General features: G+C 38.1%; 2 protein-coding genes across 2 annotated transcripts; both read left to right on the forward strand.

Annotated features, from left to right (window-relative positions):
* Positions 1–212: 212 nt before the first annotated feature.
* On the forward strand, positions 213–38,336 carry LOC149827606 (uncharacterized). Its single transcript, XM_090019526.1, has 12 exons — positions 213–1,812; positions 8,340–8,429; positions 8,517–8,753; positions 28,192–28,413; positions 28,496–28,610; positions 30,838–30,993; positions 36,630–36,691; positions 36,769–36,845; positions 36,964–37,019; positions 37,150–37,193; positions 37,671–37,716; positions 37,860–38,336. The coding sequence occupies exons 1-12, from the start codon at positions 322–324 to the stop codon at positions 37,862–37,864; spliced, it is 2,601 nt and encodes an 866-aa protein (XP_089875652.1). The 5' UTR covers positions 213–321; the 3' UTR covers positions 37,865–38,336.
* An 11,407-nt stretch (positions 38,337–49,743) lies between these two features.
* On the forward strand, positions 49,744–60,805 carry LOC149827607 (MIF4G domain-containing protein / MA3 domain-containing protein). Its single transcript, XM_090019527.1, has 14 exons — positions 49,744–50,054; positions 52,111–52,183; positions 52,978–53,069; positions 53,246–54,083; positions 54,174–54,241; positions 54,404–54,486; positions 55,578–55,677; positions 56,905–56,990; positions 57,259–57,341; positions 57,429–57,565; positions 57,643–57,744; positions 57,960–58,247; positions 58,343–58,465; positions 60,237–60,805. Exons 2-14 carry the CDS (start codon positions 52,180–52,182, stop codon positions 60,627–60,629), a joined length of 2,397 nt encoding a protein of 798 aa, XP_089875653.1. The 5' UTR covers positions 49,744–50,054; positions 52,111–52,179; the 3' UTR covers positions 60,630–60,805.
* The last annotated feature ends 9,871 nt before the right edge of the window (positions 60,806–70,676 follow it).

Consider the following 70,676-nt stretch of genomic DNA (forward strand, 5'->3'; position numbering starts at 1 on the left):
ACCCAAATGTTATTCGGGTCAGCTCTCTTCATGTTCATACTCTAGAATTCTTCGAGTTCGGATCGAGTCGGGTATCGGCTATTTACTGAATAACATCAATAGAATTCCGACATCATTGTACACTTGTCCAAAATTTAGCGAATGAACTTGACCTATACAAACGTACCATTGTCAGTTTACTTTGTAAATTCCCAAAGTACGAGTGGCATTTTGGCTCGGCTCCAATAAGAAAGAAGGAAAGAGCCGATCCCTCCCGCTGGTTCAGTCTCCTCTCTTCTCCCCTTCGCGTCTCGTTTCCGTCCTCTCTCTCTATCTGAGAAGATGCCTCCCAAGGGATCCGCCAAGAAGCAGTTGCCCAAGATCCCCACCGCCGGCCCCAAACCCACGCCGGAACTGAAGCCCACCCCCCAAACCGCCCCCAAAACCACCGCGAAGTCCATGACCCCCTTCTCATCCACCCCCAAACCCGCTCCCAAGCCGAACGCCACCTCTCCGGCCGTTAAAGCCTTGCCGGAGAAGAAACCGGAACCCAAGCCCACCCCCCAAACCGCCCCCAAACCCGCTACCAAGCCGAACTCCACCTCTCCGGCCGTCAAAGCCTTGCTGGAGACGAAACCGGAACCCAAGCCCACCCCCCAAACCGCCCCCAAACCCGCTACCAAGCCGAACTCCACCTCTCCAGCCGTCAAAGCCTTGCCGGAGACGAAACCTGAACCCAAGCCCACCCTCCAAACCGCCCCCAAACCCGTTCCCAAGCCGAACTCCACCTCTCCGGCCGTCAAAGCCTTGCCTGAGACGAAATCGGAGCCCAAGCCCACCCCCCAAACCGCCCCCAAACCCGCTCCCAAGCCGAACTCCACCTCTCCGGCCGTCAAAGCCTTGCCGGAGACGAAACCGGAACCCAAGCTCACCCCCCAAACCGCCCCCAAAACCACGGCGAAGTCCATGGCCCCCTTCTCATCCACCCCCCAACCCGCTCCCAAGCTTAACTCCACCTCTCCGGCCGTCAAAGCCTTGCGGGAGACGAAACCGGAACCGAGACCGAAACCGAAACCAGCATGCGAGGCTGAAATCGTTGACAAAGCCCCAGCCACGAACGAGGAAATTGCCACTGAAACGGCTCCTCTGGAGGCGAAATGTGATGCCGAAACGGCTGCACCAGCATCGGAGGCGAAAACCGATGATAAAGGCACCGATAAGGTGGTGGAATCAGTAGCGGAGAACGCGGTGGCTAAAGCGGAATCCGCTGGGAAAGCCGCCCCAAAGACGAAGAAGAAGATTATCCGGAGAATCGTGAGGAGAAAGGTTCCGGTGTTGCAGAAGAAGGTGCCTGCTGGCGAAAACCCTAGCTCCGCTGCAGCCGTTTCAGTAAACCCTAGCACCGCTCCTGATGAATCTGTGAAGCCCAGTGAACAGGAGTATGAGAAGTCTGCTCCAGCTGCTCCGGTGGAAACGGCCGAGGACGAGAAGCCGGTGGAGGCGAATGAAGGTCCTAGTTCAGAGGAGGCCGAGCACGCCTTTGATGCCGGGAAAAAGGTTCTGTCAGGTGAGGAAATGGGGGTGGATTTGTGGGTGGATGAGTTTGAGGTAGCGGAGCGGAGAAAGAAGAGGAGGACAGAGATCTTCGTCGGTGGGCTGGACAAGGAAGCCAAGGAAGAGGACATCCGGAAGGTCTTCGAGAAGTCCGGTGAGATTGTGGAGGTGCGACTCATGAAGAACAGCCAGACCGGGAAGAACAAAGGATATGCCTTCTTGAGGTATGCAAAGCCGGCCGACGCTCAACGCGCCATCAGCGAGCTTGCTCGTGCTGAGGTAATGATTTCCACGAGTAATTTGCATAAACGTAAAATTTTGGCAAGTTTTTAGAGAAATTTTCTTGTGTTCTATAGTTGGTGTGAGATACAAATAAAACCCTGAATAGTGGATGCAATCAAATATAATATGCATCATCATCTTCGTGAATTGTTCGTATGCATGTTTAACTTGTGGGTTGGGAATCAAATGAGATATCTGGATGGTAAAGTCTCACTGGTGTAAACGGAGGGGTTTCTTTCTGAATCCCATTGCAGACCATAAAAAAGGAAAATAAATGAAAAAATACTCTAGGATTTCTTGAAAGTTCTTTACTGTGTTTTATTGGTGATTTTGGATTTCATGTGATTCTACTGTAGTTGGTGGGAGATAGATTGAAGAGAACTATAGGGAAAAAACGTGAATTTTGTTATTCATGAATTACTTGTTAAGGGGGTGTTTGGATGTACCCATTTATCTTGAATGGCAATAAGTGGAAAATTGCATTATAAACGAAAATGCAATTTCCCAGCTTATATCACTTTTCTGGAATGGGTTCATCCAAACACCCCTAAGATATTTATCCTTCTTTTCCCCCTCTCAAGACATTCTTTTGTATGGGATGGAATTTGTTTTGCAATGATCTGGTTGCAGTTTGTGCAAGGTATAATCTTGATGACAATATGACACAAAAAATGTTGTCTCATGAGGAGATTTTTGAGTAAATATAGTATACAAAAAGTTGTCAGACTGAATTTGCTGGGAGGTCAGCAGGTTGTGTTCTAAGAAAGATACAACAACAACAACAACAACTATGCCTTCATCCCAAAACAATTGGGGTGTTCTAAGAAAGATAAGCAGGTAATAATCAAAACCTTTTAATTCTAAAATTTGCAATTGCATACATGTAATAGGATATTCATATTTGGAGGAATATGGTCATTGTTTATGCACTATTGGAATTTGATGATGACATGTTCATCTTTTTTTCTATATATAACATTCTAGGACATATTTATTTTGAATGTATATACATGAGACTATAATATATCTCTTTAGTCTTTATCAATAATATATGGCAAAATGTTTGAGTTACATGGTCTTGATTCCTAAGACTTAAAAAATGTTCATGTGTGTTCCAATGTTGTAATTAGCATATTGGAACCCTATCACATGAGCTTGAGATATGGGTGTATTGTAAGATATGAGAAAAAACTTGAACTAAAAATCACACAAAAATAAAAAATTACAAAAAATAGAGAAAAATCTCTAGAAGTTTCAAAAAATTCAGAAAAAATATAGAATGCAATAGGAAAGAAAAGGAACATGAATATATGCACTATGGGTAACTAAGCATAAACATGCACTAGTAAAACATTGTATACGATATTGATAACACTCCTAATAAAACATTTAACAAAAGTCATAAGTCACAAGCATGAATGTTTGATATCAAAGTTATATATTACATAACAAAACAAAATAAGTAGCATCCTAATCTATTAATCATAACGAAAACGATATTCAAATGCTGAATCTTCTTCTTCTGAGTTGTCTTCTTCTCCTCCATCCATATTCATCACTGGGCCAGCATAATCATCGTCATCATCTACCCGTGCCTCCATCTTAGCCTCCAATTGCCTCTAATCTTCATCATCATCTAAGACACTAGGCTCTTCTTCTACTCACTCATCCAATATATCGAGGTTATCGCTACTGATGGGATCGTAACTGCTCCTCTGACATCTTCTTGATTCTCTTTGTATTTGTTTGCAATATTCGAATATTAATTAGAATACAAGTTGTATTAAAGTAGATCCACTGACATATATCTTAATGTTACCTTTGCTTCAATCTCTTGTTATAGGCGACATATACAATATCATCTAATAGAGTGTTTCAATGTATTCCTTTTCTTTGTGTGGATGCACTAAAAAAAACTCTAATTTCTCTGGCATCCACTTGCGTTGCATCCTTGACTCAATATACATTGTGCAAACCTAGATAATAAAAGGTCATCTCTACCAAACCTATTCCACCTTTGATATGAACCAACAAAAGAAAAATATATCATGACTCGTGAGAGAAAATTCTTGCAACACAAAAAAATACATAATTAAATATAATAACATTGAATTTCAAATGCATACATGGCCGCAATGAGCTACCCAATTCAATTGCGTTCCTTTGTCCAAAGTCCCTATCGTTTTGTTCATACTTGATTAACTCCCCATGAATTTGCCTCTGGAGATTATGATTTACATTAAGCTTCTCAATGGAGTTCAAGACACCCGTGTGCATTTCCCTATCATATACAAATGTGGGAAAGAATTTGATAGCAGAATTGAAGTAAGAGGCAACAACATGAATGTATTGATGGAGTTGGTGAGTCCATCTCTTATCTGCATATAATATTTTTATTGCTGTTGAAAATTTCTCTAATCTGCTTTTTTTTCCTATCCATATCATCATACAAGTAGGGCATAGCTGAAGCCTCATCAACACTTTCATGAGTGCACCTCTTCCAAAACTCCATAGAGAAGACTATTTCAACCCCAATAGGTTTCTGCACAATCTTCATTGCAAACCACTTATCTGAATCAAACATGTGCTTTAATTCGTTTTGATGAATGACAATGCTATGTACAATTAAAACATTCATAGCAAACCTTATTAATGCAGGGCGTATCAACTTGGCTCCCTTGTTAGACCTTCATCAAGTTTAGAATTGCCGAATGATTATAAATGAATTTTGTTACTTTTTTGCACATTTCAATGCACTCAGAAGTGCCCTTAATCTCACAAATATCTTCAGACATGAGATCAATGCAATGTGTTGTGCATGGGCACCAAACAACACATTTATATTCCTCCTGCAACATTAATACAACTTTGAAGTTTGCTGCATTATCAATAATGAATTGGATCACATTTTTAGGCTTAACATCCTCCACCACATCTTTAAAAAAAATTGCAAACAATTCATCTGCCATCTTTTGTTTATTAGACATATCAACGGATTTAAAAAACATAACACTTTAGGACAAAAAACTAAAAAAATTACTTGATTTTGCTATCACCTGACCGTCTTCCCATATGCCATGATGGTGCAGCTCATAGTCTCCTAAGACTCTCCAAACTCACCACACTACTACTTCGCTTCTGTAACAACTTGCTTTAAAATCCTGCCCCTCAATGCATGATAGGAGGGCATCTTATAACCAACTCCTATACTGGTTATTGCATCAGTTATAGCCCAAAAATGATACAAATTCGCAGTGTTGAATGGTGTGCAAGTCTCGTTAAAAAAATGCCCAACTGTTAGATTATGCTTGCTCAATCATTTGCTTGGAGGCCATGGCGAAACATATATCTGGTTGGCCTTCAGGGGTCGTCTTAGGTGGTAAATAGGTACCGATCCCACGTCCTGAACTTGTAAATCTCTTATATCCTCCCTCCTTTTTCTACAACTACCACCAGATCCACGACGAGTTGGTGCATGTCCACTATCATTGCTCCCTGTCCTCACCTCCATCCCTTGCTCTTCCGCTGCCATAAATCCCCAACTCCTCTTTAGTGGGACCGGTCAATTGCTTCCCCATACGCCTTGTGTGGCACTTTTGGCTCTTTCAAGGGCTGAGACATATTGTAACCCCAAATTCATGTCTTCCTTTCAGATTCCTTCATTAGCTCATGCATCTGCCATTTCACAGCCACATTAAACCTTGTGCTCGGCTAAATGATGCTTCATCTTAGAAATGCCTCCATGAATATCCCTCTTATAATAGTTGCACCAATCGCGCAACCTGCTTCCTTCATAAATCGGTGCACAATGATCCCATGTCGGGTCTCTTGATACAGCCATGTTCCAAATACGTTGAATCAACCCTCTAGGGTTCGGATTTGAAGGTTAGAGGGCACAAAAATGTGTGTATGATGGAAATGAAGGGGTTTTAGGATAAATCACGCCACTATGACTCAGTTTTAACTTTTAAGGGTTAAAAGTCAAAAAATGAGTGTGTAGGATAAAAATGAGGGGCTATAAGGGTTCGATTTTGAGGGTTAGAAGCCAAAAAAGGGTTGGGTAGGATGGAAATGGGTGAGATTTGATGCAAACCACACTTCTAGGTATTGAATCTAACAAAAACCCCAATTTTTATGGTGTATTTGATCTCAAAATAGCTATGTTACATGGACACTTCACATAAGTTGAAGTGTCAGTGTCAGACTTTCCGACATTGACACTCCTGGACTCGATGTCGACACACCATTTTTAAAAATAAAGTGTCCAAAAATTTGGACATGCGTGTCGGGTGTCCGACACCTTAGATTGTGTTTGATTGGACACACCGTGTCCAAGGAGTGCCCAGTTTCTTGCATAAAGGACAGGGGTGTCCAATGTTATGGACACTTCCTTGTTAAACAAGGAAGTCTCAATTAATCCAGGGTGTGGAAGATACTTGGGAAGTATCCATCATGCATTGACACTCTCATTAGTCTTGATGATTTTTTTTTTTTACTTTTTGTACTTACAATTTTACATGTTCATAAAACTGTAAATTATAAGTGATCAAATTACAAATGGGAAGAGAATGTGCATTATATATTTTATGGTTTTGTTTGCATAATTATTTAAATCTCTGTTTTATCTCTTATTTATATATATTGTCGTGTCCAAGTATCTAGTTTTTAAGACCTGCCTTGTCTGACACTTTTTCTCGTGTCCGACACCGGCATCCATGTCAGTGTCCAAGTAATATAGCAAAATAATGTGGGTAGGCTTAGAAAAAGTGTTTGGGGAGTGAGAACATCCAGAAATGGGATCAAAATGACCCTTAGGGGCTAAAAAATGCCCCCCCATAAGTGGTTGGTTGCCACTTTTCCAGCATCGGAAATTTAAAAAAAGGGTATCGACTCGTACGATATGGTGCAATACACTCACTCATTGTATGATACATATTATATCGGTACGATAATCGTACCAAATACAATATAAACCCTAAATCATATCAGTCCCCTGCCGATACTATGATGTATTGTATTGTATCGTACAATACAATACAATACAATACTGATAACACTGGTATGTTCATCTCTCAATTATTAGGAGATGCCCATGTTGTTCAAGCAGTAACATTCATGTGAAACTAAGTTTGTTCATGTATCTTATGTAAACTACCCAAGTTGACTATGTGTGCATGCCCGTGCTTACCTGGATATTATCAAGGTCATGTGTTGCTGATCTGGTACTCTATATGTTAAAAGTTTGGATAAATGTATGACAACCAGTAAGAGGTCCTGGCAGCACATGGGTTCTTATAGACATAATATTTATATTGCTGTGATGTACCACTTCGGTGCGATTAAAACTCGGAAAAAAAGTTTATGTTCACCTATCATAATCTTCATCACTACCTCAATCACAGTTTCTTGACACCACCATATTGTTTTTTTGCCAGAATTATGGTCCACAACAATGTCATCAGATCATATATCAACATAGTATAAACCATCATTGTCTTCATGCAGGTGTACCAACAATGCATTGCCATCATCATGCCAATCATAAACAAGAACAACATCATCATTAAGTTACATGGTTAACGTTTTACTTGACTTTTTAAGTTCACAGTCCTATCACCATTGTATCTGGAACAAATATACGTCACTTTTTCCTGAAAAAAAGGAAAAGGATATGGTCATTGTCAAGTAACATAATCATCACCATGATCATCATTGCGATAAGTTTACTCGCTCATAGCTTGCTGACCATTTAATGTATGTGTATTTTGTAGCTAGATGGGTCAGTAATTGAGATTGTTTGGAACCGAACCTTCAAGTAGTTCTATGAGTTACAAAATATGCTTCATGAAAGAGTCATTAATGGTAAAGAACCATTTATTAGATGTTGAAAAGGTGAAGTATTGAATTTTATCATTCATTAGTGGCTTTGTTCTTGTAAGATAAAGCTCTTTTTTTGTATTTCAATGTCACAAAGTCTTACAACATCTATCTGTAAGAATTGATTCATCCTGTCATTTTCCATCTATCTTAAATTGCTGCAACACAATACAAATTTTCTTTCTTCTCATTTTGTTACACGAGTCAGTAACTTTCAGCTAGTATTTTTGGTGTTACACTTTCTTGGTGGGCAGTCCTTGTTCTTTGGCCCCAGTCATTTTTGTTCAAGTATACTCTGTTGTTTGCATAACTATTTTTTTAAGGCAGCCCTTTGAGTCTTTGACCTATTTATATGTACACGTGGATTGGATGTTATCTGTGTGTGCATGCGTCCATGTGTCCATTTGTTAGTTTGTTCTTTCCACTTCATTTCTTGTTCTTGTATGTCCCTACATTTGTATCCTAAAATGATAACACATGATTGCGTGATTGATTTCTGTTGGGTTTGAATATCTATCATATACCATAATTTTTGGAAGAGCTTTTTGTCTGTTTATGTTCTTACCATGCTTGATATAGTTTACCTATTCATTCTTGTCATTGGGAATAATATATTCTAATAATTTTCATTGTTTTTATTTGCGAAGGTTTGTGGAAAGCCATGTGCAGCGGCTCCTCTGCAGGACAATGATACTATTTTTCTAGGAAGTATTGATAAAAAATGGAAGAAAGAAGATGTGGGTTCTATTTTCCAGTCAATTAAAAAGCTTATTTATTCTTAGGCTTGATGATGTAGCTAACATCCAACTTTGTGAACTGAACAGGTCATCAGGATATTGCAGGAAATTGGCATTGAAAACATTCACACAGTTTATGTCATGATGGATCCTAATAATCCTGGCTGCAACCGAGGCTTTGCATTCCTTGAACTTGAGACCAATAAAGATGCACAGAATGCTTACAGGAAACTGCAGAAGAAGGATGCCTTTGGAAAGGGTCGAAATATCAAGGTAGCTTGGGCTGAGCCATTGAATGATCCAGGTGAAGAAGAGATGCAAAAGGTGTGTACCCATTACTGACTTGCATCACCCATTGGCTCCGTATTTATTATTCATGAATGTTGTCATGTACTTTGATACATGGGGATCCTACTATTTCATTAGTAATTTTGTGACCTTTTCCTTTTAATGCCTCTAAAAAAGATGATTTCTTTTAGGATGCTTCCTTTATTTAGTCATGTTCTATTGTTCAAAAATTGATGAATAATTTGATTCTGTGAAAAAGTCTAGGATATTTTTGCCTTTTGATTGTAATGTTTAACATTTGGGTCAAACATGTGCTTTTTCACCTTTCCATCTTTCCTTGGGCAAATTGGTTAACTTGGAGGACTCGTCTGAGCCCTGTAAGATTTGGATGAGTTAAAGTTTGACTCAGAAATTGGTTATGTGAACTGGGCTCTTACTGGGCATTGCCTTAGACTTTGAGTCTTTCAGATGGGGTTGCTCTTTCTCTCGGGGGCTCTTTCAGTGGAGGATTTTAGTTCTAATTGGTTGGTACTTGGTCGACTTGGTTGAGTCTTCCTTTGACCTCATCCTCAGATTACCTACTTATCTCTAGGCTGTTGGCGAGCAGCTGGTTGTTCTGGCCTTGAAAAATCGTATCTTGTTTAGGGCTACCTTGAGACTTAACCTAAGTAATGTTTCGGGTCTTGGGGGGAAATAAGGGTTAGTTTCGGGTTTGGATAGGTGGGTAAGTACCACACATTAGTATGGATCCTCAATTGAGTTGAAGTAATAAGAGCCGAATGTAAATGGGATGGAGCATAGGAATGAGACAAAGGAATTCTCTGGAGGTGCCTGATTAGCTTCTTCCTCAACATGGAATAGGGAAAATTCCCTATGATCTTCTTCTTCTTCTCTCTCAGACCTTCCAAGAATCGGTGCCTGATTAGCTTCTTCCTCAACCTAAGGGGGTCCATCCCTTGGATTGGGGCAGATTGTCTTCGGTAACACAAGGAGGGGAACAACTAGGGTTGCCAAATGAGAGGGACCCTACCATTGTTGGTATCAAAGCGGTTTCGGCCCTGGGGATGATGGTGAAGGAGTTCGAGATCGAGTTGGACGACCTCAAATCCCAGCACCATGAGATGCAGGGGTTTCTTTGCCAACTACAAGAGGCGATGCAAAGATTAACCGAGCAGATGACTCCTCAATCCTTCTCAGGGCATGGAGTCAGGATCGGCCACGATTGAGTTTGCTCGTTCAAGCCAGTAAACCCACAAGAGGAACAATGTGTTGAAGTAGGGAAAACCACCCGGAGTACGACGCCCCACAAGCATTTGCGTCTTGAGTTCCCTCATTTTGATGGTGAAGACCCACTGAGCTGGCTCTTTAAGGCGGAAAGGTATTTTTCATGCCCTCGGTAACTTGGACGAGTTAGGATCTAAATTTTGTTAGTGTTTTTTCTAGTAATACTTTAATTTTTTAATTATTAAATCCAAATAATCAAACTCCAAGCATCAAATTCACTAAATCAAAGCATCAAAGAATAGAAACTACAAAATATTTGCATTAAAAAAAAATAAACTTCATAGTTGCACATACATAAAAACAACAATGAAGTGAAACAAGTAAAAAATGAAGAAGTAAACTAGTAATCACTTTTTAAGTTCTAAATCATAAAATGCAATTAATGCATAACATAACACAATATAAAAAATTTAATGCATAAGCATAAAATGCAATTAATGCACCATTTTCAACTAGAGAGAGGGAGAAGGGCCTCGTCTCACCTTGCAGAGAGAGAGAGAGAGAGGGCCTTAATGATAAAGAAAAATTGTGCAAACATCCCCACTTGTGCAAAACTGCACATTGCACATTGTGTACTTAACGATTACAAAGAAAAAGGTAAAAAATTCCTAAAGATTATAGGGAAACTCCACACTGCACACACTGTTGGGTTTTTTTCACCATTTTCAATGAGAGAGAGAAGGGCCTCGGTTCACCTCGCAATAAGAGAGAGAGAGAGAGAGAGAGAGAGAGAGAGAGAGAGAGAGAGAGAGAGAGAGAGAGAGAGACTCCTCGCCTTGCCTCACACACAAACAGAGTGTGAGCCTCCTCGGCCTAGCTCGCAGAGAGAGAGAGAGAGAGAGAGAGAGAGAGAGAGAGAGAGAGAGAGAGAGAGAGAGAGAGAGAGAGAGAGCACCTGATTGTCGGCGACTCGGCGGTGCTGCGAACGGTGGCTGCAGTTGGTCGTCGGCCGTCATCCTAGGGTTCGAGTTGCAGAAGGGATGAGAGAGAACGAGAAGAGGAGAGAGAGAATGAGAAAGGTCAACAAACCCTTCTCGAAACAAATCTGACTTTTAAAGTCATGAACCTGTTTGTATCGAAAAAACCGGTTCAAAATCTGAGACGACTTAGTGAATCGGTACCAATTCATCGAGCCGTGATCGGCGACCCAGTTAGTGGGCGATCCAATCCGACTCGGGCGATTCCCGAGTTGGATCGCTGAGTTTGCCAACTATGGCCTCAATCTATCTAGATGGAATTGTTGTTCGATGGTTTCACTGGTATGCAAATCATGAGTAAACTATCACATGATTTTTTTTGCTAAAGCCATTACTTGCCGATTGGGTCCATCTGCTTATCTGGACTTTAACGCTGCCCTATCCAAAATTCAACAAGTAGGGAGCGTGCTTGAATATCAAGCGGAGTTTGAAAATCTGTCTAATATGGTGGGTGGCTGGGCAGTAGAGGTGTTAATTGGAGCATTTATGGCAGAGGGGCGGGGCGGGGGGACGGAGGGGGTGGTGGTTAGCCAACGAGATCTGGGTGGAGGTACAGGCAACTCACCCTCAGTCGTTGGCCGACTGTTTCGAGATGTCCAGAATATCTGAGAAGTTGCAGTATGTTGCTAGGTCGGAAAAGACCTTGGAGATGTGTTGGGCTCACTTAGTGAGCTCAAGGGGAATGCTGACTTCATAAGGCGATTCTAAAGCCATTGTTGGGGGGAAGAACATGAGCAACACCACCCCTGTTACTCCTCAAAAGGTCGTGATCAATAGGCTTTTGGATGAGTGGCGGTTCGCGGGAACAGTGGCCTGTGCTACACTGTGACGTTAAGTGGGAGCCGGGGCATCATTGTAAGACACTTCACATGTATTTGCCCAAAAATGAGAGCTGCGACAATGACGAGGCAGATAATGACTGTGAGTCGGCCATGGCCGAGGAAACTCCAGATATCACTTCATGTATTGGATTGAGCCAACACACCACAAACTATGCGAGTGGCAGGTAAAGTTCGCAACTCCCGTGTTTCAATTATAATTGATACAAGATTGAGGCACAATTTCTTGTGCAGTCGATCTGCTAGGCATTTGGGGTATCTTGTGCAGCCCAAACCAGGCTTTGAGGTGGTAATAGGGGATGGAAGTAATTTGCAGAGTGAAAGGCAGTGTACAGGGGTTTAGCTGAATATAGAAGGGCACAAGTTCCTCATTGATATGTTTCTTTTGCCAAAATGGGTTGCAGATTGGCGTTGGGCCTACAATGATTAAAGGAACTTGGGCAGGTGATGTGGGATTTTAGGGAAATGTATATGAGCGTCAATTATCAACAACTAGTAGTGATTCCGGCTCTCAAGAGAGCTGCAAGTACATGAAACTGAACCCACTACTCTGATCAAGTCAATGCAGAAGGGGTCCCATGCATTTTTCCTACAACTGCAAGCCAAGCTCACAGGGAATATAAGGGAGGAGTTACCACAGAAGTTCAAGTACTACAACAATTCAAGCGAGTTGTTCTAAGAGCCAAAAGGCCTGCCCCCAATGCATGGGCAAGACCCAGTGTTGTGAAAAGCGTTGAGGCATAGCGAGGCGCTCCACTAAAAACCAAGGTGAGGCGTAATGCTCGAGGCATAAAGCGTAAGCCTCAAAAAAATTTTGAAACTTTAAAAAAATATAAAAAAATATCTAAAAATACAAATAAATAAAGAAATGCTTTATTGATGAAATAACAACCAATAAGAAATATAAAATCTCAAATAAGTACTAAAAAATATGAGATTAACATATAAAAGTAACTAAAAACGGATTACATAACTGGAAAATATATGAGATTAACCAAAAAAAGTTAAAATATACTAAGAAACTGATTACATAACTGAAATAACTGAAAAATATATGAGATTAACCTACAAAAGTTAAAATATATGAAATTATTGTAAAAAATATGAGATTAACATATAAAAGTAACTAAAAAATAATTGCATAACTGGAAAATATATGAGATTAACCAACAAAAGATAAAATATACTAAGAAACCGATTATATAACTGGAAAATATATGAGATTAACCAACAAAAGTTAAAATATATGAGATTATTTTAAAAAATATGAGATTAACATATAAAAGTAACTAAAAAACTGATTACATAACTGAAAATATATGAGATTAACCAACAAAAGTTAAAATATACTAAGAAACTGATTACATAACTGAAATAATTGGAAAATATATGAGATTAACCTACAAAAGTTAAAATATATGAGATTATTCTAAAAAATATGAGATTAACATAAAAAAGTAATCAAAACTGATTACATAACTGGAAAATATATGAGATTAACCAACAAAAGTTAAAATATACTAAGAAACTGATTACATAACTGAAATAACTGGAAAATATATGAGATTAACCTACAAAAGTTAAAAAATATGAGATTAACATATAAAAGTAACTAAAAACTGATTACATAACTGGAAAATATATGAGATTAACCAACAAAAGTTAAAATAAACTAAGAAACTGATTACATAACTGAAATAACTGGAAAATATATGATATTAACCTACAAAAGTTAAAATATATGAGATTTTTCTAAAAAATATGAGATTTTTCTAAAAAATATGAGATTAACATATAAAAGTAACTAAAAAACTGATTACATAACTGGAAAATATATGAGATTAACCAACAAAAGTTAAAATATATTACGAAACTACTTACATAACTGAAATAACTGAAAAATATATAAGATTAACCAACAAAAGTTAAAAACTCAAAATATAGTAATATACTAAGAAACTGATTATATAACTGAAAAATATATGATATTAACCTACAAAAATCTTGTTGGTTATGTCTCAGAAATCTTTTTGTAAAAAAAAATAAAAAATTGTGCCTCAGGCCTGCGCCTTGAGGCATCGAGGGCCGTGCCTCGAGGTGAGGCGCGCCTTTTACACCTCAAGGCGCGTTTTTGATAACACTGGCAAGACCACAAAATATCTATAGTACCGGGAGCAACTTCAACTCGCTTTCGACCGTATCATTGTGCTCACACACGCAAAAAGCAGAGATGAAAAGACGGGTCACGAAGATGTTGGAATCGGGGATTATACAACACAACCAGAGTTCCTACTCATTAGTAGTGTTGCTGGTCAAGAAAAAAGCCGACATATTTGGCTTTTGTGTAGATTACCGCGCCTTAAGTGCGGTGACAACAATGTTGTGAAAAGCGTTGAGGCGTAGCGAGACACTCCACCAAAATCTGAGGCGAGGCATAAAGCTTAAGCCTCAATTTTTTTTAAACTTAAAAAAACTATAAAAAATATCTAAAATTATAAATAAATAAAAAATGCTTTATTGAGTAAGCAACAACCAACAAGAAACAAAAAATCTCAAATAAATACTGAAAAAATATGAGATTAACATCTAAAAATAACATTAATGCAACAACTTGATCTACGTAAGTATCTAAGAAATAAAATATGAGCATTCATTCAATAAAAAATTAACATTAACAACGAAATGCATATTATCATTAACAACATCTTGTCATAATTAGAAAATGAATGTTAGCATTAACAACCAAATGTTAATATATTTGTCCAAAACTCTTCAAAATGAGAGTGTTAACATTCACAATTATAAATGAAAGACCCCAAAAAGCATATAAATGGCCATATCCCATGATATGAATTAGGGCCTAGGTTCTTCTTGTGTCTCGTCATCATCAATATTTAAGTCTTCAATGTCATCATTTGTGGAATCCATATAAATAGGTTCTTCTTCATCTTCATTCTCTGACTCTTCATCGATCTTCATACATCGTCTGCACTTGCTTCTTCCACATCCTCGATCACTTATTTTGCTTTTCTTTTCCTTTAATAAAAAATCATGTATTAAATACTTATTTTATGTAATTAAAAAAATATATTTATATTCATAGTAAGGTAAAAGGAATATATCTTTACCTCAATCTCTTGAAGACTTGTCTTGCCTAGAACCACTTTGTGAATCATGAGGTGAAGTGACTTTTTCAATAGGCACATGCTCAATGACATTTATGTCAAAGTTTAGATCCAATCATGAATCCTCCAACCAATTGTGATCACTAGGCAACACTGAATCTTCCTTCTCCACAATCCACTCATCCTCTGAGTCTATATGATCTTTGGTAGACCTCATCTTCATATTTCTCTCTCTTAATTTATATTGTACATTACAAAAACCAATGTATTCATCTTCTCTTGTTCAAGTCTATTCCTTCGTTTTGTATGCACCTATAATTTCAAATAATTGAAAATCAATTATAATATAATTCCACTTATAAAAATGTATTTCAAAAACAAAATACAAAGTCACAAACCAATGAGAAAATACTCCAATTCCTCTCACATCCCGATGCATTGCATGTCAAACTTAGAATTCGAATTGCAAAATTTATCAACTCAGGATTTTAGTGCTCAAATGAACTCCACCGGTTAGCTGTATTCAAATAAAACAATAAAAATTTGATAAAAACATTATGAATGTCATAATTAACAAAAACATAAAAATATTAACAAATAACAATATAATTGCAAACTTACCAAGATTTTTTAATTTTCTTGTTGTAACAACTGCCTATCTACCAAACATCCCTTTTGCCTTTTTAAATGCATCAATTTGTGTTATAATTTTCAATCGAACATTTGCATCAGAAACCAATTTTTCAACAAAATCATAAAAGCCACTCATAACTTCTCCATCCATGTTGAAGTTGTCAGCATAATGAAAATGAGGATTTAAATAATAGGCATGCTTATAAAGTTGCAAATCCCATCGTCTATCAATGATATCCCAAATAAGTTTATATTTTTTTCAACCTTGTCAAGGTTTGAAGAATTTTCTCCTTTGCTTTATCCATTGCCTCGTACAAAAATCTCATAGCAGGCTCACCTGCATCCATTAATCGCATCACTTTCACGAGCGACAGTGTAGCTTTAATTGCATATGATATGACAACCCAAAACTTATGATCATTAAGAACAATATAAGAAATGTTCTTAGCATCAGATTTCTTATAGTAATTAGATGCTCTAAATTTTGAAGACAAAAACATCAACTTCAACTCTTTCTTATAACATTCAATACTATGAAGCGTGAGATATGTTGTAGCAAAACGAGTGACGGCTGAACGTAGAAGTTCTTTCTTCTTTGTAAACTTTTTCATCAAATTTAATACCCATGCATGACTATAGATATATCTTGTATTTTTTTTTGCTTTTTCCACTATATTTTTAAAAATTGATATCTTTCCAATATCTTCCAACATAAGATCCAAGCAATGTTTTTCCTGCTGTTAATATATTCTCAGCTGCCACATAATTTGGTGCATTATCTGTAATGAATTGCACTACATTACTTTCACCTTGTTTAACATCTTCAAACAACTTACACAAATTTGCACTAATTTTTTTCATGTCGCTGATGTCAACAGAGTTCAAAAATACTGTCCCAGATGAGCTGCTTACAAAAAAATTAATTTTCTTCTTTTTCCATCTGTCCAACCATCTGTCATAATGCTGCAACCAACCTTTGACCATTACTTTTTGAATTCTTTTAAAATTTCATGAGTACAATCTACCTCATCCTTCAAAATCCACGTTCTGATCTCGTGATAAGAAGACGGTTTGAACCCTCGCCCATAATTTTCAATAACTTCTACCATTGTACCAAAATCTGTACTGTTACAAAGATTAAATGATAGGGCATTTGAATAAAAAAATCTACCAATGGCACAACATACATTTTTTCTTTCATCCCTTTTAAAAGCAGTGTTTATTTTGATTTGTCATGCTTCTTTGTTCACAAAGAGGTCTATGGGACTACCTGTGCTTTTGTTTGCATCACTACATGATCCGCTGATTTCTTTGTTCACATTATCGCCTGTTGATGATCTAAAATAAACACTCCTCCCGATTTTCAACTTGTTTTGTTCTCCCTCTTGTTTCTTTTGCTTCTGATTCCTTAGATGATTATGAAAAAATCTTTTCACATCAAGTGGAACCGCTTTGCACATGCTAACACCATGTTTTGTGCCAGCTAAGTGATGCTTTAACCTATAGATCTCTCCTGTAGTTTGTTTATGACAGTAATTGCAAATTACATGTCCTACGAGTTTGGGATCTTTAGTGGGATTTGAAACTTTAACTCCATGATCTCATCCTATATCTTTTTTCATTGTTAAACTGCAAAAATGCATATAAGAAAACATATATTAACACAAAAATTTAGATTCATGTTAAAAAAAAAAATAGATGAATCGAGAGTGAACAAGTAACCAAAATCTGAAATAAAACAAACTGTACCTTAATGCAAGTATGTACCATTGACCACTATATTAACCCAATGCTTAGTATTCAAGTTTATCTATGCATCAAGAAGCAAGTAATATGCATGTAAAAATCTTGATCCTCTCAAGAAGCAGGTAATATGCAGGCTCAAGCATGCATGGCCACTAGTTTTACTTTCATGCACTATGTATATCAAATCTGCATATGAATTTGATTTAGATTATGCTGCCTAAACTATGCTTAGCACCTCTGCAAACTTATAAACCCAAACAACATTTTTGCTAAAATGAGAGAGAGTAACTGTTTTCGGGCTCCACCACGATATATATATATATATATATATATATATATATATATAGAGAGAGAGAGAGAGAGAGAGAGAGAGAGAGAGAGAGAGAGAGAGAGGTTGTGTGAGAAAAAATGAGATAGGCTGTGAGAATGTATAACTTAGGAAGTAACTGCCAAAAAATATGGTGTCATTATGGTTGAAAATGCTTAACTTGCTTTCTAATTCATGAAAGAAGTTACTGAGCCAAACCCCTGATGTGCACAATAACAGAGACAATCATGTGTTCATTCTAAAAGAGATGAAAGCAGGAAAAAGAGAAGGATGTTTCATTTGAAAACCATATTACAACTGAAGCTTAGGGAGAGGAATGGGGGTGGGTGAACCTTTCTCAAAAGCTGAAGCTTCCCTGAGTTTGCAACAAGAGCAGAAAGAGCTTCTTCCCTTGGCAAATTTAAGGAACACTGATCAGGAAAGAGATACTGCACGGAATAATATGAATGCGATGTCAAAGATTCCCTTTTGCATGAAGTTCCATGTAAAAATCTAAGTGAATCTATAAGCTGTCTTAATTTTAGATCATCTGATTTGTGTGCCTAACACTTTTATAAAAATAAAGCTCACAAACATAGAGTCAACTATGATGAGTTGTGGAGCCTGATTCAAAGTTTTTGCCCTTACTGAAGGGGGGGGGGGGGGTCCGGGGGGTCCCTCCGGCGCGGGTCCCACTGCACGTTCAGCGGGCGGCGGTCATGGGGGGCCCTTTTCAGGGGGTCTTAGGGGGACAGTGCCCCTGGCGAGGGGTCTTAGGGGGGCAGCACCCCCCAGAAGAATTTTTTTCTTGAGCTTATGTTTGAGACCCGGTTTCTTATGCATGTTTGGTTTGATCGTTCGTGTTTATTGTTTCCTTCAGTTGTTTCTTGCTCGCGGTTTTCGTAACAAACTAAGCAAATGGTATTCATTAAACTAGACAATTTTCTTTAGATGCTAGATATGGAGCAACATGCCAAAGTTCATTTTAGAGTGCAAATTAGAAAAGAAGACCTACACACTCGAGAAAATATCACAACTCAAAAGCTATAAAAGAAAAACTTATCCAATATGTAAGTACTTTCACGATACACACACATGCATGCATGCACGCAAACACATGTTACACCATCTGCCAAATGGGTGATAATTGATAAAGGTTCATAGAGGCAACAAAGTGCATTGCTTGCACTCCAGCTCATGGAATCAACCAAGATTACTCATGAAGACATATGGTGCTGAAAACATTAAAGCGATTTGCTATACCATAGAATAAATATGTTCATGTCATTTATTATTTACTTCCAAACATCCATAATGTCCCCACAAATTTACAGCTAGAATGGTACACAAAAAGTAGCGTGAGAAAAAACGAGATAGGTTGCGTGAGTAAAAATGAGGGAGGAAGAGACTAAGTGAGAAAAACCTAGAGACGAGAGAGAGCATACCTATTTTGCGGCTCCACCACGAGAGAGAGAGAGAGAGAGAGAGAGAGAGAGAGAGAGAGAGAGAGAGAGAGAGAGAGAGAGAGAGCAAAAAAACCAGAAAGAAAAAAACGAGCACAAAAAATAAAGGGCCCCCGACCCTAATTAGGGTCGGGGGCACTTCATTTAAACCCTAATGTTTGGTCGAATGAGGGTTTTGACCCTCATTCGAACCCTCATTCGACCAAATAAAGTGAGGCATGTACGCCTCATTTTGAGGGGCGCCTAGCCTCGAGGCGTGCATCTCAAGGCCTATAAGGCGCACGCCTCAAGGCTTTTGCGCTTTACACATGCGCCTCAAGGCATAACGCTCCTCGCCTTAAGGCAAGTCATGCTTTTTGCCGCCTTGAGGTGCATTTTTAATAACGCTGGGTGACAGTTAAAGACAAATATCCAATTCCAGTTATTGATGAATTACTGGACGAGCTGCATGGTGCAACTTATTTCTCGAAGCTCGATTTGCGTTCAGGTTACCGCCAGATATAGATGAACCCTGCCGATGTGCACAAGACAGTGTTTCACACACATTATGGGCATTACAAATTTTTAGTAATGCCTTTTGGGTTGACGAATGTGCTGACGACCTTTCAAGCCCTTATGAATGACATTTTCAGGCCCTTCTTGGGGAAATTCATACTCGTCTTTTTTGCCAACATACTCGTGTATAGCAAGACTTGGGAGGCCTATTGGCAGCACCTGAAAATAGTCTTGCAAATTATGAAGCATCACACACAGACTCTAATGTAGGGGTAGCTACTGATCTGGAAAAAATTGCTGCAGTTGAGGAATGTCCTATTCCATAATCTCTTAAGGGTCTACATGGATTTTTAGGGCTTATTGGCTACTATTGCAGATTCGTGAAGAACCATGTGCAAATTAGCGGGCCCTTGACATGGTTGCTTAAGAACGCTTTTGAATGGAATGCTGAAGCAACTCAAGATTTCATCAAACTAAAAGATGCCTTTTGCCAGGCCCCAGTCCTTGCTCTCTCAGATTTTACCAAGTTTGTGGTGGAAGCCTATGCTTCCAGCCAAGGTGTTGGTGCGATTCTGAGTCAGGACAATCATCCTGTCATGTTCTTCAGTAAGGTGCTCTCTCCATGAAGATGGGCAGCTTCCACATACGACCGTGAATTGTTAGCAGTGGAGCTTGCAGTGATGAGGTGGCGGCCATACTTATTGGGTAGAAAATTTGTGATCAAGACAGATCATAGGATCTTGAGAGATCTATGAGAGCAGAAAATTTCCACTCCTTCACATCTATGGGTGGGTAAATTAATCGGATTTGACTTTGAAATCCAATTTCAACAAGGGAAGAAAAATGGAGCTGCATTTGTATTGTCACGGTGTGACACTAACGACAATGAGCTTGCCCAAGTAATCACAACAGAAGACACCACACCAATGGAGTGCTGTCCACCTTTTCTTTTCTGCATGCGTTAGACCAGGAGTGCAACAAATCACAGGAGCTAAATCATATTAAGGAAAGGCTCATAGGCAATCAGGCAATTTTGAAGGGTTATGAGTACCATCAAGCCTTCCTCTATTTCAAAGGCAGATTGTGTATGCCGCAAGGATCAGCAATCATACCCAGCATTCTCCATCATTTTCACAGCATCTCTGAAGGGGGACATGAAGGTTATCTATGCACCTATAAACAAGTCAACAAAAGCTATGTGTGGAAGGGTATGAATAGAGATATTAAGCACTTCACAATCCAATACATGCTAGAGAAACAAAACTGAAGCCACCATACCTGCTGGGTTGCTACAACCGTTAACAATACCAGAACAGGTTTGAGTAGACGTAGCAATGGATTTCATCGATGGGTTACTGAGTGCATGAGGCAAGTCCATGATAATGGTGGTCGTGGACATGCTGACAAAATGCGACCATTTTGTTGCATTGACACACCCCTATTCTACCTGTACAGTTGCAGAAGCAATTGTGAGTAACATTACTAAATTACATGGCATGCCATGCTTGATCGTTAGCGATCGTGACCCAGTCTTCATCAGCGCATTCTGCACAGAGTATTTTCACTTACAAGGTGCCAAACTCACCTTGAGCATGGCGTATCACCTCCAGACCGATGGTCAGTCGAAGGTGATGAATCGGTATCTCGAGAATTATCTCATGGCTTTTGTCAGTGAGCACCCCCAAACAATGGGTATATTATTTGCGTGGGCCGGGTGATCCTATAATACAGCTTATCAGTCAGCAATTAAAATGGTGCCCTTTGAGGCGTTGCATGGGCAAAAGCCTCCTTCGATACCATCCTATATAGCAAACAAATCGAAGCTGAACATGGTGGATGAACTGTTTAGAAATAGATACGAGTTGCTGAAGCTACTGAAGTTCCATCTTGCCACTGCCGAAAACCGAATGAAACAACAACACAACCAACATTGTCGGGAAAAGGGGTACCCTGTAGGAGCTTGGGTGCTGCTCCGACTCCAGCCATACTCTGAAACTTCAGCAAGAGGGGCCCGTTACCAGAAATTGGCTGCTCGTTTTTTATGGACCATTTTGTGTGCCTGAGAGAATTGGGCCAGTTGCGTATTGGTTGGAGTGACCGTCAAGATCTGCCATTCACCCAGTCTTTTAAGTGTTTAAGTTGAAGAGCTACCATGGGCGGGATTTGTTGTCACATGAGCCCCTGGTACTGATGAGGGCACTCTTCAAATGAAGGAGAGCTGGATCCCGACTCATAACTGAGCTTTTAATTTAGTGGCAACATTTTGTAAAAATGTCTACGAAGAGACAATACGCATACAAGCACTAATACTTCACATATGTGCACAAAGACACTCAAAGAACACTTGAACAAATACGCAAAAGGCGTAGAATAATGCAAACATGCACAAATGCATGTAATACAGATATATTGAATAAAAGGAGAGAAGCTTGAGGCTCTCAAGCCATACAAAATACAAGGGGAAGACCCCTATTTATACATAACTAAAGGAGCCACCTAGGGGGATCCCAAAGGAGTCGTTGGGAGCCCCCAACAGTCACATTTGTGACCGTTGGAGGCTCCTCAACGACTCTTTGGGGAGCCTACCTAGGTGGCCCAAAACTCGAAAAAGAAAAAGAAATAAGAAAAGAAAAAAGAGAAAAATAAAAGAATAAAAAATAAATACAATCATATTCCAAATGGAATATGCGTAAAATAGGAATTTACAGGAATACCCTTTTCGGGTAAAAAAGAGAAAAAAGATATATATATATATATATACGTACATATGACGAACTTGAATACATTTTTAACACCCCCTCAAACTTACGGTGTGATAACCGCAAGTTTGCCCAGAAGAAACTGAAACCGAGGGGAGCAAAGCGCCTTAGTGAAGAAATTTGCTAGTTGATATTCCGATGTCACATATGGAAGATCGATGATTTTCTTCAAATATTCTTTCCGAACATAATGACAATCCATCTCTATATGCTTCGTACGCTCATGGAAGGTTTGATTTTTGGCAATGTAAATCGCGTTCTTATTGTCACAACATAACTTTGGCGGTTCTTGAATATGAACTCTTATATCTTCTAGCAGATGCCAAATCCATATTATTTTCATAGTTGTGGAGGCCATGACTCTATACTCGGCTTCGTTGGAAGATAGAGAGACCTGTTGCTTTTTACATCTCCAAGAGACCAAAGATTCACCTAAAAAAATACAGAAGTCAGTGGTGGAGTGACAATTATTAGGGTCACCTCTCCAATCAGAGTCAATATATGCAATTAAATTTAAATCAGAGGATGATGAAATGAATACTCTCTTATTTACCGTCCCTTTTATATATCTAATGATCCGAAGGACTGCACTCATGTGCACTGACATAGGAGCGTGTTGGAATTGACTGACAATGTGCACTGCATGAGATATATCGGGTCTAGTGATGCTAAGATACATCAATGACCCAACCAGTTATCTGTAAGGAGTATGATTATCCAAAATAACCCCATCATCTATTTTCATCTTGGACCCCACAACTTCAAGTGTTTCACAATTTTTGTCATCAATAATGCCTGACCTATCAATTATCTCACAAGCAAGCTTAGTTTGGGATAAAAAATATCCTCCATGAGAAAAAATGACTTCAATACTCAAAAAATATGTCAGAAAACCTAAGTCTGACATCTCAAATTTTTCAGTTAGTGCATACTTAAATTTTTTTAATTCCTTTGATATCATCATCTGTGATTAACATGTCATCAACATATAGAAACAATATCACAATCCCTGCATCAGATTTCTTTACAAATAAGGCAACGTCAGTATAGCATGAGACATCCATTTTCTCTCATTAAATTGTTAAACCGGTCATACCAAGCTTTGGGGGCTTGTTTTAGACCATAAAGAGCTTTTCGTAAACGGCGAACCTTACCATTAGGGCAATTCATGCAAGGAGGAGCAGTCATATAAACTTCTTCATTTAAATCCCCATTTAAAAAAATATTTTTAACGTCCATTTGATAAATATTTCATTTTTTAATTGAAGCGATAGTAATAAGACATCTAACGGTAACCATCCGAGCAACCCGAACCAACGTTTCATCATAGTCTACCCCATATTCTTGACCATATCCCTTAGCAACTAGACGTGCCTTATATCTCTCAAGGGTCCCATCACTCTTGGTTTTTATTTTAAAAACCCACCTACATCCTATACTTTTTTTTCCTTTAGGAAGATCCTAAAATTCCCATGTTCAGGCTTTCCTAAGAGCCCTTAGTTCATTTTCCATGGCTTCTACCCATTCATCCATCTTTTGAGCTTCTTCAAAAATTTTGGGATCAACATATGAGTGAATGACGCTAAAGCACACTCTATGTTTGGGAGAAAAGGAATCATAGGATATGAATCTAGAGGGAGGTCTCCTATTTCTCTCAGTTATTTGAGAACTTATTGTCTCATTAGGCTCACTATATTTTTTTATAGCACTTTTAAAACTGCTTTGGTCTCTATGTTTGTATACACCAGACTCTCTAGAAGTTCGATCATCAGCCTCATGAAAGATGAAAGGCTGAGGAGGATAGTTATTCTCTTCTACTTCATTTTCACTTGGTGTGAATTCATCATCACTATTGTCATCATTTCTTGATAAAAGTTCAAATAAAAAAGAATAATCCATATTTTCCTCATGAGTTTCAGAATTTTCAAATCCACTAACATTTTCTAGAAAACATCATAGCATCAAAATTCGTTTTGGGTCTCAGAATACCCAAGGAAAGCACATGGAATGACTTTAGGAGAAAGTTTATCATTTTTATCTGTCAGAATAAAACATTTACACCCAAAAACCCTTAATCTACTATAATCAGGATCCCTTTTATACAAAATTTCAAATGGCGAGATTTTATCCAAATTTTTGGATGGAAGGCTGTTGATTAGATAAACAGATGCGAGAGCCGCTTCGGCCCAAAATCTTTTTGGGATGTTTTGGAAAATGAGCAGAGTTATGGTTGTTTCAATAATGTGTCTATGTTTCCTTTCGGCCAAACCATTTTGTTGGGGTCTTTTGGGACATGATTTTTGATGGATTATCCCATATTTCTCAAGATAGCTTTTAAAATCATTTGAGAGATATTCTCCTCCAGAATCAGATCTAAAGATTTGTAGATTTGTATCAAATTGATTCTTAATCATCATATGATAAGTTTTAAATGTTGTAAAAACTTCATGTTTATATTTGAGGAAATATATCTAGGTAAATCTAGAGAAATCATCTACAAATATCACATAATAGGACAACCCTCCCTTTGAAATAACGGGGGCCGGTCCCCAAACATCCGAATGAATGAGTTCAAACGGTTTTGTAGTAAACATGAATCTTTGATAATATGGCTAACTTCTCATTTTTCCAAGTGTGCAATCATTACAAACAAAATTTTCCTTACATAAATGTTTGGCAAAAGGAAGATACAAAATTTTTGTGACATTGGGGTGACCAAGTCGTTTGTGCCATACATTAATGTCTTTGTGATGCATCACATTACAAAAAGAATCTTTTGGAATTTGAAGAAAGTCCACATAGTAAAGATCTCATTTTCTAGAGCCTTCCCCAATAAATTTCTTGGACCAGCGATCCTGTATCCAACATTTATTAGATGAGAATTTAATATCACATCCATGGTCCGAGAGTTGAGAGACAAAAAACAAGTTTAAATTTAGCTTTGGAATAAATCTGATTTTCGGAATAAAAAAATTTTTTTCTTCAAAATTTTCAGTGCCTTTAATTTCTAGAGAAGTGCCATCCACAGTTAAAACAAAAGATGATGATGAATGTTTTAGAAAATCGGATAAAGAACATATGTTGGGGGACATATGAAAGGAGACAGCCGAATCTAAGAACCAAGAGGTCTTACCAGGACAAAAAGAAGTAGATGTCGCTGCTCCAGAAACAACTCCCTTAAGAAAGCGGTTGAAGTGCTTCCACTATTTGATGATGAGAAAGCGGTCTATTTGAGGAAGTCACATTTTCTTCCGTTTGAAAAGTGATGGTCATGGCAAACAACTTCTTCCATTTAGGGCAAACAGGTTTGATGTGCTCTGGTTCCTTACAAAAATGACACACAAGTTTGCTGTAGTCCCTTTTTCCTCCTTGACCCTTGATTTTTGAAGTGAGGAGGCTTATAAGCCCGTACATTGTTTCCCGGTCTTGAAACAACATTAACGACATCACTTTCTTCATTAGATGAAGTCGTAAGAACACTCGAATTGTTTTTGCTAGAATTCATACGAGTTTCCTCCCCACTTAGCTTCGTAATGACATCTTCAAGCGAAGGGAAAACAAAAGAAGAGAGGAGAGAAGACCGAATTTGCTCGAACTCGCGTCTAAGACCATTCAAAAAATTGAAAAAATGATCCTCTTCCAATTGTTTGAACCTAAGCTCAATAGCTTCTCCACTCCACTTAGGCTCAAACATTGCGAGTTCATCCCATATGGATGACAATTCCGCAAAATATTCCTTTATGGACATTTCATTTTGTTGAAGGGTCAAAGCCCTTTTTTAGATATAGTATTTGTAAGATAAGTCTCTTCATGTATACATTTTCTCAAGATAATGCCAAGCTTCAGATGCTTTCTTGAACTTGATAATATTGGCATTGATCTTAGTTTCAACCGATGAAAAAATTCAATAAAGAATCTTGAAATTCTTCATTTCCTATTCCTCATGCCTCTTGGAATATTCTTCAAGAGCCTTCTTTCATCTCCTTCAAGGTTTTTTATTTCTCCTCTCTCCATCAAGGTGATCTTAGGCTCCGATTCGGGAATCGAGCCTTCGACATAGCTCCAAAGCCCTTTTCCTTTAATAAGCGCCTCCATATTCCTGACCCAAACGTGATAGCTGGAACCATTAAGTTTAAATCCGAGCGAGAAATGAGTCTTTTTCACCCATTAGAGAGAAGAGAATAGAAAAAAACTCATGTACCGTAATAAGATTTTTGGTCTTACTTGATGTAGGAATCTTCTAAAGTATTGAAATAAGAGAAGCCCCCACTCCAATCTCCAAGAAGCCAAAAGCACGTTTTTCAAGGTACCCGAAAAATGAAGAATCACACTATCTTCAATCTTTGACCAGGCTTTGATACGATGTAAAAATGTCTACGAAGAGACAATACACATACAAGCACTAATACTTCACAAAAGATGTGCACAAAGGCACTCAAAGAACACTTGAACAAATACGCAAAAGGCGTAGAATAATGCAAACATGCACAAATGCATGCAATACGAATATATTGAATAAAAGGAGAGAAACTTGAGACTCTCAAGCCATACAAAATACAAGGGGAAGACCCCTATTTATACACAACTAAAGGAGCCACCTAAGGGGCTCCCAAAGGAGTCGTTGGGAGCCCCCAACGGTCACATTTGTGACCGTTGGAGGCTCCCCAATGAATCTTTGGGGAGCCTTCCTAGGTGGCCCAAAACTCGAAAAAGAAATAAGAAAAGAAAAAAAGAGAAAAATAAAAGAATAAAAAATAAATACAATCATATTCCAAATGGAATATGCGTAAAATAGGAATTTACAAGAATACCCCTTTTTCGGTAAAAAAGAGAAATATATATATATATATATATATACATATATACATAGTATATATGTATATGTATCTCTTTATATATATACAAGTATATATATATATATGTACATATGACGAACTTGAATACATTTTAACACATTTTAGTCCCGAAGAAGCAAGGTGGGAAAAAGAGGATGAAATAATACACTGATTTCTGGGTCTCCACCTTGAGGACAAGGTGTCTGTGTAGAGGGAGGGAATTGATACCTAACCTGAGCAATGGTTCAGGTCTTGTCGGAGAAATAAGGGTGAGTTTCAGGTTTGGATAGGTAGGTAAGTACCACACGTTAGTCTGGGTCCTCAATTGAGTAGTGTGGGTAATAAGAGCCGAATGTAAATGGGATGGAGCATAGGAATAAGATGAAGGAATTCTCTGGTGGTACCCTACCTGGAATAGGGAAAATTCTTTTTCATCTTTTTCTCTCTCTCTTTCTCAGACCTTCCAAGAATGGGTGGCTGATTAGATTCTTATCATCTTTGGTAACACAAGGAGTGGAACATCTAGGCTTGCCAAATTAGAGGGACCCTACCATACCTTGACCTGGCAAGTTGCAGTGGCTGAGGTTGGGTTGGTTTCACTTTTATGCAACACTTGATATTTTGAAAGTTCCCAAACTTTACTATGCTTTATGTGCCTCTGCACTCTGCATCTTATCAGCTTCTTTGTCACTTATTTTCCCTCTTTGATAATAGAGGCTTGGTTGCGATTCAAGTCGCTGCCTTTTAGGGCTTGTCTAACATGCTGAAAGGAGAGGGTGGCCGCTCTCTCTCTTGGGGTTGTTGGGAGAGGGTATGGGGTTTATTGAATTTGTTAATGGATATGCCTGGTCTAGTGTATATTACTTGGTTGAAGCAGACACTCATGATGAAAGCTGTTGTGAGGGAAATTTTTGCCTGTTAGTCCCTCCTCTTTCCAAAAGATACCTGCCTTGTTATTACGTGGTACAAAATTTGAAGAGTATTTTTTTTGTTATTTTCACCATATTACAGGTTAAGTCAGTTTATGCCAATGGTATTCCATCTTCTTGGGATGAAGAAAAGGTAAAGAAGTACTTCTCACAATTTGGGGAGATTGAAAGGGTGAAACTTGCAAAGGATATGCACAATCCCAAAAGAAAGGACTTTGCATTTGTTAACTATGTAACCCGGGAGTCTGCTCTTGCTTGCATCGAGTCATTCAATAAGGAGGAATTGGTTGATGAAGGCTCCAAGGTGTGAATTTCTGTAGCTTAATATCAAGTGTGCATCTATATTTAAAGTCTTGTAATATTTTCTCCATGCTTATGTTGTGCAGGTAAATGTCAAAGTAATGCTTGCCAAGCCGGTCAGGAAGAGCAATCAAAGTAAAGGGAAAACAAAGGCTACAGATAAGGAACAACCCAAAGAGAAGATTAAGGAAGTTCATGAACGTGAGTTGATATTTTACTTTGTATTTTTCTCTGTTACATCTTTTAAGCTGCACCTTTTTTGTTTTTGTGTTTTGATCATCTGTACCTAGAAACACTTTGTTTCATTTAGATGCATATTTTGTCATCCTGAGATTGTGTTGGCTGGCACATTGTCTTCATCAATTATTGTTAATAATTTTAAAACTGTGTCAAGAAAGTTGGCTGACATGCACAGAGTTGATAGGGTCACATTTTTCTTTGGATTGGTGCAGTAGTTGTGAGCCATAATAAGTATTTTCTTTGTTTGCACGGATTGGCTGTTCATCAATCTGTCTGTTATAGGGGGTGAAGCCGTCATATTCATTATGGAAAAATAAGCCTACTGAGAATTTAACCCAAAATTTCTTTTCTCCAAAAAAAAAAGGCCTAGGAAAATCAAAGCTGCACAATATAAAAGAAGAAAAGAACAACCACTGGCCCCCAAGGTTCTCTCATAGGTGAGGGGCGGAACCTAATTTCTTTTATTTATATTGAAACGTTTATGAAAGGGAGAGTACAAAATAATGTCTAGTGTACAAGACTTTTACAAATATGCCACTCATAAATGGCATAACAAAAGGAAAATAGCATACCTGGGTACATAAAAAATTACAAAGCTGCCACTTCATGGTCGTAACACTTACTTTTGTGGTTAATGCTCATTTATCTGGTGTACATCCTCTCATGCCTTCAGTTAAAAAGTGTTGAAAATGACTTAAGGGGCTGTGGCACACTATGACAGACTGACACGTCTTCAATGAGCTGGTTGAAGAATATGTAAAGGCCCTATATATATAAAGGAAAAATTGTAGCTTTTCTAGCCTATCGCGCGCGAGCGGGTGTTTCAGGTTGTTTTTCGCAAATCTGACCCTGCAGATGTGTTCAGCATGGTTGATTTGTTAGGAAACAACACTTGGATCATATTTTTTCTATAAAAAATGATTTTTTAAGCCTTGAATATTTATGAAAATCTTAGACCGTCGATTTTTAAACCTTATAAAAACCTACCTGCTGGTCGGAATGAGATGATCTAAGAGTCATTTCATGTAAAATCAATCATGTAGAACACATTTGTATAGTCAGATTTAAGGAAAACATGCAAAAAACCTTCAAAAGCCCGGTAGGCAGCTACCACCTACTATATATAAACAACAACAACAACAACAACTACGCCTTCATCCCAAAACAATTGGGGTCGGCGATATGAACCAACAAAGAAAATCATTCTGGGTCTACCACCTACTATATATATATATATATAGAGAGAGAGAGAGAGAGAGAGAGAGAGAGAGAGAGAGAGAGAGAGATTCTCCCTTGGCTGTTTTACTCATAAAAAATAAATGAAGGCACCTTGTCACCTCAAGACTAGCCAGTTGACTAGGTTCACACCAAGTAGGGAGTCTGCCTAGTCCAAGTAGGTGCCTAGTTTTGATTTTGACTACCAGGTAAACAAGTGGCCTAGGGATCCTTTCTTGAAGGCGGTTTATTAGATTGGCTGTTGAATGCTCATTAGTTTTTCTGCTGTAGAAAATGAAACAATCTTGTTTTGAATATTTGTTGCTCGATTCTGGAATATGGCCTAGGGCTCTTGTGATTACTGTTCATATACCCACATGCTCATTATACAGTTTCTGCTCAGTGTTGGGAATGGCTTAAGGCGCCATTATTCATCACAAAAACAAGTGTGCTTGGGATCCTTTCTTGAGGGTGGTTTATTGGAGATCTCATCATCCACATTTATTTGGCTTGACACTTCTTGATGTTTTTGATATCCTTTTTAGGTTCATCAAGTTTTTTTATTCATTAGTCAAATCACTCTTCATGTGAAAGTCATCATTCCTTCCATTTTAGTTTTGCAGTTTCTTGTACTGTTATCCTATTTGTTATATTTCTAAAAGAATATTGCATGCACTGTCTGTGGACACTATACCCCTGCCAATGTCTTTGGAAGCACTGAGCTCTCCTTGGATGTGGTGAACACATAAAGGAGAATGGGTGTGAACAGCATATGAGGGGATTGTAGTGGTTTTCTTAATTTAGATTCTGGGATTTGTTTGCCTAACTTTGTATATCATCAACAAATGTGTTCTGTATATTGAATTTTATGTTGTGCATGTTGAGCTTACAGCCTCTCATATGCTGTTGATGCCTTATGTGCCTACTACTCTGATGTTACTTTCTTGATGATTTTCCTAATTGGTGGATTCAGGTCCCAAGCAAAGTATTGTTCCTTCTAAGAAAGGAAAGTTCATTAGCAAGGGAAGCACTCCTAGCATTGATAAGAAACCATCAACCACACAGGAACTAATACAAGTTTTGAGGGAACAGGCATCGTGGAGACAGGGGACCACAGGTTTTGGTAGAGGTACGTTCCAAATCTATAGTTAGCTTCCTTTGCAAGTGTTCATGTTGCATGCTCCATTTGTTTATGATAGATTATTACGCTGTTCTCCCTACTTATTGTATCCTTATATCCTCTGGGCTTGCTAAGGATTGCATTTTTGTCTTTCCATTCTGGAAATGTTTCTCTGATCTGGATTTATGTCATGAGAGAGAGAGAGAGAGAGAGAGAGAGAGAGAGAGAGAGAGAGAGAGAGAGAGTATCTGAGGCAATGTTTATGTCTATCGACTCTGCATGTAGTGTGGTGAACATTGTTGTAATTACACCATTCTATTGGCATACACCCTTTACTGTTTAGAATGACACAGTAACATATACGAATGATATATATACTAATGATTACTTTGGGTTTATCATGTGAGTGATCCGGGAGAAATTCTTTTGTGGTGAGAACTTAAAAACATTTGTAGGCTTGTGAGTTGCAGTAAAAATGCCTGGATGAGGTATCACCTAGGTTGCTTATGTCTCAACTTCATTCAGACATTCTTGATGACTTCATGGGTGTAGCCTAGGTGCTGGCCCACACCTATGTTGCCTTGTTTATTGGGGAACTAGCACTCAGTCCGCTTCATTGACTGTTCATGCAATGGCTATTCCCTCAACAAACATTGGAGATCACTATAGAAGTGTAACAACCAAATTGTGTTGAGTTTAAGTTTTTGGAGGGATACATGGTGTGGACAGATCCTTCATACAAGCTATGCCTTGCCATAGAGTTCTGGATGACTAATGATGGTTGAGAAATAAATTTTGGGAGGAAGCTCACTGAAAATGAGCTAGTTTATGTAGCATGGGTATTTCTGGGGAGCCCGTGTTGACATGGGTACAAGTACTGGTCGGTGGGATCCAATTTAGTCCCAATACCCATAGTATCTGCCTTTTTTTCCCTCCTCCTCCTCCTCCTCCTCAGAGAGAGAGAGAGAGAGAGAGAGAGAGTCTGTTGCTTGTGCTTTAACATTTATTAGTTGACTTGGTTGACATCTGTTGTTGAATGCAGAATCAGACATGCACTGATTAAATTCTTCATCTTATAAGATACATCCATTATTCTGTCTCAGTGGTAGTAATTGTCGAGGAGGTCTGTGGCATGTTTGCTTGAGAGTAGCCTGACAAAGTTTAAGAAGTGTTGGTTGATGTATCTTGTGTAATGATGCATGCTATGTCACAGGGGCTCAGCCAACTAGGTGCCGCACCCGCGTCGACGCGATGCGGGTGCGTGTGGGGGTGCGACACCCGGTGTGGTCATCCTGACCTTGGGTGCGTTTATCGCACCCAGGGTCATTTATGTCCAACTTTTGGACTTTTTAAATATATATATATATATATATATATATATATATATATATATTTGCCGCAGCCCCACCCGCACCCATGTGACATAGGATGCATGCTATGCTTTTCTCTCTGTGTTTGCTTTATGATCTATGTCACATGGGTGCGGGTGCGGGTGCGACACGGGTGCGGTGCAATTTCAAAATTTTTGGACACGGGGACACGGTTATATATATATATATATATATATATATATATATATATATATATATATATATATATATATATACAACAACAACAACAACAACAACTACGCCTTCATCCCAAAACAATTGGGGTCGGCGATATGAACTGAAAAAGAAAATCATTCTAGGTCTTCCACATGAATCCTTCTCCTCCAATCATTTCTATCCAATGTCATGTCCTCGATGAGGTTCAAAGCATTCATATCCTTTCCTATCATCTCCATCCAAGTCTTCTTAGGCCTACCCCGACCTCTTTTAACTAATATATTTTCCCATTTCTCCATCCTACTAACTGGAGCATCATTAGGCCTTCGCTGAATATGTCCAAACCACCGTAAACGATTCTCTTTCATCTTATTTTCAATGGATGCAACACATACCTTCTTACGTATATCCTCGTTTCAAATCTTATCTTTTATTGTATTTTCACACATCCATCTAAGCATACACATCTCAGCTAATATGATGTCTCTTGGCAGCCCAACATTCTGTACCATATAGTAAAGCGAGCCTAATTGTCGTCCTATAAAACTTTCCCTTCAACCGCAATGACATTCTACAATCACACAACACTCCAGTTGCACTTTTCCATTTCATCCACCCAACCTTTATCCTGTGATTTACATCTCCATCAATTTCTCCATACTTTTGAATGATAGATCCCAAATATTTGAAACAACCATCCACCGATATTTCTTGCTCACCAAGCTTCACTACACTCCCATCACTACTTCGTTGCTTACTAAACCGACATTCCATATATTCTGTCTTACTCTTACTCAACTTAAAACCTCTTGCTTCCAATGTCTGTCTTCATAATTCTAACTTAGCATTAACCCCAGCTCTAGACTCATCAATCAAAACAATATCATCAGCAAACAACATACACCACGACACATTTTCTTGAATTGATCTCGTAAGCTCATCCATCACTATAGCAAATCGGAAAGGGATTAATGCAAATCCTTGATGTAACCCAACCGTTATAGGAAAATTGGTTGTCACCCCTCCACAAATGCGGATATTGGTTACTACTCCTTCGTACATATCTTTAATTATACTAATGTACTTGAGATAAACACCTTTCTTCATCATTGACCACCAGAGAACATCCCTAGGTATTCTATCGTATGCCTTCTCCAAATCAATAAAAACCATATGCAAATCTTTGTTCCTCTCTCTATATCTCTCAATAAGTTGTCTAAGAAGATGTATAACTTCCATAGTTGATCTTCCAGACATAAAACCAAATTGATTCTCCGATATCATGACAACGTTCCTCAACCTATTCACCATCTTTCAAAGTTTCATAGTATGACTCATGAGTTTTATACCACGATAATTTGTATAATCTTGTATATCACCCTTATTCTTATATAGAGGCACCAAAGTACTCTTCCTCCACTCATTAGGCATCTTATTTGTCTGCCAAATCTTGTTAAAAAGATTTATCAACCATTCTAAACCTTTCTCACCCAAGCATTTCCAAGCCTCGATAGGTATACCATCTGGGCCAACTGCCCTTCTTGATTTTATCTTCTTCAAAGCCTCTGCAATTTCTTTCTTTTTTATCTTGCTCATGAAGTCACGATTCATCTCATGAAAAGGAATGGAGAAGTCTCCAAGATCCTGAGCATGACTTTCATTAAAAAGCTTATCAAAATAATCTTTCCATCTCTCCTTAATCTCCTCATCTTTGACTAAAACCCTTTGCGTTTCATCTTTGATACATCTAACCATACCCAGATTCCTCGATTTCCTATCTCTCATCTTTGCAAGCCTATAAATATCCTTCTCGCCCTTTTTGTTATCCAACTTGTCATAAACCTCCTTATATACCTTATTCCTCGCGTTTCGAACTACTTTTTTAGCTTCCTTCTTTGCTGTCATATACTTCTCTAAATTCTCATTATCACGACTCTTACTTAGATTTCTATAACACTCTTTTAATCTTAATAGCTAATTTGACATCCTCGTTCCACCATGATGTATCCTTACCTAGCGGTGCACCGCCTTTAGACTCACCCAATACCTCCTTAGCCACCTTTCTCATGCCACCCGCTATCTTATTCCACATTGATTCTGAATCCTCCTCGAGACACCAATCAACTTCCTTAACTACCTGCTCTATAAACATTCCTTGTTTAGCTCCTTTCAGTGCCCACCACTTAATTGTAGGATCTATCTTATGTCTATCCCTTTTGCGACATTTTCTTATTCTAAGATCTAAAATTAAGACTATGTCGTGTAGCTACACTTTCTCCCGGTATAACCTTACAATCGATGCAACAACCCCTATCTCTCTTTCTGTGTAGGAAAAAATCTATCTGACTCGTATTAACCCCACTTTTAAATGTTACTAGGTGAGACTCCCTCTTCCTAAACCAAGTGTTTGCTAAGATCATATCATAGGACAAGCCAAAATCTAAAATCCTTTCTCCACTTTCGTTTCTTTCTCCTATACCATAGCCTCCATGGATACTCTCAAATCCATCCCTACTAATGCCTACATGTCCATTAAGGTCACCGCCGATGAAAAACTTTTCTCCATAAGATATCCCTTGTACTACTCCATCTAAATCTTCCCAAAATTGATGCTTAATGGAATCATCTAAACCTACTTGAGGTGCATAAACACTAATAATATTAATAATATCTATACCTAATACTAATTTAATAAGTAAAATCCTATCACCCTTCTTACGGACCTCAACTACATTATCTATAAACTCACGACTAATAACAATTCCTACTCCATTCCTATTCCTATTTATTCATGTATACCAAATCTTATATCCCCAACATTCTGTCACTTTTGCTTTCTCATTTACCCATTTGGTCTCTTGTAGACATAAAATATCCATCTTTCTCCTACACATAACATCTACTAACTCTACCAACTTACCAGTAAATGACCCTATGTTCCATGTGGCTAACCTAATTTTATGGTCTTGAACTATCTTCTTTACCCCTACCCTTCCAACAAAGTGAGGGAACCCTTGCCTATTTGACACTACACCCGGGCGTCGGTGTGACACGGCTATATATATGTAAAAAAAATATATATATATATATATAATAATAATAATAATAATATATCCAGTGTGTGCATATATGTGGATAGTCTTCTAAAGTTTGACACCAACATGTGTGTTTTTACAGACTTTGCAAATTGTACTTTTGCCCTTGCAGAAAGGGGGGCCCAAGGGCTCCTCCGGCGCGGGTCCCGCAGCGTGGTCAGCGGGGGGGGGGGGGGGCTGGCGGGGGGCCGTAAGGGGGCAGCGCCCCCCAGATTTTTTTTTCTGGGGCTTATGTTTGAGACTCATGCTATATATATATATTAAAAAATATATAAAAAGATCTTTTTTTTTTGTTTTTTGCTCTAAAAATAGACATTTTTGGACTCTGTCAACGTTGACCGAGTCCAAAACGAGGACGAACTCGGCTTAGACTCGTTGACCGAGTCCGGCCCGTGTCCGAAGCCGCACCCGTGTCGGGGTGTGTCGACTCGGGTGCGGTGCCTCCCTAGCCGAGTCCGTGTGACTTAGTTTATGATCCTTTTGTGCATATGATATATCCCTTATTATATTGTCACACTTTCTTTTGTATTTTTTTTATCAGAAAAAAAAACACATGCAAACATTTTTCTAGAGCCTTCCACATCTTAACTTCAGTTTTGAAGTATTTATGATATCGCTTTGAAAGTAGTTTTCTTTTCCTTTGTCTGGTTAGGTGTTTTTTAGTCTACTCTCTGTTCTTGCTGCAGTATAATCATCTGCATATCACAATTTATGTCTTTGTATGGGTTCAGAGCATGTGAATTGCACTTCATTGTCAGCATTTCATTTTTATTGTTGTCCGTGTGATGCATTTTATCCTATATATTTTTTTGACTGAGCCATGTATTTTCTGCCCGTCCCATATAAACATAAGAGGACACTGTTCCGTTTCTGTGCTCATGTTCCAGGTTCCATTGTATCTACTTGCAGAGTAGTTCACAATGCTGCATACTCCTGTTGATATTTTCACACCAGTACATATTCTGTAAGTGTTTATGGGACTTATTTCCTATTCATCTTGCAGCCTCAGCTCTTGAAGATTATGCACATGGCCTACCTGGAGGAAAACGGCCTCTCTCAGCACTGGTATTAAATATTTCTGGTTAATCCCCTTGAATCACCCTTTCTGTCCAAAAGCATAATCTTAAACTGAACTTACGCAGGGTGAAGATGTCTATTCTGATTCCAGAGGGTACTCACGTGCTCGTCTAGATGGTTCTGTTCCATACACAAACACAAGGTTTCTCTAACTTTTTGGCATGTGCAACTGATTTTTTTTGTCAGTTTGTTTTACATCCCTTTTTATCTTGGATGATTACCTATTCATTACACACACTGATATTATTGATGTACTTTAGTTATAGTTCAGTTTCTTATGGCGGGCCTTGGACATCTCACTCTTCTGGATATGCAGGTGTGTGTGTGTGTGTGTGTGTGTGTGTGTGTGTGTGTGTGTGTGTGTGTGTGCACGCGCGCGCGATTGCGTGTGTGTGTGCATCCGTGTGTGTATGCGTAATATCCATATTACCTTTTTGGCTTTTCAGGTTCATCATATCCTTCTGGTTCAGATTATTCTACTGCAGGAAAGGTATTAACTTGTCACAGCTATGTTGCTCTGTTCTAATAATAATCTTTGTGATTTTCTTATGTCCTTTGGTATATTGTGCTGCTTCAAATCGTTGATGTGTGTACCGGACATGACATTTGATCTGTTGGCATTATTATTTGATCAAGACCTTGCTTATTTTCTCCTGCAACTTTTATGATTTTATCTGGTTTCACAGTGTTTGTTTGATATGATGTTCTCCTGTTTCTATGTTTAGTCAATTCATACTCTTCATTTTTTCCCCCTACAGATTTCCATATCTTCTACTTCGAATCTTTTTCCTGATTCAATTATTTTGTGTTAGCGAGAAATTTCACACTTTTGATTAGGTGCAGTCTACCTTTGTGTAGTCTTTTGCCGTTGGCCTGTTTCAGTTCATACTTGAATAGCTTTCCTTTTCATTTGCCAAGTAAAGCTCATATGGGACTGTTTGATTGGTTGTGTTTGATATTGCTGCAGGCGCGTTATGGAACTGCTCCCTATGGTAGTGGTCCTTCTCTTGGATGTAAGTTCAATTTCCAGGCGTAGGTCTATTGGTTGAGTTTGAATATGCGTTGTTTTTCCCCAATGACATTGGTTTGCTCTTTCCGGGGCATTGTCCTTTCTGCATTTGTGGTATTTTCTCATGATTGTTAGGAAGTTGTACAGATTAGCTTCTGCTGATACAATCCAAGGCCAGCTTATGTGTCAACACATTTTGGTTCGTGAAGATGGAGGTCATCGCTTTACTGCTCTAAGTATCGTACCTCAAGAACTCCTGAAGCTCGAGATTCGACTGGAGGTTGGTTGCTCCCAAATTGGCAATTCCCTTTCCTTGGAGGAACCTGACACCATATTTATGGGAAAGATGCTCCACTGTAATTTCATTCACCTGTTCTCTTTTATACGGTTTAACCTTTTAATAGGCATTTTAACGACAGTGAATCATCATTCATGGTGGTTGCAAATTTTCTTCTCCTATTAAGCTATTGTTTCTAGGACAAAAAAGCTTCGGAAAACTCTATTGCTGAATGCAGTTACAGTATCTTACTGCTGAAACCTGATGGTTTGGTTGAAGGAAACAATGGGCACTCTTGTATGTTTAGACAACAACTATAAATGGTATAAAAAATTAGGTATTGTTCATCAGACCAAGGTTGGATAAGGAACCAAATTAACATGGTCTTGTCACCGCCAACTATAAAATAAGCCCTTGAGCCAAATTTTGGTTATGGAGATAGCTGGTGCCAGCCATCTTGATGTGTAAGTTGGATCTCTTGTCCGTCTTCAGATGGGAGTTGTCAATTCTCCACTTGCTTGCTTTGTCACTTGTAATACCTCTGAATCATGAGGCAATTTGCGATACCCATCTCAGAGTATGGCGCTGAGTTATTTTGAATTTTAGTAGTGTAAGGTGGGGATGGCCTTTAATGGCGGCATTGAGCTACAGTTTACCCTTTTAAGGGGGTGTTTGACACGCAGGACACCTCCAGCGCAGGGATAACGTATTTCTTGCAGTGAGGCATCCCGAGTTTGATACCCATGATGGGAACGAGTTGTATCTTAAACAGATAAATGCATGGGGGATTCATAGCCTACCGGATTTGGAACAGCCAAAAATTGCAAAACCTCCATCCTGGATCTGACCCATTTGCATCCATAACGTGGGACGAAGTGGTACCCATGGGAACGGCTTTGTCCCCGCTCAATGCACTTTGGTGGAACACCCCAGTCACACCCCATGATGTGACTGGCTTGTCTGGGCGGCGTATGTCCACTGTATCAAAGGTGCTCTAGGTTGCGCTTGAATGCCTCAGATTAGAGATCCAAGGATGGGTCTTTGCCTGGCAAACAACTCAGGCGTAAGATCTTACATTAGGGATTCGAGACCTCTTCAGTTTAAAATCATATATTTTTGGCTCCATAAGGTGTGGTTGGCTCCCCAAATCAATTCGTAGATCTTTTTTTCTCTTGGATAAGCTAGAAAATCTATATCTTAACTGATAAATTAGGACACATATTTGGTACTAGTGAAGGTACAAAACTATTCAGTACAATTTACCTTTATTTCATATTTTGTAAATCTGTTTGTTTATCAGACCTTACGGATGTGATCTATTGTTTAATAGGATTGAGTTTTGAATCATGTGATTGTAATGAAGTTTAACAACTTAAAAGGTCCTGCTTTCACATTGAAAAGACGTGATCCAAAGTCTAATTCTTAGTAAACAAACCATACTACACAAATCTATGTGGTCAGATTGAGCCAATACAGCATGTATATGTGATTTCTACCTCAATAGTTCGTCACCTTCATGAGTACCAAATATAAACCCGATAAATTATTATGGTAACTTTTTTTTTTGTACATGGAGAAACTGAAACTGGGACACAAAATGTGCTGTGCCAAAAAAGATTGGCAGCATAAAACCGCAGGACACTCCTCATCCACCATGGATTGTGCTGCTTTGATTTTGTTGTAGAGAATGCACACTTTGGGTATTGAGACAAAAAAAAGAAAATGAACGTACTGTCCTTGAAAAGTGGCATGCTTCCCAAAATGCTTATCAAATTTACAAAATCTTTAGCATATAAAAAATGGTCGATTCTCATCTTTTTAGGATAACCTGTTGAGGTTCATGCGATGTATAGGCACTCTGTAAGAAGTTCACAACCTTTCAGTAAAAAAGAGATTATGTAAACAACTGCAAATACTGTACCACCTTAACAAAGATAACATGCAAACCTCACTTAAGTAAATACTGCTCATGAAGGTTAGCAAATGTGTGTTGACATTCATAAATACTTGTAGTTAATGTCTTTGACTTTCATACTCTGACGAGACTTTTGCAAAAATAGTACTATCTTCGCAAATATAATACGACATTCATGAAAAAACCCTGCAAACATCTTTTAACTAAATACTCCTCACGAAGGTTCTTAAATGTAATACTTGTTAAGGAAGATAAAAAAAATAATAGATATTCATTAAAATGGAGAGAAAATGTTCACTTTTATACTTTTCTTTTTTGTTTTCCTTTTTAGATATAATACAAACATCTAAACATTTGATAAGTTGTAAAAAGGTCACAAATGAGATCCAACATAATAAAAATATGTATAACATCTGATAATCATGAAATGATAGGGATAAAAAATAATTTATACTAAATAAAAAATCAAATACTAAAAAATAATGAAAAACAAAAAAGATCATGGTATTGATTGGTTAACTATGATATCAATTATATACAACAAAATAGGACTAAAAAACTTTTGCCAACTTTTAGAAACTCTTTCTCATGTAATTTTTCCCATAAAGGGTTCTATGAAAAATGAATAGGTTATTAAACATGCAAAGATAACTTGAGAACCATGCAATTCTTTTACAAAATAATTGATTCATGCTAATGTTTAAAAAAATAACTAATTAAGCCGTTAAATATGTGCTTACCAAAATATCTCGTTACTGATGATGTCCCGAATGCTAAAAAAGTCACTGATTAAGTGATGCCGTACGACGAAGAGCAAGCAACCATGCTGAAGAATTTTGTCAAAAAGTAGTCATTGAAAAAATTTGCTAGAAGAAAAGTTGGAGACAAAAAAATACTAGTTTATGCAAAAATAGCCCTAAAATGCGAACCATCACATTTGAAAAAAAATTAAGTATCGTATTTTTAATGCTCGTAAAGCTATTCACAAAAACATGGAGAGATTCATATTAAAGTCTTGAAAAAAATGTGCGAATTTCTTGTCCAATGTGAGAATGTTCGACAAGTCCATAAATGATGTCACAAGAACCGTATATACAGAAGATGTTCGTGAATCACCTTGCGCGTAAAAATGTCATCTACAAATGTGTGAGGACATTCACAAGTATTTGCAAATGTCAGCAAACATTTGCGGACCTCCTTGAGGAGTATTTAGTTAAAAGAGGTTCACAAGTTTTCTTTGCAGATGTTGTACTGTATTTGCGAAGGTCTCAATACAATATAAAAGTTGGGAACATTAACAACAAATATTTGTGAATGTCAGCACCCATTTGTGGACTTCCTTAAAGAGTATTTACTTAAGTGAGGTTCACAGTTTATCTTCGTGAAGGTCATACTATATTTGTGAATGTTGTATTGTATTTGTAAATATTCAAATACTCACTTTTTTTATTGGCAGGTGCAAACTTTCTATAATGTACCTATATATCACACAAACTTAAAAAATGTTCGCATGTGTAAAAGGCAAAAATGTCTTAAAAAAAGTCAAGAATCAACAATTTTGGATATGCAAAAGATTTTATCAATTTGATAGGCATTTCATAAAGCACACTATCTTACAAAGATAGTAGGGTCATTTTCCAGAAATATTGATAGTGATGGAATATAAGTACAGGTCCATTTTTGACTATTCCTAAAAACTCCCAATATATATAAGGGAGTATCGTTGAATGTGCCCAGTATATCCATTTGTTTTTTTTTTATGACCTTTAGCGATGGTTACCACCACATTAAAGGTTGGGGAGGAAATGAGGCATTTACAGTCGATCGTGATCACCTCTAAATGCCCCCTTTTTAACAAAAACTAATGTTTATGGCATTGATCTTGCATGATCAGTGGTGAAAAAAATGTCCCATATCATCAAACTCTTTGAATGTTTGATGATACACTCTAATTTATATATATATGTGTGTGTGTTTACAATTGTCTTTTGAAAACCTTTTATTTGTTATTTTATACATTTAACATCAATACATGTTTAATTTAGATGCTTCAAAATTGGCTTGATTGCAAGATGTAGAATTCATTTTGGAGAAACAAGCAATTGATCGTAACATGGGGATCTATTGGGTTGAAGGATATGGAGAAAGTATTTGCTATCCTTTCTGTTAAGGAACCCTAAGAGATTGTTTTGGCAAAATCTGACCTCATGGATGTGTTCAACCTGGTTAAGTTCATAAAAAACAGCCATTGAATCTTTTTTTTTTTGTTTAGGTAAAAGTACAATTTTTTTAATATTGAAAATTCAGTACGTTATGAACTGTTGATTTGTAAAACCCATGAATTTTAAAGAATTTTAAATGAAATGAAAAGGTGGATTAGTGTGAAATAATATGATTTTAGTCCAATTCAATTTAAATTTTTATTTGGATCCACTATAAGTTACTTGAAATCCATATACAATAAGTTGGATTCTTAATTGAAATTTAATTAATAATACCTAATATATATATATATATATATATATATATATATATATATATATATATATATATATATATATATATATATATATATATATATATCCGGACCCACTGATGGATCCGAGACAAGTTCAAAAGGGAGACCCAAAAAGATATATGGGTCGCGGGTCAAGGTCAACCCAAATGTGCACATGTATGTGAGTTAAATAAAAGAAATAAATAAATAAAATTTATAAAATTGGATGAACGTAAACCCTAAGTAGGGTTTACTTTTTTTTAAAAGTGAAGGGGCGGCGGTTGCGTGAAACGGCCTTTCACGCAGCTGGGAAGGGGGTAACTGACCCCTTTTTCCCCTCACGATCTCTCACAATTCTCTCTCCTCTTTAAACCCTCATCCACCTCTCTGTCTCGTTATCTCTCTCTCTCTCTCTCTTTCCCTCCCTCTGTGGGGGTCGACCTCCAGTGCTGGACCGCGTGAACTTTCATTCCGAGGTGGTGTGTCGCTCCCACGCAGGAAGGAAGGCGTTATCGTTGCCGTTGCCGTTTTGAAACTCCAAAGAGGTAAGGAGCATGGCTATTTGTATGTGAGTGGTTGATACGTCGTTGCACACATATGCTGCAACATCATGGAGTTTACGCATCAAGCACCACCTACATGTGGGTGCGTTGAGGGCATCGAGACCATGGTGTCATGGGCTGAAACGCCTACTTGCCAATAGGGCAATATGTAGGGTTTCTATGATCTTATTGAGTTGTACTCTGTTTCAAGTACTGTGCAATAGTCGATCAACACCCAGCTCATTTGGGATTGAGGTTGGGTGTTTGATCTGTCTATTTTACGGGTTTTCTGAATTAGAGGTTTATCTTGGATAATCATTTCTTCTTTTTTTTATTGTTTTTTTATGTGTTTTTGTTCATCTTTCTCATTCCCTCTTCATTTTTTCTATGCGAAATGAACAAGATTTGATAGATATTATCGGTTGATCCACAGGGATATGTCTAGTGTTCAAGTTGTTACCCTGATGCAATGAAAAATGTCTCAAACTTATTGTTTGAGAATTTTGTTTCACCTTATTTTCCTTTTCTAATGTTATACGTTTGTACCCTTTTGTTGATTTTATATGTTTATTAGTTTTAGGATGGTTTAGGGTTGTGATCTCTTTTCAACTATTCTGAAACCGACTGCATCTATGGATTGTTTGTTTAATCACCTCTAGGAAGGGACATATATTTGTTGCTTTCCTGTTTTTGGGCCTAAGGTTTGTTCCGTAGAGGTTGTTTCTCTTTGGTTGATGCAGCTTCTAAAGTGCTTCTTGGCAATGATTTCTAAAGCCAAGAACAATCGTCTCAAGTTTATGGCTAGGCCGGGTCCACCCCCTCTGCAAGGGTTGTAGGTCTTTTTCTCAAGTGTCTAAGGCTTTACAGAACTTCCTAATGTTGTAATGGTTAGGGGCTTATAATTAGATGGCTTAGAGATGCTAATTTTCTTGAAACATGATGGGTTGATGGTTTAAATCTGGACAATTTCCATTGAAAATGATTTATTGCTTTGGTATGCTGTGTATATTTTTCAACTAAGAGTATTTGATTTCTGAGGGCATTGCTTTCAGGATTGAATTGTCACAGTGAGACGAGCACTGCTTTTGGAATCAAAAAATATTCTCCCATAATCAATTTTGGTGTTCAGTTCTTGCCTGTGAATCAATGTTGTGGGTTATCTTGGAGTTCCCTGAAGAAAATTATATATAATCTTTACACACTCCAAAGCTATTTTGTTAGAATACTGTTTCCGACATCATGTCATTGATCATTCCAGTGCTACTAATATTCCTGTATCTGCACATTGGATGTTGGTTTGAATTTCATAGGAATATGTACACAATGTAAAAATGACTGGGATTTAACACAACTGGAGTGCTTAGTGTAACTGATCAACTTAGATGACAGTGGTTTGAGCATAACAAGTTGATCAGCAGTGTCTTGATATGTGAGTATGTTAAACTGCAACATCTATTGTGTATGGTCTTTTCCTTTTAAGTTGTAATTGAGTTTACATATATGATATTATCTAACTACAATTACTACTGTTTCTTTTCAAAAAAAGAAAAGAAAAGAAAAGAAAATAAAAAGAATTCAGATTGGTTCTAGAAGATTCATTGCGCACATCTTATTGGCTTATCTCTAGTTTCAAAAAAAAAAAAATCATACATGGTTGGGTCATTCTCCTTTTTATTGCCACTAATGGACACAATTCTTCTGTGTGGCTCTCCTATCACACACCTAATCTGCACATATATTAGCTGGCCCTATGGGTATTTTGGATAAGTAACTAAGTCCTCCCATTGGTTTGTGTGGAACAATTATCCGAGTACAATGATGGTAAAAAACAAAACTTCAACATAAGGGCACCTACAATAAAAGACATGGGACATAGTACATCTATAGTTTGTCCATCTTTTTTATATTGTTAAGCAATTACTATGCATAACATCACTACTCTAATGTAGACAACTTTGACATCGTAGTCACTGCATAAGGTCAGGTAAAGATTTTGTTAAGCATGATTTATCAAGGTGAAGATTTTGCTAGAGCATAATTTTGTCCTTGTTTTCAAGGTTATTCCAAAATGGTCGACAATGGGAAATGCGTGTGCAAGAGAGGTTCTCTTAGTGCTAACTAAGGTAGCTTGTAGGCTTAACACGGTTAATTTATGTTGTAATTCAGATACAAAGGATTTAGTTCCAAAGCTTCCATCTATCTCTCAATGACAGCATTTTCTAGAGAAAATATTTATTAACTTGGTTATATTTGATGATGTTTACTGTCGCATTCTCTTGCACATTGGTGATATAATCATTCAGAAATAGAAATTAAGAAAGCCAAGGAATTTATTTATGGAATGGAAGATTCTAGTTAAGAGATCTCATTTATTTCAGTATTTTATGTTTGAACTCTAATTAGTAGATTTACATTTTTGTTATGAGATGTAGTTAATGACATTAATGTTTTAATTAATGAATGGTATGCTTGTTTTTTTTGATACTTCTCTGTTTTACCCTGTAATGCACCCGACTTGTGTTTTTCCGCACTTCTGCTATTTCAAAAAAAAAAAATTTACTCTAAAATTTTTACTATAAAAAGTTGGGGCGTTACATTATTTGCCAACTTTCATAAAATCGAACACATGTCAAACATACATAGGTGAATTTTGTTGTTATTTGGCTAAAAAATGATGCCTATTTAAAACCAAGGTCTTTGGTAAAATAACCCTTTCATTTGCCTAGTTATGTGGAAAAGCTTTTTCAAGAGAAAAAACAAACTTTATAAAATTGTTTAGTCTCATATTGATCATCTTTGGAGAACTCCATGAGTTTAAAATCAAGAGAGTTGCCTTAGAGGGCAAGACTTTCAAGGGGCATTAGATCTTGGGCTTATCAAATGAACTTTAAATATTAAATATTAAATATTAAATATTAATTTAGATTCAGATCAGATTGGTTTTGGTTTCGGTCTTGATCTTGGTCTAACTTTGACCTATCCTTTTGGATAATTTTGTACCTCATAAAAGTTTTGTTGCTTGACTAAGATAGTCAAAGTTTCCTTTGCAACCTTCCTTATTATTTGAGACCTTTCTCATTATTTGTGACCTTTCTTATTATATGTTGTGTGTGTCCATTCTTATTACATGTGATTTTCTTTGTGTAACCGTTCTTATTATATGCCTTTTTTTTTGTGTGAGACCGTCCTTATTTGTTACAATCTTCCTTTGTTACCTTTCCGGAGGTGACACATAACTTTTGGTTAGCCTCAATGTGTAAACACAATGGGATGGTCAGTGACACGTGGCACCTACGTTTGGATGATGGTCGCCCATGATGGAATGCTAGTACGACAAATGACACCCATATTAGGATGGTTGCCGCCCACGATGGGCAAGTTACCGTGCAGTTGGTCTCATACCCCAAATGCTTTTATGGTTCAAAAGAAGATCGAGTTTAAAAGAAGAGAAAAAAGGCTGAGTGAGGTTTTTCTTCCTTCTATTTTTCTTTTCCTAACATTTTCTCTTTCTTTATTACATTGAAGCTGTTGAAGATAGCTGTGTGCGATGACTAGCCTACCCAGTGCTAGGGATAGCTAGTATTGCATGAGAAGGTGGAGGCTTAGTTGTTTCCCAAAAGTGAAGTTGGCAACAACTCTACTGCACTCGGGCTGAAACCTGGTGGGACAACTATCATTTTAAAGAAAGTGCCTTGTTATGTGCCTCCAAGCATTGGTCACACGATTAAGACAAAAAGTACAATTTAAAAGAGACAAAAAACACATCTAAATCTCCTACAATGGTTGCCATACAGATTGTGCAAAAATTTCCAACATATTTTTACTAAACCAAACATGTAAAATATATCTAGATAGTCAAATGTGCAAACGAAAAAAAACTGAAAATTTTTCACTATGAGGTTTCTTACAAAGGAGGATATCAAATGTTACCTCGAAATATAAGCATTTCCCACACTTTTTTTTGCAAATCCAACCATGTGGATGTGCTTGGTATGGTGAACTTGCTAGGAATCAACCATTGGATTGTATATTTTTGTTGAAAAAATATGATTTTTAAATAATTGAATATTTACTAAGATTATGAACCATTGATTTTAAAGCCTTAAAAAATATTTGTAATGTTATTATATTTTTTATTTGACGTTACTCAAGTATTTGTGAGGTCTATTAGTTCGAGTTAAAAAAAAATCATAAATTTTTTATGCGAAGTAACTCATGTATTTACGATGTTTGGAGGTTCAAGAATTTAAAAAGAAAGTTCCCTCACACTCATTTTATGTGAATTTCATAAATTGTTTATGCAACGTAACTCAAGTATTTACAAGGTTTGTCGGTTTGAGTTAAAAAAATTTGCAGATATTTTATACGATGTTATTATATTTTTTATGTGAGGTAACCCAAGTATTTGCAAGGTTTGTTAGTTTGAGTTAAAAAAAATTGAAGATTTTTTATCCGATGTTATTACATTTTTTGTATGATGTAAATAAAGCATTTGCGAGGTTTATCAGTTTGAATTAAAAAAATTTGCAGATTTTTTATGTGACATTATTATAATTTTTATGAGAGGTAACTCAAGTATTTACGATGTTTGTTGGTTCAAATTAAAAAAAAAATTGCAAGATTTTTATGCGATGCTATTACATTCTTTATGCGAGGTAACTCATGTATTTGCGATGTTTATTAGTTCAAGTTTAAAAGAAAGTTCACTGACACTTATTTTATGCAAAATTATTAAATTTTTAATGCGAGATAACTCAGGTATTTGCGAGGTTTCGAGATTTGAGTTTTCATCAGAAAACCTAGGTCATTCTCTGTCGACAAGAGGTGACTCCTTCAGTTGTGATGGAATTCGCCTTCCCTGCACCACTAGGAGATCCACAGAAAACTGTTTTTTGATAGAGTGATGGAGATTAAGGGCCAATTGGGGCGGCGACTGCTGACAGCTAAAATGTTCAGGTGGAAATGAAGGAAATTATCATACGGAGAAAATTCACACTGAAAACGATAAGTGCGAAGGCTAAAAAGGTCTTAAAAATTACAACATTTGTGATTTTGGACAACTGATGAATTTATGAAATTTCAAGGCATTTAAGAAAACATGCTATTTTTGGCATACAATACAGTCATTTTTCATTTTTTTATATTTACATGGAGAAACCGCCCCCCAGGAAAATAGACCTAACCACACTACCTCTACGTGTCGTACTTACGACTGTTGTCCTGGCAGCGTAAAACACAGTGGGTTTACCCCTTGCCCTCAACCATGGCACTTGATCTCCGCACTTTTTAAACTCTTGAAACTATGGTTCCTACTAATATCAGATCCATGCTAGATCCAATTGGAGACCACATTGAGACAATTCTAGGCTAGATCATGAATAATTCTATTGAAAAAGGGTCAAGGTTAGATCAGTGGTCCTTTTTTAACAAATCCTACAGGTCACTTGGATAAGATAAGCAATATATGCTACAAATAGGTCGAATACACCTTCATATAAACCTGGATTCGGATCCAAAGAGATTTAACTAGGCGATTACTAGATGCTCACCGTACAGTTGGTTGGATATAGGGTATTAATCCATTCGTAGTACTATTGGATCAAACACCAATACATTAACAGAGAACTTTTCTCGGACAGTTTGTAGTCCAATGGTTGTCAAATTTTCAGTCCTACCCATTAGATGGTGATGCCTAGACTGTGAAGTCCAAAATCTAAACCATACCTCACCTACTCTTTATATAAATGTCTTTAGTTAAGACAAAAGACAAAAAGGACAAAGTCTCTATTTGAGAAAGAATGAAATTAATCTAGACACCAAACCTTGGATGTGATCTTCATATTGGAAAGCTAAAATCAAGAAGGAAGTGGACTGAAAATGACTGCTTGGTTGCTTCCAATAAACGCTTAGTTCGAGTTGCTTTCTTGTCTATGCTTTGGGTTGATTGTCCAATTTGTGCACCAACCACACCCCCCTTCCCTCTTTTTCTGATTTACATGAAAAAAACCACCACTATCGTTTGGATGTCTCGTTATGGGCTGAGAGTAGGGGGTGTCAACACGGACTCGACCCGTACCAAAACCTATGGGGTCTGGGTATGGTGACAAATAAGAAGACCCGATTATGACCTGGGTCTGGACCACCTTCAACTTAAAAACCTTGAATTGGCCCACTTAGCCAGGTGTTCAGAGCCCTTGTGGCCGTACACCAACCTCTTTATGTCACCTAGCAATAATAATAATAATAATAACCTGTGTGCCAATGAAGGACATGAAATGGTTTTGGAGGACACTAAAACACCTGGTGACTGCTTAGGGTTGTAAATGTATTAATTGGCAATTAGGATCTAGGGATGGCAGTGGACCGGGTCGAAATGAGGTTTCATCCAGACTCCTTTCATTTGGGGGAGATGGAGGACATGAAATGAGAATTGAAAGGTGAAAATTTTCTTATTAAAATTATTAATATACCCTTAATATTTTATAAAATAATATTTAAATCTCTTATGTATCTTTCCTAACTCTAAGTTTCACAACCCTTTTCTCTCATCTCCTTCTTCTAACGAGTCTAACCCAGTGGCGTAGGGATGACTGTAAAACCCTCCCTAAAAAAAAAATCTTTTCAGGCTCGGGTCAAATCCGAACCCGACTTGGATCCTATAACCCATTAAGGCCCTCTTCCTCCCCCCGCGCCGCTCTCCCCTTCCCCCTCGACTGAAAAAGTTGGGGTTTCCCGAATCGCGCCCCCCCCCCCCCCCTCGATCCGCCACTCGCCCTCATCCCTCTTTGCAGTCTCTCCTCTCCCGCCCGATCTTCGGCGACTCACCGACCGGGCTCCACTGCCGACGACACCCCTAGGTAGCTCCCTGAATCCTCGCTGCTTTTCTCTCCCCGAGCGACCCCGACCACCTCTCTCTGTCCTTCCGCTCGTTTCCCCGCTCTCCGCACCTCGCCTGCCGGAGACCCACCTTCCCCGACAACCTCGCGCCGGTGACCGCCCTTCTCCACGGCGACAGCCCCTTCCGTCCACCCCCATCTTCCCTCTCGGTTTCTCTCCCTCGCTCGCTCATCGTTTTTCCGGCAGCCGACCTCGCCGTTCGGCGACCTCGCAGGTAACGACTTTTCTCTCTCTCTATCTTCTTCTTCTTCGTCATCTCCTTCTCGCTCGTCCCCTTATTCGTTTTCACTCTTCTCTCTCGATGGGCTGCATTTTGCCAGAGGCCACACCACCACTGTGGGTGTGCCCTCTCCCTTCTTCTTTCTTTTTGACTCACGGTGGCACCACCACCGTGAGCCCCTTCTTCTTGGTTGGGTGCTCACAGCGCCACCTTCACCATCGGCACCACCGAAGGTGCCACTTCTTGCAGCACCATCGAGCTGCCCCTCTGCAGATGATTTCTGCTGAGTTGCAGACAGTCTGCCGCTATCCTCCTCTTCTGTCCAACCGAACCCTCGTCGGAGCTTTGCTCGGCCCAGCAACCCCAGGCCACTGTCGCCTGTTCTGCCAGCACCTCCCCCGAGTACCTTCCTTTCCGATTCACGACACATCCTGCTGCAGTGCCACTTTCCCGCTTACCTGCCGAAAGTTGCTCCTCTCTGTGGTTTATAGCGGACTCCACCTGAGCGGGGTCAGGCCTCACTCGAGCCCGACCCCGACCCCTCTCTGTGCTCGTTCTCTTTGTTTTGGTTTTCTTCATAGTAGTGGAGAAAGAGTAGACCTGGCCTCCGACTTGACGGCAAAAGAGTTTGTTCAGGTAAGTGAAACCCAAGCCGACTCGACCCGTTTTGGTGCATGTGAATAACAATAGGTCTCTCTTAAATTCTAAAACCCTAATCCCAACCGTTGAAAGTTTTTTTTTAGCAAAACCGAAGACTCTGGAGTCCGTGGATTTTTCCTTTTTCCTCGGTTCATTTCTTGTTCCTTTTCCTTTTTTCTAATTGATCTCGATTGGAAGAGAGGGCGGAGACAAAGAAGACAACAAAGAAGAAGAAGAAATTGCGAAGAAGAAAAGAAGAAGGAGAAGAAGCCCTTGAGTCCGATAATCTATGTCTGAATTTAGTGATATCCATTTAAAATAGATGTTCAAGTTTGTTACATATGAGTATGAATCCACAAAGAGACGGAGATCTATGGCCCCTTAGGGCGTGTTTGGATTTGTAGAATAGGGTGGAAGGGGAGATCAGTTCTACGGAAGCTCTCTTTTCCCCTATTTTTAGTGTATTCAGCTTCCAACTCCACCTAGTTCCAACAATCCAAATGCGCAACTTAGTGAATCCAATGGCCGTTCGAGCTTCGTGTGATTCAGATGACTGCCATAGGTCTTATGTGATGCAACCGTCCACTTCATACCTTCGTGTTCAAGTTCAATTGATGAAAATTCTCGAGTATCGATAGAAACTCGAACCCGTGTATGAGTATGAAATCTCAGAAAGCACACGACTATGGGAATGAGTAGTCCCTGTTAGAGTTATCAAGTTAGAGGCATTTCTGGATTTTTTTCTTTTCTTTCTTAACAATTCCCGTTTGGTTTGAAAAATATTTTTTTATTTTTTTTATTTGTAATTCATTTTCATTTTAATTATGCATATATCATGTATTTATGAATTTTTATTCTTTTGCAGCTTGCTAAAGCAATTGCTTTGCTATTTAAACATTGTACTTTTTTTAATTAAAGTAGATTTTTTGTCCCAATATTTGCTTCTTTTTGGGGTCCTCCTTTTGCTTTGGGAAAATTGGGTAATCTTTTGAACTGTGTGATCATTGATAATTTTTTTACTTAGTTCATGGTTGTTGTCGGTGAAGAGAATGAAAAGTAGATGGTGATTTCTATTTGTGCATTTGGAGTGATATTTGACATTTTTTTCACTGATTTATTCTATCTCTCTAAAGGAGATTCCATGTTTCAATTGAATTGCACTAAATTCTTGGAACAACCGGATTATAGACTAAATTAGTTTTTTCTGCATAACTTATTAAAGTCTTTCCCACTGACCCAGATAGCTGCTGCTGCTTTTTATCCTGAACTTGATTTTTATTAAGGCCCATGCGGGATTCAAAATGTTAAATGGTTCAAAAGTTTTTGAAATAAAAAATCATGTTTTTTTTTCTTCCTTGTTTTGGTCATTGATTTTCTCTGGTGCTAATCCTGAGATAATTGTGATGAACAGCTGAGTTGTTTGCTTGGAGAAAAGGGGCAGCTTGTGTGGTGCAAGTTTTATGAACTCTAGCACAGGATCATGGGTGAGATCCTCCCCTCCTATTTTTGTATTCTTTATTGTTTTGTTTCCTTTTGTTTGAATTTTTGAACCATTGCGGCTGAAGCACTATTATGCATTTGTATAAGTTGAAATATCTTGCTGTGGATTCTCCAGTGTGAATCCCACCAGTTGTTCCTTACTTCGATGATTAAATAGAAACCGTTGTCCAACCATTTCAATGTCTTCAGATTCACACCATCTCTTTCACCTTCTTTTTGATAATTTAGAGCCTCGGAAGATTCTGTTCAAAACAATGAATCCATGCATTTTAAAATTTCAAACCCATAGTGAGATTTGTGGATTCTCTCTCTCTCTCTCTCTAGGTTCTGGTCCTTTGTCACAAACATCTCCAATACTTTGAACACAACGATATTCTCACCAAGATTTTAAAATCTTAATATCATGGTTTTTCCCTTTTCTTTAGACGTGTTTATCATGATATTGCCATGATAGTATCAGGAGGTTTTCTTGTCGGGAGTCCCGAAACAGATGACTATTTAGATGTCCTTTTCACTGCAATTTTCACTTTTTTATTGTTTTGCAAAGTTTTTAACAAGATTTTCCTCAGAGAAAAAAAATTCTACAAAATACTTGTTTCCTTGACACTGCTGAAACTTTTTATGTCAACGTTTTGATCATAGTCCTTGCACCACAACCCTCATTATTGAAGTAGGAGAAGTTATTCTTTGTTATTTTTTTCTTATTACTTCTTTCCTTCCATCTATTTTTTTAAGTTAATATTTGAAATTCAAAAAATTTCTCATTACCTTTTTACAGAGAAGAGTGGGGGAAAATCACGCAAGGAGAGAAGAAAAGAGGCAAGATTAGTGAAGAAGACAATGCAATTTAAATCATGGATAAAAGATCAGGCACACCTTTTTTCTCCTCATCTTCTTTTGGATGTTTTTGTTTGTATATAAATATATATTCTTTTTCATTGTTGTCAATCTTGTGTGTGTGTGTGTGTGTGTGTGTGTGTGTGTGTGTGTTATGTAAGTATTTTGAGTTACTTTTCATACATTGGACAAATGGATCTGCTTTGCAGGAATCAGTCAAAAAGCTTACAGTTTCACCAAACTCATCTTCATTTGATGGATTGTATAAAAAGAGGAAGATTCAACATCAATCATCTACGGGGAGTGACCACAACGTTCATGTAACCAAGAAATTAAGGATAAATGCACCTGGCAATAATCAATTTAATAGGTTTAAGGATACTTGGCATGGTGATAAAACCAAATTTACTAAAGCTAAGGGTTTAAGCAAGATCAAGAGGAGTAAGAAGGGTGTGGGTGATCCTAGAAAGTCTAAGACAAAGTTTGAAGAGTACCTGTTGATGGAAATGAATAAAGGAGCTTATGCAGTGGACGATTTAAAAATGGAAGAGAAGCTTGCAAAGAAACTGAAGGTGAAATCTGGTAGACTTGGAGGTCCTGATGATGGGATCGGTGTGTTGCTTGGTTATGTTAGTGAGGTATTACAAGGTCATCAACCTGTCCATTCTTCACGGCTTGCTTCATCAAATAGGGAAAGCATGGAGCCGGAAGTGGATTCTGCTTCTGAATCCTTGGTTTCTGAAGGTGATTCAGATGGTCTTGGTACAAGTGATGAGTATGGAGAGGAGGAGAATTATCTTCAAACTGAAGACACTTGTGATGTTAGTACTTCTGAACATGTAGTTGACTTCACTGAGACAGACGATTGTGATGAAGTAACCGTGGTGACAAATGCTAAGAATCTTCATAAAGAAGCTGGAGATAATGGTCCCTTGAGTGGTCAAGCACCTTCAAAGGACAAGAACATGAAATATGTTGCTCCTCATTTGAGATCTCATTCTGAACATGAATCAGAGGAGTTTTCTCAGGTTCGGCGTCAGATTAGAGGTACTAGTTGTGTATAAACATCAGGGTTTCATATAATATTTTTTCAATATGAATACATACTGGTAGTTGTTTCATTTGTCTGCTTTGTAGGATTGCTGAACAGGCTTTCAGAAGCCAATGTTGAATCAGTTACTAAAGATGTATCAGTTATTGTTCAAGTAAGTCTGTTTGTCTATTTCTATAAAATTGTTAAAGGAACCCTTTTTTTGTCTTTCCAAATGTGTTGCTTAGACTGCTTGGTTTTATAGTTCACTCTCTTTTCGTTGTTTTCTTCTTTAGACAGACCTGATTTTTTCACTGGAGCTTTTTCTCCTTTACAGTCAATTGGTCGCAATAGAGGCACTCAAATGGTCAGTGAGGAGGTTTTGGCTTCTTGTTCTAAGGGACCACGGGGTAATGAACAGTTAATACTCTGACCTGTTCATTTATCTAAACTGTGGGTTAGCAATTGTTTCTAAATTTGTTTTTTGGTTTTCTGTAAAATGGTGGAAAACTTGAACTTAAACAGAATGTATGTTTTCGATGTTTATGTGCTGTTTCATGTCTATGTTTGCCTGGTCAGGGCAATATAGTGTTCTCTGATTTAGCTGTTATTTCTGTCGTGTCTTGGGAGCTGCTAGTCCTTTTAATTGCCCTCCATAGAGGAGAAGCTTTGCATGCATACATGCTTTGAATGATATTGGTTTTGAGTGCCTTGTTAATTATGATGACAAGTAAAATATAACTTGATTCTAGGACCTAATATTTTGCACACATGTTGGTGAAGAGGTGTTGTTGCATTTAGTTGGATCTGCTTGGGCAGGTGACTAATTTGGAGATGTTGTAACTATTCCTAATTCTTCTATTTCTGTTGTATTTAGTTTATGTTTGCATTTCTACTCTTTTGTTAGTGTTCTAAATGTTTCTCAAAGACATACTGTCTTACAATGTTCTGTGGCTGCCTTGGATACTAACCTTCCATTTCCTCTCTCTAGATACCCTGTCCACTTTTTGTTTTCTTTTGTTTTTGTTTCATTTTCCCACACTTTCCAACAAATAAAGAAAAAGAAAAGTAATTATGAAGATCTTTGCTTGTAAATGTGGGTTTCAAACAGCATAGATCATAGGCTTTTTCTTGCTTAATGGAATAGAGAGAAGTCAATGATCTGTCCGTTGGTCTCAGGGTGTGTCTTGAAGAATTAACTACTGTTGCATCTTTATTTTAGTGCATAAATACAAGTTCTTGGAAAAAGGAATAAGATGAATATTTTTAACGAACTGTTTTTCATTTCCTATTGGGAAGTTTAAACAATTGATGTCTGCATATTTTTTTTTTTAAATTTAGTTTTTGTGTTTTCCAATTGAAAAATATCTAGTATATCCGCACGTGGACATTCAAATCTGTGCATGTTTTTCTAATTTACATCTTTTGTCATTATTATGGTTGTTTTCTTGCTGAGTAAGATGTCATACGAAGAGGTTTGACATTTTTTTCACTTTTCCCTTTGGGTGAAGGTATGCTGCTGTTTTTGCAGCTTTTATTGCAGGAATGACGTCATCCATTGGGATTGATTTCGGGGCCAAAATTCTTGCTTCCCTTGCTAGAACATTCGAGGTACTTTTGACAAACTTTCGAGTGAGCTTTTATCTTTAGTGTCCACTAGTAGCTGAGGCTTCATTTGCTTCTTTTTCATCATTATTGTTTGCTTATGTCTTATCATACTAAGTAGTACTGATTGAAATTTCCCGTGCCGTATATGAGTAAATGCAAAACCTGCATTCATTTCTTAATTGATCCTATCCATTTTTTAACACTTAGTGACTTCCTCGTGGCCTTTCCTTTCATTTTGCCTATCAATTGATGTATACCCTACTCATAGCAACATAGTTTGTGTTTTAAATAAAACTATATAACACTGGATATCCATGAGATTTACGTGTATCTGACATCTTGGTTGAGTCAGATATAATTTGTTGCTGCATCATCTTGAGCTAGTTGCTGCAATGATAGTGTATCACCGAATTTATCTTATCTAATTTAGTCACTTTTTGTGCAACTTTTGTTTTATATGTAATTATGTTTTCTAGCGCTATAAGTAAGCCTCTGATGGTGGGAGGTGGGGGTCAAATGTAGCCTTTCCATTATGTCTTATCCAGATCAAGGTTGGATCCAACATTCTGTGGTCGGATCTGGGTTCACGTCTACATCTGACCCAAATAGGTGCATCCTCTGAGACCAGGGCAGGGCCTACTACTTTATATTTAAAAGCTTGCAACAACTGAGTGTTAGACAGATGTCAGCAGGACATGGGTCTCCTTCTAACCAGGTCTGAGTAGGTTGAATCTGGAGATGGTCCTGGAAATGACCCATTGTCAGCTTTAGAATTTTGGACCTTGTGATTGGACATATGGGATCATGCACAAAGAAGAACCAGTTCTGGCCTCAGAAATAGCCTTGGTATTCTGCTCTCTAAATTTTTTCCAGTTCTTGTTGGAAGAAAAAGAAGCTCCTTATCCTTATTATACAATATCCTCTGTTAATTCTTTTTACTATGTATGGGTTGGTGCTTGGGCATGCACATTGTCTAACAGTTGGTTCAGTTCGCATGTGTTCGTGTAGCTTCAGATCATCTTGTACCTTTCTTATAACTTCATCGTATGGAATGTATGAACTGAAAAGAAGAATATTCGTGAAAGTAAGAGGAAACTTCAATATTTAGCTATTTACGCAGCCTAAGCTATAGCTAGATATCCAATTTTGTGCTGTAATTTTTTTTGGGTTATGGTCTATTACAGACTAATTTTGGTTCATCTCTGTGGATTGCATTGGTTCTCTGTTCAGGAGGAATACCTGAAAGATGATGGCCTTTCCTTGCGAAATCTTGCCCTGCTCCTATCACAGTTGTGCGTCTTTGGGGTTTGTTCCAGGTATGCAAGTTATGTGGGTACTTGAATGCCTGAGGGTATGAGATCAGTGCACATGCATTTGCCCATCCCATGCATTAGTAATTTAGTATGAGCTTGGCTGCATATTGGATTGCTTACATGTTCTTAAGCAACTGCAAATGTAGACATTAGCTTTGGTGTTTGAGGTTCCTGTTCAATAATGATATTTGGCTTGATCTTCATTATTTGATCATGCGGTGCAGATGATGTTCTTTGTATTTGATTCAATACCTTTGTGTGTATTTTTCAGTGATTTGATATATGATCTTCTGTCTGTTTTGAGCAAACGCATGATGGAACTGGACATATCAACAATCTTGACAATCTTGCAATGTGAGTATACATGTTATTGGCTTCTTTCTGTTTGATTTCATCCATTTGTCTAGCTGTTAATTTATAGTTGCTGGTGAAACTTTGCAGGTTGTGGGATGAAGCTAAGAGGTGATGATCCTACTGCAATGAAAGACTTTATTCTTTCAGTTCAACAAAGAGTTCAGGAGCTGAAATCTCCTTCTGAAGGTGCACCTAATGGTCAACCTGTAATAAATAGTAAACGGGTAGGTTTGATTCTTTGTTTGTGTGTTGTGTAAATACTTGTGTTTTTTTTGACAGATTGTCTTGTGTTTTCTGTCAGATGGATTTCATGCTAGAGACCATATGTGATATCAAGAATAACAAGAAGAAGCCAAAAGAAGATTCTCCTCATCATTCCAGGCTGAAGAAATGGTTGCAGAAGGTACTCTCATGTTTGTTGTGATCCTTTGTTTTGTCCATATACTCTTCTTTTTTAATTAGGTTCCCAGCTTGTGGTTGTTACTGGGTAACAAAGCTTGCAGCTGAATGTTTTTTCAGCAACAAGAATGAGGGGGATGTAGGCTGCTTGCATGGGGCAGCTGCATGTTAAGTTCTTTTGTTATTAAAATGGTCTAACTAATGAAGCTCCAATTGCAGTTAAGAGTGGAAGATATGCAACTTAGAGGGCTAAAATGGAACAGACTTCTCGATCCTCACAAGAAAGGCCAGTGGTGGCTCTCTGGTGATATTACTGGTGATGCCGTTACAGACATTGCTGACAGAATCGACGGTGAAGCGTTAGAGGCGCAAAAGCTTTTGCAGCTTGCATCAGCACAGAGGATGAATACAGAGGCCAGGAGGGCAATCTTCTGTGTAATTATGAGTGGTGAAGACTACATGGATGCCTTTGAGAAAATCATAAGGCTAGATTTGCCAGGAAAGCAGGTTTGTATTTTATTTTTCTTCCTACTTCTTTCACTAATTTTTGTGTTTATTATGTGTTTCCATTCTAAACAATTCAGCATCTTCCTAAACAACAGGATAGGGAGATAATGCGGGTCCTTGTTGATTGCTGCCTACAAGAAAAAGTGTTCAACAAATATTACTCTGTTCTAGCTTCTAAATTGTGTAGCTATGACAAGAACCACAAGTTCACTTTGCAGGTAAACCTTTTTGTTTTCAATTATAGTGCTCTATATACTTCTACTTTTAGCATTTGGTTTTCTGGTTTCAAGTACATGCTTTGTAACCCCAAGGGGGTTGGCATAGTGGGGTAGGGCCTTGGCTCTTTACGGGCAGTCAAGGTTCGATTCTCATGGGCGTCGCTCCTCTGCGCAAGCCAATTTATCCTAGGCCCCGGGGGCAGGGGGTCCTTGCCTCAGTTTTACTTTGCCGGCATGACGACCGTAGGTATGGCAGGCTGAGCCAGCGCAGCCAGGTCTTCGTGCCGGGTTTAGTTCTATGTCACATGGGTCCGGGTGCGGGGGTGCGGCAAAAACAATAAATATATATATATATATATATATATATATATATATATATATATATATATATATATATAGAGAGAGAGAGAGAGAGAGAGAGAGAGAGAGAGAGAGAGAGAGAGAGAGAGAGAGAGAGAGAGAGAGAGAGAGTCCGGGGTTTTTCCCCAGCGCGGGTCCAGGGGGGCCGCCCCTGGCGCACACACACGGTTTTTTTTTTTAAATTCCGCAGCCCATTTCATAGGGCAATATTTTAAAAAAAATCCAAAAACTGACCAAAATGACCCTGGATGCGTTGACCGCACCGGCGTCGACGCAGGTGCGGCACCTGTCTGGCCGAATCCCTGTGACATAGTTTTAGTTTCTTCGGGTTATAAATGAAAAAAAGTACATGCTTTATAGAAGGTTTCATCCCTTCGCATATATACATGTGCATGACACATGCTCGCACTCTTTTAGCGTCTGGTATTTCATGTTAGTGCTGTTGGTTTTGTAGTCTGAATTTGGGTTGCCGGCATCTTCAGTTTTTAGAGGTTTGATGTATATGATGGTTTGAATGTCCAGGGTTAGGGTTCAAGATGTGAAAATATAGGATGGTTTGAAGAGTTATCTTCTGTTAAATTAATAGAGATGGGAGGGTTGATGCTTGTCTGCTGACAGAGTTTTCCCATGCGTAGTGACTGGCATTTGCATTGGCAATTTAATGGCACGGGAATTTGTCCTCATGAAAATTAAACTACTGTTATAACATATTAATGACAGAAAATAGCTGAAACGAATTTGAAGGCGTATAACCTGTGTATTCCTAAAGGGACTTTTACTGGGTTGTCAATTGTTGAGTAACTTTCTTGGCTAGGCCAAGGGAAAACCCTCCCATCACTGACCACACCTTGGCTTGCCTCTGGTTGGTAAAACCCTTGATGTCTCGTCTGCCCACTGGGGAATACTCCCAACTTTGACCTTGCAACAAAGGATGGCTCATGTGGGTTTCAAATTTGTGACGTCCCGTCAACTTGCTGATGTTTACAGGTTGACCCTTCCAGATGATCGGAGCCCTTATGGGTTGTCAATTGTTGAGTATTGCTTTTGATGTGTTAAAAGAATATTCTTAGGTTAACAGGTGAGGGGCATTAGGCTCCTAAGTGGAGCGAGGTGCTCAAGTCCATGTGAAGTAATGCAATTGCATTCATTCCTAGTGAAGCTTAATATGTTTATGACTTATGAGTCAAAAATTTTCATTAAGGTTTTTTTTAAGGAAATATTAAGGGGGTAGTTGGTTGCCTTACCTGTGGACATTTCAAAGCTGTTCAAGTCTCTTTGAGTTGGCCTGTTTGATCCCTCTTTTTTTTTCCTTTCATCTGTTTAGAATGAGAAAGAGTGCCTTAACTTCTGTTTCTTTAAATATTGTTTTTGTTCTCAGGCATTTTGATTGCATATGTTTTGTTGTTTTCAGTACTGTCTGTGGGACCATTTCAAGCAGCTTGACTCGATGGAGCTGAGGAGATCTGTAAATCTTGCTCGCTTCTCGGCTGAGATGTTGTCATCCTTCTCGCTCTCTCTTGCAATGTTGAAAGTGATAGAGTTTAGTGATCTGAAATCGTTGTCCCCAAAGCACGTGATGCATTTCCGGTTGCTGTTCGAATCTGTTTTCGAGTGCTCGGATGAGCAAGTCTGGAACATGTTTACACGCATTGCAACAGTTCCCGAGCTGGAGCCATTGCGTGAAGGCATAGAGTTCTTCCTCAAGAAGTATGTTCTTGGTATGGCTGCCAAAGGTCCATCCCTTTTGGGAAAATTCAAGATAGCCAAGAAAGCTTTGAACAATGTGGCCGGAATCTTGAAGTGAGTTTGGCTTCATCTGCACCAGCAGCAGTATTATGTCAACCTTTCTCCCAATTTTGTATTTAGGATTATAAGATTATTAAAATCGGCAACGCATACAGGATTATCATTTTTGTGCTAATATTAACTTATTTTTGGTGTACTGGTTTGGATCTTTGTTTATTTGAGAATATGGTGGTGTGAAAAGTAGTCAGGAGGAAGCCTTCTCACTCACTGGTGAGCTCATTGGTATAAAACCCAGGTTGCCTTTTCCTACTTGGGAGTGCACCCAGCTTCAGCTTTGCGACAAGGGACACACCCATGGGTTTCGAGCTCGAGTTGTCCTTAATGGCTTTTTTACTTGTTGCAGCTTGGTACTGGTCTTTTACATGTATTTTTTTTTTATGATGAGGAATCCTCGTCGAAGCGAGAAAAACCCTGGGTCGGCCCCCATGACCACCCTGACTTATATGGCCCACCTCTGGAAACTATGGCACACCCTTTCACCAATGGGGTTTGATCGGGAACCTTGATCTCAGCACCCTCACAACTACCCTGCTGGCCCTGCGGTGGGACTGATGTTTGGCCACCGATTCACTGTATCAGCCGATATCAATACTCAAGTGAATCGACCCTTATCAGCCCAAAAATAAAAAAAGATATTATATATCAGTCAATCATAACGTGACACGTGTAAAAACATTAAAATAATATTTTGGATATTTTTTATATTTATTAAAAAAATAGCTGATTCAGGCTTACATCATATCGTTTTTCTGCTGATAGCCTGATACCATGTGTATCCGCCGATTCTGATAACATTGGTCCTACCCTTTAGAATGGTGATGCCTAGACTTGAAGTCCAAAATCTAAACCGTACCTCACGTACTCTTTTGAAATGGTAATTAAGCCGAAAGACAAAAAGGACCAAGTCTCTATTTGAGAAAGAATAAAATTGATCTAGACACCAAACCTTGGGATGCGTGATCTTCATACTGGAAAGCTACAATCAAGTAGGAAAAGTTATCCACACCATTTTAGGGTTTCCTTCATCCAAGAACTTGGGCATGGGTCAATTTGGACTGGCACCAAATTGGTGCTCAGTTAATACCTAACCAATTCCTCTAACTTCATTGGCTTGCCTACTCGTGAGGATTGAGAAAGCGCTAGTGGACTGAAAATGACTAGTTGGTTGCTTCTCTCTCGTCGGTCTGCTTCCCCATTCTTTCTTCGGTGAGCAGACTCATCGGCGCCACTGTCCCTGTTTTCTCTCTGAGCAGCTGGCGACCCTGTCGAACCCTCCATTGCCTAGCTTCACGGGAGGCCGGCGTTCGCCTGTGCCTTCCTCTTCTCTCCCGTGTGCTTGCTTTCACAGAGGCACCCACCGAGCTCCCGAAACGAGTTCATGATCCGAGGGGAACGTTCATCGAGATTGGGTAGGTCTACATTGATCACAAGGCTAGATCTTGGACTGGTTTGAGATGATTTAGGTTCTTGGACTGTCTAGGGAGAAGATGGGTTGCTCGTTTTCCGGATTGAATGATCTCTATGACGTCGTTAATGGAGGTGGGGACGTTTGGATCAATGAGAACAGGTTCAGAATCATCAGGCAACTCAGAGAAGGTGGCTTTGCTTATGTATATCTGGTGAAAGACGTCAGTGTCGAGGGATCTGGGGGAAATTCAAAGACCCATCTCATGTTTCTGGTTAGTTTGATACGATTCATGATTTTCTGAGGTATCCATGGTCTGAATCTTAGGAAATATGTTTTTTCTGAGCATAAATTTGGGTTTTTCTTGATACCCATAAATGTTTTTTGTGGGTTTTCTTTGTTTTTTCTTGTGAATTTTGGATGTGGGCTGTTTGGAGAACTGATAGGAGGAATTGGGTTCTGCTATATGTTTCTCTTGTGGTTTGATTTGGTTTCTATTGTTTTCAATTTTTTGAAATGGTAGAGATGCAGTGAAAGTTCTGTTCTTGGTGCACATTTTTTTTGCTTGGAATGTTTTGCATTGTTTTCTCCTTTAGCGTACTTTCCACTTGTAAGATGGTAACAATGAAAGTTTATATGTTAAAATGTTTCGTGGTTCATTTCTTGGAAACTAAAGAGTTTCCTGTTGCAAGTGGCGATGGTGTATTATAGTCAAGTTATTTTTACATTTTTCTGTCACTTGTTGGAGTAAAAAATATGTTGAGACTTAGAGCTCCTTACAGGGAGCCAAGTCACTGGTGTTGTTTTGATTGATACCCCAACCCACTTGGCTAGATTTCTTCATTACCATCTTTATATTTTAGCAGAACCCTCCACTTGTATTGTATGAAGAACAATGGTGAGCCAAAAATGATACCCATGCTTCATAAATAAAATAAATATAATGAAACAGAAGTATATAGGTGCTTCGTATGTACTGAACTTTGCTTAACATAAACCTGTGCAGGGGCTTATTCCTTTTTCTTTTGCTCATATTGATGTGCAAGACATATTCCTAAGACTTGACAATAATAAGTTGGCTTCCATCACAGACCAGTTAGTTTGTGAGGCTGCATAGATCAAATTACAACCATCAAGTTTATATGTTCTGTAAATTATTGCTGATATCACCTGCTAGCATCACTGCCAGTATTGTCTACATAAAATAATTGAAATTTCTTGGGAACCTTCTGAAGGCATCTCAACTTGGAATGTCAATATTACAAGGTTAGGATTGTATCTGCAAACTTTGTCTTGTATTGTTGGTGGTTCATTATGAGATAGAACTCTTTTAATATCTACAGACTATACAGGTGGTTCATTATGAGATTTGGATTGGTATCATAGCTATTTGCCAATTGGACTCTTCCTATATGTTATGTAAAGCAGCTGGCTTTGATAAATTTCTTTAGCTCTTTTTGTTACACAACAAAACCAACTCTCTCTCTCTCTCTAACCAACCACTTAAAGCTAAAGTAATACACAGTTTCACTCACTGCCAGTAATCGATATCAAGAAAAGCCTTGTGTTCAACAATCATGCTCCAGAACTAGTAGAATGTTTCATGGAAAAACCATAGAACATTTGGCACAGAACCAGCAGAGAGAAATGACAGTGCACATCTTTCAACTCAACAAGAACCAGTGCTATAGGGTGATCTGAAGCGGTAACTATAACACAATCAAGAGGAGTGAGACATGTAAGTGAACGATAAAGCCTAGAGAAACTAGTAAACCTACAACTCTTGAAGTCATGAGATCCCATTTGGTTCAGCTTGAATCTTGAGCTACCTAGCAACAAACCATTTTCCCTCAAAGCCAACCAATAAGAGTTCCAAAGAAGCAAGCCTGAAACTGAATATGGCTCATAATAATGGTGACATGAACTCAAACACAGTAACAACTGTCATATCTCAGTTAAATCATCATGCTTGGCAGAAATGATGATAACATCATTATGCTGCAGAAAAAGCAAGACCCAGGGAACATAACACTAGGCTGCCAAGATCTCATCATGAAACCCTTTACCATAAATAATAGTTACTTCAAAATTTCAAAGGACAACTCAATTTTTTCTAAGATAACACCACTTGCTGATATCAGCAGTATCCATGAGAACAACAAAAAGAGGCTTAGAAAACAAAACCAAGATGATAAAAGTGTAAAGTTTGGATTGCAAAATTTAGAGTTACTTGTTTCTCTTTTTGGTTCTGGTTAAGTGCCATTATGAAATGGAATGTGCAGTTAACTTCTAACGAATAGTGATCAATAGTAGTGAATCTAAAAAGATTCTCTCTTGGTCATGTATATCTTTCATGAAACTGTAACAATATTATACTGGAGATGCTTCTCATTATTTATTTTGTTGTATTATATGGTATTTGTGGTCTTGTCTCTATGCTAGTAAAACTTGACTTACATGTACTGGCTATGGCTTGAAAATTTTGTAGAGTTTTTTATTCTTGCTTCTAAGAATGGAGGCTTTCCAGAAAAAGTCGTTCTGTAAAAGTGGCGCTGCTCAATATGCAAGAAATCGGGCCTTCTATGTTTGTTTTCCTATACTGAAGTCGATAAGGTGCTAGAGTAAATTGGAGTCAGATAGGACATTGGTGTGCTAGTTGGAACTTGCCAACTGACAACCTGGATTGAGTCAGGAAAATTTTGATTTCAGTTGTTAGTCTTCCAAAACTCGTCTGTGTCTTGTTATTTCAGTTTATTATTTGGCAATTTAGAGTGATTATGTCATTTCCTAGCTTATAAGGTTCTCATAAAATTCATTCACAATAATATGAATTCATTCACATGTTCCAGAATATATAAAATATGTACTATCACCAACTTTCTGAATGACCCACAGAGTGAACACCAAGAACTATTAATTCCCTTGGCTTTCTCACTGCTGACTCTAGGGTTGCAACTGATATGCATTGGATGATGATATGCAATGTCAGCATTGAGAAATGTACACAATGCTTGGATACAGCCATAACACAAAGCATTGTACCTCCTCTCTTATCCAAATGCAACCACAAGCACCAGGAGTTACATAAAGCGATGATCCAAAGACACCATGTATAAAAAAAAACACCGGTACCTCGCCAGAAGAAGGATCATATCCAGCATCATATGTCAATCCGGTTCGGACCTGAGCTTGAATTTAAATGCAAATTTGCATACCAAATCCAAATCCGACTATTAATTGGATTCAGCATGTTTTACCAAATCCAACTAATGGGATTCAAATTTTGTTGGGTATCAGATGTAAATCTAAGCCTTTGACATCCCTAGTTCAGATTCAAGATGAAACACCAGGTTCCAAGACACATTTCTTGAACAAAGGTATTCTTATTTGAGTCTAAGCTTGTGTTTGGCTTTACATGAAACATGTCTTGCTATCATAAAAAAACTTGATGATTATGTTCACTTCTTTGGATTCTCTTTCCCACTAGGTGGGTACCCATATTTTTCTAATCAATTAAATTGTTTAGTGAAAAGAATGGCTTTTCCAATGCTAAAGGCATCTTGGCAAAATTCTATGTGTGCATGTGGCTTGGGTAAAAACATAGTTATTATTACGATGATTAGAATGTGGCTTGGGTAAAAATATACATATTGGAGGCAAAATCTAGTTAGAGATCCATATTCAAGAAAAAAAAAATCGGGATTCACATCCGGGGCAAAAATCTATTTTGAGATCCATACTCGAGGCAAAAATGCATATTCAAGGCAAATATTCAATTCGAGATCCATATTCGAGGCAAAAATTCATATTTGGGCCAAAAATCCAATTCAAGATCCATATTCGGCAAATATCTAATTTTAGATCTTTATTTGGAGCAAAATTCATATTCAGGGCAAAAATGCCATTCAAGGTCTATATTTGCGGCAAAAATCCAATTCCAAATCCATATTCATTTCAAAAAATCAATCCATAATTGGATCCATATCCGGGCAAAAAACCATAATAAATTTGTTAAAACATATAAAATGGTGGACGGATTGGGTTATATGATCCAAAACGAAGTAATTTGACCCATTATCCTTGACTGTCCAAGTTGTCCACACATCATCATCAAACAACGGACATTTGGAACATAGCATTTGAGTACGGTCCAAACAAACATTGGACTTGGAACAGTTGTTATAGAACGAACAAAACCAATGTTCTATTTCATTCTTTTTGTTCATTTTGTCCAACCCTGGACAAGCCAGACCCTCTTTTTCTTATTTACATGAAAAAAAGACCACCACTATGGTTTAGATGTCTTGTTATGGGCTGAGAGGTGTCACGTTGATTGTGCACCTGAGGGGGTATATATAAAACTCCATGATTTCTTCTCTCTTGCCTACTAGTGATAGTTTTTCATTTAGATTAAGCCTTTTTTATAGTTAAGCTGGGTTAGTCCGACCCTTCATTGATTTAATACTTGTTAAGATTTGTATATAAAAATCCACCATTCTGGCAATGGGTGCGGGTCATGAGCTAATCTTTCGTCTTGGTCATTCTCCCTCTCGAACTGTGCTAAGTTTTCATCCAAAAAAAAAAAGATTTACAATAACTATAGCTAATGTTAATCCTAATAACTGTACAAAGTATGTAACAACTGCAGTAAAGAACACACCTCTAATATCGAATTATTGACCTCCTTCAACTTGAAAGCCTCAGACTGGCTCACTTAGCCAGGTGTTCAGAACCCTTGTGCCATGCACCAACCTCTTTATGTTACCTAGCATAATAATAATAATAATAATAATAATAATAATAATAATAATAATAATAATAATAATGCACATCATAGTGTTGGTGACAAAGCAGGAAAGCAACAAAAATAAAATGGGACAGAAAGTGTGATCTGAGAATTTCTTCCTTTTTTCCTTGATACAACATCATTATACTAAAAATTCGACTAATAAACTCATCTTCCATACCTAATGTGAAGAAAATAGCTAGAGTTACCAATAGAAATTCCATATAGATATTTATAAAAAGACTGGGATGGCGTTTGAATACCTAAATTCCAGATCAGTGGTTTGCAAATTAGAGAATCATTTTCCTTGAAAAAGGGAATCACAATATTAGACTTGTGATTCCCTTTCTCAGGGACATCAGTCTTTATTTTCTCAAAGCACAATTCTCATGCTTGAACCGTCATGAGAAAATTGCACTTGCGAGAATCGTTCTCTCAAAAACGTGAGGAGTGAATGGTTCCCACGGGTGGAAGCAAACGTGCACTACTTTTTCTAGATCTTCGTTCGTCTTTTTATGGCAATTTTCATACCAAGCTATGCTACTGGGACACGCCATTTAGTGTGTGTGTGCCATGACTCGACACGTACAGAAATTATTTCTAATCATTTTAGTTTTGATTATATTTAAATGACAAATTATTTTAATAAATTAAAATATGAAAAAATTTATTGATTAAAAGGCCAAAAAATCCATGTTCTCGTGTCCTGCTTCTCAAAAAAATTTCGAACTCGTGTCTTGGGTCGTATCCGTGTCTTTGTGACATATGTGCAAATTCGCCTGTTTTGACTTGCATCATCTGCTGTACAGGTGCAACATGTTAGTTGGACCTCCGTAATAAACACAGTGTTTTCACATGCATATTTGAAAATAGAAACCATATATGCATTGAAAACGAATTTGGATGTGTTTTTTCAAATCTGTACTGGGTTCAATTCAGCATTTTCTTTCAGATCTACATCTATGTTTGGATCCGGATCACATCTGATCTGTTCATGTTTTTTTTACATGTGGAACATGTGCTTTGAGCCTTTTTTACTACCTCCGGTGTTTCCAAAGAAAACCAGATCTGGCTATACATAACTGATAACTCTAGTTCAGGGGATCAGGTCAGATTTGGATCCAGATAAGGACTTATTACTTAAAATTCAGATCTGGATTCGGGCCAACTATGATCCAGCCCATACCTAATTCTTTTACTCCCCCAAACCGTTGTTATGACCTCATGACTCCTCAATTGCCTATCACAAAAACATAATTACTCCTTAATTGAAAAACGCCAAAAAATTATTGAATTAAGGCATTCCTTTAAGTGTTACTGGTATTAATTTCTTATGTTAGATAATTAAATAGTGTGCACCAAACATATAATTAATGTTTACTGGTCTTAATTTCTTATGATGGATAATTAAATATTGTGTACCAAACATGTAATTAAAGTTAGGACTGCCAACGGGTCCGGTTTGTGACACGAACCCAAGTTCCCGAGTATGGGCATGAAAGTGCTGACCCAAATAATATTTTGGTAGACCCAAACCCGACCCGAGCAATATGCAAGCTGGGTTTGGGTTGAATTCTTCCAGGTACCCAACCGACCTGTTTTTTTTGCCAAGTACCCAAACGTGGCCTTACATGTCTTTTTTTATGACATGGAACCCTCGCCCAAGCTAGGAAAAACCCTAAGTGGGGCCCTACGACCACCCTGCCTTATGTGTCTACCCCTAAAAGTTATGGACGTGCACCAGCAGGTTTGATCCAGGGTTTTCAACTTATCACCTTTACAACCACCCTGCTGACCACATGGGCGACCCCCGCGACTGGTAACATGGCCTTACATGTCGGTTCACAGTCCCTTTTCTCCATTAAAACAACACCTCTTGTGTCAGTGACTGCTTAGGGTTGTAAATGGATTTAATACAGTTGGATATCCAATTGAATGCAGCATGCTACTTCGCAATTCGGATCGTTATAGTAAGATGTAGATGTGCATTTAGATCAGATTCGATTTGCTTAATCAAATTATTTTTCAGATATTGATAAAATTCAAAGAGTATTTTAGTTCAGACCAAAATCTGATCTGATTGCACTTTTCACAGACTTTTTTATGTTTGTTATCACAAATCTTTCAGATTTGAATTCCACCCTACCGCTCATCAAATGTGATTCACATCTGGACTCTTGCAGATCTACAGTTTGCATTTCAGATTCGTATTCGCATTTGAATCTATGTTGCACCGCGGTTTTACGCCGCGGGAGAAGCAATTGTAGGTATGGCAGGCATAGTCCAGAAGGGCCAGGTCTTTTACTCTAGGAGTGGTTTCTCCATCTTTCATACAAAAAAAAAGTCAGACGCCATGGTGCATCCCAACCTGATCGAATAACTAGTTGACGGATTTGGATTTGGATTTGGATTTGGATTTGGATTTGAATTTTATCAGAGCGAGCAAATAATTTAATGAGCTCAATTCACTAGAAAATAAATGAAATAGTTGGGTAAAGGTCAAATGTTTGATAAAAATAGTAACCCAAAGACCCAAGGGATTTGGCCTATTGGGATGGGGGCCGAGACTGTCTGACAAGCAGTTCAGGTTCAAATCCCATGGGCGTCACCCCCAACATAAGCTGAAGCTTGGCGACTTCCTGGAGTCGAAGGGTAAACCCTTGTTGTTTTATGCTGACATGGACAGAGACTGTAAGTATGGCGGATGAGACAGCGCGGCCAGGTCTCAGCGCCTGGAGCAGTTTTTCCTAGGAAAAAAAAAATAGTAACCCAGACCCAACCTGCATATATTGGGGTTTGGTTTGGGTGGACATTTTTTTTATGCCCATACCTTCGAATTTGGGTTCCAGTTGATGGCCTTATTAGTGACAACTGACATAAGATGCCACTTTAATTAAATAGTGACTTAATTAACTTTACATCCTAATAATAAACTATTAACCTACACATAATCTAAGTTAATGTGCACCGAAAATAAAAACCAGGGGCCCACGACTCCCACCAACCCCCTTTGGATATTTTCCCCCTTTTACCTACCCTTTTCTGTTCTGCATTTTATTTTCATTGTGAAATCAAAGGTAGTAATAAGGCGACAACAAGAAGAATATCACCATCAAGCCCTAAATGGCAATCCACCATATGTATATAAAAAGCTCAGTAGGGCCCACCATGGTCCACTCATTTGCTCAAGGGTGATTTGATAAGGTCATCAAGTTGAAGGAACATCACGAGTTCGAAACTCATTGGTGCACGCAATGTTGTTAGGTGAATAGGTTTCTTAAAAAAAACCCAAGAATCGAATCGAATTGAATCGACAACTTTTTACCATCCGATGACAAGTGACATTAATGAATAAAACTATTAAAAATAAATATTATTTTTTTGTAACTTTTTAAAAATTGAATTAAAATGACAGGTGAATCGGTTCATTTTGAATCAGCTAAGAACGGATTCAAACTAATTTTGATATTATTGGATGTGCGTCCCTTGCCACATCAGAACTTATGGGCAAGGTTTTTTTTTAACCAATGTTGTCCGTATCGGCAGAAAATAGATAAGATACTAATCTAAATCGGTTGTTTTTAATAAATATAAAAAATGCTTAAAATCAAATTTTAAATATTATTTTAATGGTTTTAACACATTTCAAGTGTGTTCTTATTGACACAAAATATTTGTAATTATTTTTTAGCCAATTCAGAACGATTTACTTGAAAATCAGTATCGGCCCATCCACCTGAATTCCACAAATATTTGAATTTAATGAATATTTAAATCTGCTTACATTTAAAAAAAAAGAGATCTGATATGAGATTTAGCCAACATCTGATTGGTAATATGCCATGTCTGATCCG

The sequence above is a fragment of the Nuphar pumila genome, chromosome 10 (assembly GCF_984573655.1).
Source record: "Nuphar pumila chromosome 10, dmNupPumi1.hap1.1, whole genome shotgun sequence".
Taxonomy (NCBI): Eukaryota; Viridiplantae; Streptophyta; class Magnoliopsida; order Nymphaeales; family Nymphaeaceae; genus Nuphar; species Nuphar pumila.

Excerpts from the sequence above, each read along its gene's own strand:
- LOC149827606 (XM_090019526.1), top strand. The coding sequence starts at position 322 with ATGCCTCCCAAGGGATCCGCCAAGAAGCAGTTGCCCAAGATCCCCACC. Across the intron at positions 30,994-36,629 it reads GACCACAGGTTTTGGTAGAG|CCTCAGCTCTTGAAGATTAT; the intron begins GTACGTTCCAAA and ends TTCATCTTGCAG. Across the intron at positions 36,692-36,768 it reads AACGGCCTCTCTCAGCACTG|GGTGAAGATGTCTATTCTGA; the intron begins GTATTAAATATT and ends GAACTTACGCAG.
- LOC149827607 (XM_090019527.1), top strand. Across the intron at positions 54,242-54,403 it reads ATGTATCAGTTATTGTTCAA|TCAATTGGTCGCAATAGAGG; the intron begins GTAAGTCTGTTT and ends TCTCCTTTACAG. Across the intron at positions 54,487-55,577 it reads GGACCACGGGGTAATGAACA|GTATGCTGCTGTTTTTGCAG; the intron begins GTTAATACTCTG and ends CTTTGGGTGAAG.